Here is a 67,579-nt window from a genome sequence, read left to right as displayed (position 1 = left end):
TTTTTGGCTTTTCGCTTGGCAACACGGACTTTCAACTCCCTCCAAAGGTTTTCTATAGGGTTGAGATCTGGAGACTGGCTAGGCCACTCCAGGACCTTGAAATGCTTGTTACGAAGCCACTCCTTCGTTGCCCTGGCGGTGTGCTTTGGATCATTGTCATGTTGAAAGACCCAGCCACGTTTCATCTTCAATGCCCTTGCTGATGGAAGGAGGTTTGCACTCAAAATCTCACGATACATGGCCCCATTCATTCTTTCATGTACCCGGATCAGTCGTCCTGGCCCCTTTGCAGAGAAACAGCCCCAAAGCATGATGTTTCCACCACCATGCTTTACAGTAGGTATGGTGTTTGATGGATGCAACTCAGTATTCTTTTTCCTCCAAACACGACAAGTTGTGTTTCTACCAGACAGTTCCAGTTTGGTTTCATCAGACCATAGGACATTCTCCCAAAACTCCTCTGGATCATCCAAATGCTCTCTAGCAAACTTCAGACGGGCCCGGACATGTACTGGCTTAAGCAGTGGGACACGTCTGGCACTGCAGGATCTGAGTCCATGGTGGCGTAGTGTGTTACTTATGGTAGGCCTTGTTACATTGGTCCCAGCTCTCTGCAGTTCATTCACTAGGTCCCCCCGCGTGGTTCTGGGATTTTTGCTCACCGTTCTTGTGATCATTCTGACCCCACGGGGTGGGATTTTGCGTGGAGCCCCAGATCGAGGGAGATTATCAGTGGTCTTGTATGTCTTCCATTTTCTAATTATTGCTCCCACTGTTGATTTCTTCACTCCAAGCTGGTTGGCTATTGCAGATTCAGTCTTCCCAGCCTGGTGCAGGGCTACAATTTTGTTTCTGGTGTCCTTTGACAGCTCTTTGGTCTTCACCATAGTGGAGTTTGGAGTCAGACTGTTTGAGGGTGTGCACAGGTGTCTTTTTATACTGATAACAAGTTTAAACAGGTGCCATTAGTACAGGTAATGAGTGGAGGAAAGAGTAGACTCTTAAAGAAGAAGTTACAGGTCTGTGAGAGCCAGAAATCTTGATTGTTTGTTTATGACCAAATACTTATTTTCCACCATTAGGGTTGAGCGAAACGGGTCGAACATTTTCAAAAGTCGCCGACTTTTGGCTAAGTCGGGGTTTCATGAAACCCGATCCGACCCCTGTGCGGGGTCGGCCATGCGGTACGCGACTTTCGCGCCAAAGTCGCGTTTCAATGACGCGAAAAGCGCCATTTCTCAGCCAATGAAGGTAAACGCAGAGTGTGGGCAGCGTGATGACATAGGTCCTGGTCCCCACCATCTTAGAGAAGGGCATTGCAGTGATTGGCTTGCTGTCTGCGACGTCACAGGGGCTATAAAGAGGCGTTCCCGCCGACCGCCATCTTACTGCTGCTGATCTGAGCTTAGGGAGAGGTTGCTGCCGCTTTGTCAGAAGCAGGGATAGCGTTAGGCAGGGTCCATTAACCACAAAACCGCTTGTGCTGCAGCGATTTGCACTGTCCAACACCACCCTCGGTGTGCAGGGACAGTGGAAGTTTTTTTTTTTTTTTTTTTCCCCTCAGCGCTGTAGCTCATTGGGCTGCCCTAGAAGGCTCCCTGATAGCTGCATTGCTGTGTGTACGCCGCTGTGCAAACCAACTGCTTTTTTCAAAGCACAAATCCTCTTGTTCCTTCCTTTCTGCACAGCTATCTTTTTTGTTTGTCCACACTTTTTATTTCATTTGTGCATCAGTCCACTCCTTATTGCTGCCTGCCATACCTGGCTGAGATTACTGCAGGCAGGGAGATAGTAGCTGCCTGCCATACCTGGCTGAGATTACTGCAGGCAGGGAGATAGTAATTGTAGGACATTCCCTGTTTTTTTTTTTTTTTTTTTTTTGGTGGGAGATTAAGATTGGCAATTTGGCATTTCTGCTAGAGTGCCATCCCTGTGTGTGCCATCTCTCTCACATAGTGGGCCATAGAAAGCCTTTTCATTTTTCTGTATTTTTTTTTGTGGGGTGTATAAATTCTCCCTGATAAAAATACAGTGGGAGATTAATATTGGCCTTTGGGCTTGTGTGCCAGTCCTGAGTGTGCCATCTCTCTCACAAATAGTGGGCCATAGAAAGCCTATTTTATTTTTTTGGGGGTTTTATAAATTCTCCCTGAAAAAAAGGGAGATTAATATTGGCCTCTGGGCTTGTGTGCCAGTCCTGAGCGTGCCATCTGTGCCAGCCCTGAGCGTGCCATCTCTCTCACAAATAGTGGGCCATAGAAAGCCTATTTATTTTTTTTTTTGGTTTTATAAATTCTCCCTGAAAAAAAGGGAGATTAATATTGGCCTCTGGGCTTGTGTGCCAGTCCTGAGCGTGCCATCTGTGCCAGCCCTGAGCGTGCCATCTCTCTCACAAATAGTGGGCCATAGAAAGCCTATTTAATTTTTTTTTTTGTTTTATAAATTTTCCCTGAAAAAAGGGAGATTAATATTGGCCTCTGGGCTTGTGTGCCAGTTGTGAGCGTGCCATCTGTGCCAGTCCTGAGCGTGCCATCTCTCTCACAAATAGTGGGCCATAGAAAGCCTATTTAAATTTTTTTTTGGTTTTATAAATTCTCCCAGAAAAAAAGGGAGATTAATATTGGCCTCTGGGCTTCTGTGCCAGTCCTGAGCGTGCCATCTGTGCCAGTCCTGAGCGTCCCATCTCTCTCACAAATAGTGGGCCATAGAAAGCCTATTTTATTTTTTTGGGGGGTTTTATAATTTCTCCCTGAAAAAAAGGGAGATTAATATTGGCCTCTGGGCTTGTGTGCCAGTCCTGAGCGTGCCATCTGTGCCAGCCCTGAGCGTGCCATCTCTCTCACAAATAGTGGGCCATAGAAAGCCTATTTATTTTTTTTTTTTGTTTTATAAATTTTCCCTGAAAAAAGGGAGATTAATATTGGCCTCTGGGCTTGTGTGCCAGTTGTGAGCGTGCCATCTGTGCCAGTCCTGAGCGTGCCATCTCTCTCACAAATAGTGGGCCATAGAAAGCCTATTTAAATATTTTTTTGGTTTTATAAATTCTCCCAGAAAAAAAGGGAGATTAATATTGGCCTCTGGGCTTCTGTGCCAGTCCTGAGCGTGCCATCTGTGCCAGTCCTGAGCGTCCCATCTCTCTCACAAATAGTGGGCCATAGAAAGCCTATTTTATTTTTTTTTTGGGTTTTAGAAATTCTCCCTGGAAAAAAAAAGGGAGATTAATATTGCCCTTTGGGCTTGTGTGCCAGTACTAAGCGTTCCATCTCTCTCTCTCTCTCTCTCAGTCAGTGGGCCATAGAACGCCTATTTTTGGTTTTATTTGTTTTATAAATTCTCCCTGAAAAAATCATTTTATTTTATTTGGTTTCTAAATTCTTCCTGATAAAATCTTTTTTTTTTTATTATTTTTTTTTCTAAAGTCTCCCTGAAAAAAAAAAAAAAAAACAGTGGGAGATTAATATTGGCCTTTCTGCTTGTGTGCCAGTCTTGACTCCTGGGTGTGCCATCTCTCTCTCTCTCTCTCTCTCTCTCTCTCCAATTGTGGTCCATAGAAAGCCTATATTTTTTTTCCTTGATTTGGGTTCTAAAATCTACCAGAGAAAATAACTACATCAATCATTGGTAGAAAAATATTGGCCTCTGGGTTTGTGTGCCACTCCTGACTCCTGTGTGCGTCATCTCTCAGTCAGTGGGCCATAGAACGCCTATTTTTGTTTTTATTTGTTTTATAAATTCTCCCTGAAAAAATCATTTTATTTTATTTGGTTTCTAAATTCTTCCTGATAAAATCATATTTTTTTTATTATTTTTTTTTCTAAAGTCTCCCTGAAAAAAAAAAAAAAAAACAGTGGGAGATTAATATTGGCCTTTCTGCTTGTGTGCCAGTCTTGACTCCTGGGTGCGTCATCTCTCAGTCAGTGGGCCATAGAACGCCTATTTTTGGTTTTATTTGTTTTCTAAATTCTCCCTGAAAAAATCATTTTATTTTATTTGGTTTCTAAATTCTTCCTGATAAAATCACATTTTTTTTATTATTTTTTTTTCTAAAGTCTCCCTGAAAAAAAAAAAAAAAAACAGTGGGAGATTAATATTGGCCTTTCTGCTTGTGTGCCAGTCTTGACTCCTGGGTGCGTCATCTCTCAGTCAGTGGGCCATAGAACGCCTATTTTTGGTTTTATTTGTATTCTAAATTCTCCCTGAAAAAATCATTTTATTTTATTTGGTTTCTAAATTCTTCCTGATAAAATCACATTTTTTTTATTATTTTTTTTTCTAAAGTCTCCCTGAAAAAAAAAAAAAAACACAGTGGGAGATTAATATTGGCCTTTCTGCTTGTGTGCCAGTCTTGACTCCTGTGTGCGTCATCTCTCAGTCAGTGGGCCATAGAACGCCTATTTTTGTTTTTATTTGTTTTATAAATTCTCCCTGAAAAAATCATTTTATTTTATTTGGTTTCTAAATTCTTCCTGATAAAATCATATTTTTTTTATTATTTTTTTTTCTAAAGTCTCCCTGAAAAAAAAAAAAAAAAAAAAAACAGTGGGAGATTAATATTGGCCTTTCTGCTTGTGTGCCAGTCTTGACTCCTGGGTGTGCCATCTCTCTCTCTCTCTCTCTCTCTCTCCAATTGTGGTCCATAGAAAGCCTACATTTTTTTTCCTTGATTTGGGTTCCAAAATCTACCAGAGAAAATAACTCCATCAATCATTGGTAGAAAAATATTGGCCTCTGGGCTTGTGTGCCACTCCTGATTCCTGTGTGCGTCATCTCTCACTCAGTGGCCCATAGAAAGCATATAGTTTGTTACATTTGTTTTCTAAATTCTCCCTGCAAAAATCTTTTTTTTTTTTTTGGGGGGGTTTCTAAAGTGTTCCTGAAAAAAATAAAAATAAAAAAAAAATAATAGTGTGACATTAATATTAACATTTGTGCTTCAGTGACAGTCCTGCGTGTGGGGCATCTCTCTAATTTGCAGCCACCAAAAAAAGAGTGTGTAACATTGGGCCTGATTTTCGCTGTGGTCTCACCAACCTGTAAAGGGGTAGCTAAATCATACTGAAGTTATAGCTCACCGTGTAAGTTGTGTGACTACAACAAATAACGTTAGTTTGGTTACGTTTTTAAAACAATGAGGAAGTCTAGTGGAAGAGGTCGTGGCCGGGGGCGTTCATTGTCAGCTGGTAATGAGGGTAGTGGTAGTGGTGGAGCATCAGGTGGTCGTGGGGGAAAAAATATTGCACCTAAGTCTGGAGCTGTGGAGCCAGGTTCGTCGTCCGGCTACACAAGGCCTCGAACGCTCCCTTTTCTGGGATTAGGAAAACCGCTTTTAAAGCCGGAGCAGCAAGAGCAAGTTTTGGCTTATCTTGCTGACTCAGCCTCTAGCTCTTTTGCCTCATCTCGTGAAACTGGTAAAAGTAAAAGCAGCGCGTCGTTAGTGGATGTTCACGGTCAGGGACAAGTCACTTCCTTGTCCTCTTCAGCAAAAACAACAACAGAGAAGAATGCAGCAGGCGACACAACGGGTTACTCCATGGAGCTCTTTACACATACCGTCCCTGGCTTAGAAAGTGAAGCAGTTAACAGTCCATGCCCATTACAAATTGAATCTGACATGGAGTGCACTGACGCACAGCCACAGCCAGACTACTATGCTGGTCCTTTGACTCAGACCACAACATTGCCCTCGCAGGGTGCTGATCAAGAATCAGACCCTGATGAGACTATGTTGCCCCATCACGAACGCTATACCACCGAACGACACGGTGACACAGACGAAGTTGCGCAGGAGGTACAAGAAGAGTTATTAGATGACCCAGTTCTTGACCCCGATTGGCAGCCATTGGGGGAACAGGGTGCAGGCGGCAGCAGTTCTGAAGCAGAGGAGGAGGAGGGGCCGCAGCAGGCATCAACATCGCCACAGGTTCCATCTGCCGGGCCCGTATCTTGCCCAAAACGCGTGGCAAAGCCAAAACCTGGTGGAGGACAGCGTGGCCATCCGGTTAAAGCTCAGTCTGCAATGCCTGAAAAGGTATCCGATGCTAGAAAGAGTGCAGTCTGGCATTTTTTTAAACAACATCCAATTGATCAGCGCAAAGTCATCTGTCAAAAATGTTCTACTTCCTTAAGCAGAGGTCAGAATCTGAAAAGTCTCAATACTAGTTGCATGCATAGACATTTAACCACCATGCATTTGAAAGCTTGGACTAACTACCAAACGTCCCTTAAGGTTGTTGCACCCTCGGCCAATGAAGCTAGTCATCAACGCAACATCCCTTCCGGCAGTGTAGGACCACCATTTAGCGCACCACCTGCTGTATCTGTGCAGGTATCTTTGCCAGGCCAAAGCAGTCAGGGTCAGGGAATCACCAGTTTCGTAGTAGGAAACACTGCATCTAGGGCACCGGCGGCAACAATACCATCTCCCACCGTCTCTCAGTCTGCCATGTCCACCGGCACCCCCGCTAGTTCCACGATCTCCAGCTCTCCAGTCCAGCTCACCCTACATGAGACTATGGTTAGAAAAAGGAAATACTTAGCCTCGCATCCGCGTACACAGGGTTTGAACGCCCACATAGCTAGACTAATCTCGTTAGAGATGATGCCCTACCGGTTAGTTGAAAGCGAAGCTTTCAAAGACCTGATGGACTACGCTGTACCACGCTACGAGCTACCCAGTCGACACTTTTTTTCCAGAAAAGCCATCCCAGCCCTCCACCAGCATGTTAAAGAGCGCATCGTCCATGCACTCAGGCAATCTGTGAGCACAAAGGTGCACCTGACAACAGATGCATGGACCAGTAGGCATGGCCAGGGACGTTACGTGTCCATCACGGCACACTGGGTAAATGTGGTGGATTCAGGGTCCACAGGGGACAGCAAGTTTGGGACAGTTCTGCCTAGCCCACGGTCTAGTAAACAGTTGTCTGTAGCCGTTCGCACCCCCTCCTCCTCCTCCTCCTCCTCGTCCTCCTGCAGAAGCAAGAGCTCGTCCACAGACCGCAGTCGCACAAACACTCCATCCGCACCTGCCACTGTTGCACACCAGGTCTCCCATTATGGGGCAGCTACTGGCATACGTCAGCAGGCTGTATTGGCTATGAAGTGTTTGGGCGACAATAGACACACCGCGGAAGTTCTGTCCGAGTTCTTGCAGCAAGAAACGCAGTCGTGGCTGGGCACTGTAGATCTTGAGGCAGGCAAGGTAGTGAGTGATAACGGAAGGAATTTCATGGCTGCCATCTCCCTTTCCCAACTGAAACACATTCCTTGCCTGGCTCACACCTTAAACCTGGTGGTGCAGTGCTTCCTGAAAAGTTATCCGGGGTTATCCGACCTGCTCCTCAAAGTGCGTGGACTTTGCGCACATATCCGCCGTTCGCCTGTACACTCCAGCCGTATGCAGACCTATCAGCGTTCTTTGAACCTTCCCCAGCATCGCCTAATCATAGACGTTGCAACAAGGTGGAACTCAACACTGCACATGCTTCAGAGACTGTGCGAACAGAGGCGGGCTGTTATGTTTTTGTGGGAGGATACACATACACGGGCAGGCAGTAGGATGGCAGACATGGAGTTGTCAGGTGTGCAGTGGTCGAAGATTCAAGACATGTGTCAAGTCCTTCAGTGTTTTGAGGAATGCACACGGCTGGTTAGTGCAGACAACGCCATAATAAGCATGAGCATCCCCCTAATGCGTCTGCTGATGCAAAGTTTGACGCACATAAAGGATCAGGCGTCTGCACCAGAGGAAAGCCTTGATGACAGTCAGCGATTGTCTGGTCAGGGCAGTGTACATGACGAGGTACCGGGCGAAGAGGAGGTGGAGGATGAGGAGGATGATGGGGATGAGTATATTTTTAATGAGGAAGCTTTCCCGGGGGCACGGGAAATTGGTGGCGTGGCAAGGCCGGGTTCTGGTTTTTTGAGGGACACAAGTGACGTAGATTTGCCTGCAACTGCCCCTCAACCAAGCACAACCGCAGATTTGACAACGGGAACTTTGGCCCACATGGCGGATTATGCCTTGCGTATCCTCAAAAGGGACACACGCATTACAAAAATGATGAACGATGACGATTACTGGTTGGCCTGCCTCCTTGATCCTCGCTATAAAGGCAAATTGCAAAATATTATGCCACATGAGAACTTGGAACTAATATTAGCAACAAAACAATCAACTCTTGTTGACCGTTTGCTTCTGGCATTCCCTGCACACAGCGCCCGTGATCGTTCTCACACGAGCTCCAGGGGCCAGCAGACCAGAGGTGTTAGAGGGGCAGAAATCAGAAGTGGCGTTGGCCAGAGGGGTTTTCTGACCAGGTTGTGGAGTGATTTTTCTATGACCGCAGACAGGACAGGTACTGCAGCATCAATTCAAAGTGACAGGAGACAACATTTGTCCAGTATGGTTACAAACTATTTTTCATCCCTTATCGACGTTCTCCCTCAACCGTCATTCCCATTTGATTACTGGGCATCCAAATTAGACACCTGGCCAGAATTGGCAGAATATGCATTGCAGGAGCTTGCTTGCCCGGCAGCTAGTGTCCTATCAGAAAGAGTATTCAGTGCTGCAGGTTCAATACTAACAGAAAAAAGGACTCGTCTGGCTACCCAAAATGTAGATGATCTAACCTTCATTAAAATGAACCACAACTGGATTTCAAAATCTTTTGCCCCACCCTGCCCGGCTGACACCTAGCTTTCCTATGAAAAGGTCTTGCCTGTGGACTATTCTGAATGACTTTTCCAATCTCGTAATTTTCTTCACCTGATTGTCCAGCATACGACATGTTTCCACCTCACGAAATGGCCAAACTCCCCACACGGGCCCGTGCTATCGCCACTTTGCGCTTGGACCCTTGAGAGTGCTGTTTGTCTGAAGAGGTGGGTGTGGCCGCTTTTGGTCGACGGCACTGCCACTGGGTCCCTCATAGTACAATAAAGTGTCTCTGGCGGTGGTGGTGCGCACCCAACGTCAGACACACCGTTGTAATATGAGGGGCCCTGTGCCTGTAACGCCGGCCACAAGACAGTTCCCCCCCCCAGCTCAAACAGTGCTCTACCACTAGCAAAATTATCTCTCACAGCTTCACCAATGTGTAGTCTAGGCGCTGACATCCTTCAATGCCTGGCACTGACAATACCATTGTTTTGACATTTTTGTTATGTTAGGCCTTCGAAGCCTGTCTGCGGTCCCTTCTTTCTACAACTACTACACTGACCAGGCCACTGCTGGCCGTGTTACCCTGGAACCAATTTAAAAGTGCCTACAGTCAGCCCAATTTTGTTATGTTAGGCCTTCGAAGACTGTCTGCCGTCACTCCTTCCACTAGACTTCCACTGACCATACACTGCTGCCCATGTACCCCTGGAACCAATTTAAAGTGCCTACAGCCAGCCCAATTTTGTTATGTTAGGCCTTCGAAGCCTGTCTGCGGTCACTCCTTCCACTAGACTTCCACTGACCAGACCACTGCTGCCCGTGTACCCCTGGAACCAATTTAAAAGTGCCTACAGCCAGCCCAAGTTTGTTATGTTAGGCCTTGGAAGCCTGTCTGCGGTCACTCCTTCCACTAGACTTCCACTGACCAGACCACTGCTGCCCGTGTACCCCTGGAACCAATTTAAAAGTGCCTACAGCCAGCCCAAGTTTGTTATGTTAGGCCTTGGAAGCCTGTCTGCGGTCACTCCTTCCACTAGACTTCCACTGACCAGACCACTGCTGCCCGTGTACCCCTAGAACCAATTTAAAAGTGCCTACAGCCAGCCCAAGTTTGTTATGTTAGGCCTTCGAAGCCTGTCTGCGGTCCATTCTTTCAACTACTACTACACTGACCAGGTCACTGCTGCCCGTGTACCCCTGGAACCAATTTAAAATTGCCTACAGCCATGTGTTATTATTTTAGGCCTTCGATGCCTGTCTGCGGTCACTCCTTCCACTAGGCCTCCACTGACCACACCACTGCTGTCCGTGTACCCCTGGAACCAATTTAAAATTGCCTACAGCCAGCCCAATTTTTTTATTTTAGGCCTTCGATGCCTGTCTGCGGTCCATTCTTTCAACTACTACTACACTGACCAGGTCACTGCTGCCCGTCTACCCCTGGAACCAATTTAAAATTGCCTACAGCCATGTGTTATTATTTTAGGCCTTCGATGCCTGTCTGCGGTCACTCCTTCCACTAGGCCTCCACTGACCACACCACTGCTGTCCGTGTACCCCTGGAACCAATTTAAAATTGCCTACAGCCATGTGTTATTATTTTAGGCCTTGGAAGCCTGTCTGCGGTCACTCCTTCCACTAGACTTCCACTGACCAGACCACTGCTGCCCGTGTACCCCTGGAACCAATTTAAAATTGCCTACAGCCAGCCCAATTTTTTTATTTTAGGCCTTCGATGCCTGTCTGCGGTCCATTCTTTCAACTACTACTACACTGACCAGGTCACTGCTGCCCGTGTACCCCTGGAACCAATTTAAAATTGCCTACAGCCATGTGTTATTATTTTAGGCCTTGGAAGCCTGTCTGCGGTCACTCCTTCCACTAGACTTCCACTGACCAGACCACTGCTGCCCGTGTACCCCTGGAACCAATTTAAAATTGCCTACAGCCAGCCCAATTTTTTTATTTTAGGCCTTCGATGCCTGTCTGCGGTCCATTCTTTCAACTACTACTACACTGACCAGGTCACTGCTGCCCGTGTACCCCTGGAACCAATTTAAAATTGCCTACAGCCATGTGTTATTATTTTAGGCCTTCGATGCCTGTCTGCGGTCACTCCTTCCACTAGGCCTCCACTGACCACACCACTGCTGTCCGTGTACCCCTGGAACCAATTTAAAATTGCCTACAGCCAGCCCAATTTTTTTATTTTAGGCCTTCGATGCCTGTCTGCGGTCCATTCTTTCAACTACTACTACACTGACCAGGTCACTGCTGCCCGTGTACCCCTGGAACCAATTTAAAATTGCCTACAGCCATGTGTTATTATTTTAGGCCTTGGAAGCCTGTCTGCGGTCACTCCTTCCACTAGACTTCCACTGACCAGACCACTGCTGCCCGTGTACCCCTGGAACCAATTTAAAATTGCCTACAGCCATGTGTTTTTATTTTAGGCCTTCGATGCCTGTCTGCGGTCCATTCTTTCAACTACTACTACACTGACCAGGGCACTGCTGGCCGTGTACCCCTGGAACCAACATCAGAAAATATAAAAATAAGTATTTTGCTTATAAAAAAGAAAATACTGGTGAGATATCAAATGCAGACATTTTAACATTAAAAACAAACACACAACTAAAATCTGGTACAGTACTAAAAATGGCCACCAGCTACAATTACTTTCTCCTGCAAGTAGTTAACTGAAAGTTTTTTTAAATTGAAAACACACATATGGCATCCACCGAGTGTTGTCCTGTCGCGTCTTCTTTATATTATTGCCGAGAAGATGCAAAATAATGAAAATAATAAAATCATTAATTACCAAAATAATAGAGAAAGTCAACACCACATTGCAAATAAACATTCATTCCAAATAAAGAAGCAGGGCGCGTCCGAGGGTGAGTATATACCTAATAAGAATCTAATCACCCTCGGACGCGCAATGCTTATTTCCAACAGCCTTCCTTCCTAAGAATCATCCCTTCCGTGGTGTAGAGAGACGTTGTGTTACACTCCAAGGTGTTCCCCAGGTTGCCTTTCCTGAGCTTCGATCTACCGGCTCTCGTTTAGTAGTTGTTGGAAACTACGCTGCATTAGGCCTTCAAATTGGGTATGGGGTGTAGAGAGATGGTGTGTTCCACTCCAAGGTGTTCCCCAGGTTGCCTTTCCTGAGCTTCGATCTTCCGGCTCTCGTTTAGTAGTTCTTGGAAACTACACTGCATTAGGCCTTCAAATTGGGTATGGGGTGTAGAGAGAGGGTGTGTTACACTCCAAGGTGTTCCCCAGGTTGCCTTTCCTGAGCTTCGATATTCCGGCTCTCGTTTAGTAGTTGTCGGAAACTACGCTGCATTAGGCCTACAAATTGGGTATGGGGTGTAGAGAGAGGGTGTGTTACACTCCAAGGTGTTCCCCAGGTTGCCTTTCCTGAGCTTCGATCTTCATGCTCTCGTTTAGTAGTTGTCGGAAACTACGCTGCATTAGGCCTACAAATTGGGTATGGGGTGTAGCGAGAGGGTGTGTTACACTCCAAGGTGTTCCCCAGGTTGCCTTTCCTGAGCTTCGATCTTCCGGCTCTCGTTTAGTAGTTCTTGGAAACTACACTGCATTAGACCTTCAAATTGGGTATGGGGTGTAGAGAGAGGGTGTGTTACACTCTAAGGTGTTCCCCAGGTTTCCTTGCCATTGCTTCGGTCTTCCGACTCTCGTTTAGTAGTTGTAGAAAAGTACACTGCATTAGGCCATACAAAATGGGTATGGGGTGGAGAGAGATGGTGTGTTACACTCCAAGGTGTTCCCCAGGTTGCCTTTCCTGAGCTTCTATCTTCAGGCTCTCATTAAATTGTGGTTAAATGGAACAACTGCATTTGGCGTACTAGTTGGTTTGGGGCCTACTATCGGTGTCTGCCACTCCTTGCTGTTCTCCTCCACTGAACAAAGCGGGGACAAAGAGGAAGGTGCAGATGAAAGTGCAGGTTCCTTCATCAGGTGGGGGGAGGAATACTAGTTGGCGACGTCACTGGCACAGGGCCTCTCATAGTACGCAAAAGTGTTGCTGCCGGTGGGAGGCGCCCCCGCCGTGCAAACACACCGCTGTACTTTGAGGGGCCCTGTGCCAGTGCCAATGCCAACGAGTGGGCCCCCCCTGCTTGCTCAGGTTCACAGCACTTGCAAAGTTGAAATACTTACCTCTCCCTGCTCCACTGCCGTGACGTGGTCCAGATTTCCTGGGCCCACTAATTACTTGAACCAGCCCTACCCCCCACAACTTTAGCCAAATGACCCCCAATTTCAAATGCCTTCCAATTATTATAAGGTAAATTACGCTTGACAAGCTTCATTAAGAAGAATGGATGGTTTTGACATTAAAATGGGCACTCTAGGTGTTTTCCTGGCCCCCACTCACTGCCGACTATGCTGCCCCATTGACTTGCATTGGGTTTCGTGTTTCGGTCGATCCCGACTTTACGTCATAATCGGCCGATTTCACTCGACCCGACTTTGGACATAGTCGGGTTTCGCAAAACCCGGCTCGACTCTAAAAAGGTCAAGGTCGCTCAACTCTATCCACCATAATATGCAAAAAAATTGTTAAAAAAACAGACAATGTGATTTTCTGGATTTTTATTTCTCAGTTTGTCTCCCATAGTTGAGGTCTACCTATGATGTAAATTACAGACGCCTCTCATCTTTTTAAGTGGTGGAGCTTGCACTATTGCTGACTGACTAAATACTTTTTTGCCCCACTGTAATTAGGGACTATAAAGTGATACTTTATTGGTTCCACTATATTTTACACAGATCTTGCCATCTTACGACTAGTACTGAGCTAATTTTTTTTTTAAATTCACCGTTTCTATGGTGCATGATTCAGATTTTTATCAAAATTGTGAATTTGCCCTGCCCCTGTGGGTGGGACGAATATCAAAGCAGAAGCTAAGAGGTGGCAGTGACTTCAAAAGGGGGCAGAGGTGACTGTGAGATCTCAGCGTCCCTGGCGATAGAGGCTGTGTTACCGGTCAATACAGTGACAACCACTGGCTGGTGATCAGACCTGCTGGGCGCTTATAGTCGGCTCACCTACCTAGCGCACATCCCGCTCTGCAGACAAGCTCACTGCTCTGTAATATTCAAAAATGCCAATCAACCAAGCTACAACAGGGCGAAGGAATCTCTCCCGTCAGAAAAGATCACTTCTAATCCTTACCTCATGCTAAAAGTGCGTAATAAAGATTATAAGCGATACGCCCTGATTCCCAGACAGATGCTGTAACCCTCAGGAGTCTGGAGGGCACTGCTGCCACTGTAATATGGAGCAGAGAGACTACTTCATCTCTGTTAACCATGGTATTGAGTGCTAAACCCCAGGCATCAAGTATCTATCTGTCCCCACGGTGCGTTTCGTCCTTCCCCATCCCAGCTTTGCCCCCAAAAAACCTCTCATATTTTTTTTTTTTTGCTACTTTGAGTTATGCAAAGAATTTGCAACATTTGAAAGTGTTTTATGCAAGAAAACTGGAAAACACCATCAGGAATAAGGCCGTATGCGTTTTTTTTAATTGATGCTAGCTTAAAATCCCTACTATTTTCTTGCTAGCCACACTTCTGGTTTATTTTGTTTTAACTTGCGATAGCATTTCATTTTATACTCCCACCACGCATAGGGGAAAATTAACAGAAAAAATAACCAGAAGTAAGGCTAGTAAGAGAGAGGTCCGGAATTTTAAACAAGTATCAATAAGAAAAATGCTTCATTTTTAAAGATACGGACACAGTTTAAGGTCTCTTTCACACGCCCTGATATTTCCGATACCGCAAAAACCAGTCCCAGCACACAGTGTAGGTGTGTGCAATACTTGTGGCGTACGTGTGCTGCATCAGTACTACACATAAAGGTGCCTGGGAAGCAGCAGTACTGTTAACGCTGTTCCCCGGCACCGGGTGATGAAACCAGCATGGCTAATGCTGACAGCTGAAGGTTGCAGCCCGCAACTGTGAGTTTTGCCTGACTGGTTATCAAAAGTACAGGGGAACCCACGCCGGACCTTTCATGTATTTACTTATAGCGCAGGTGGTGGGTGATGAATACTCCCCATCAGCCACCACCTGCTCTCACTGTTATTAGCGGCATCAGGTGTAGAGTGATGGGAGTAGAGTAGTCCATCAGATGCTGCCTGCTCTCACTGTTATTAGTTGCATATAACTCATCATTCTCTCCTGCTTGTGTTGATTGCAGAGCGAGCAGGGGAGAATAATATTATTATATTATGATGGAATATAGGCTGAACTGGATGGACAAATGTCTGTTTTCGGCCTTACTAACTATGTTACTATCAATTCGAGCGGTCTTCAGCAGCCGGCACCGGGGAACAGCGTGAACAGTACTGCTGCTACCTAGGCGCTGGTATGTCACACGGATGTCATCCTTGTGCACGTGTGCGGGACGTTTTGCACCCCGTGTTGCTGTTAAAAAATGGACATGTCAGCGTATTTTACCCATGGACACATGGTCCATGGTAACACACTGACGTGCACAGACCAATTAACTTGAATGGGTCTGTGCGTGTCAGTGTCACTGGTATGTGTGAAAAGTGTCACCGCATGTAGAGATGAGTGGATCAATTCGAGGGACTCCCGTTTAGCGTCCAGTTCAGTGGTAGCTGGACGGGAGGCCCTTGAATCTTTTACCTTCTGAGGTCCCAGGTGAGGCATTTATTTGGCCTGCCCTGACTGATCAAATACCGCACCAGAGATGCTGAAAGGTAAGACATTCATGGTCCTCCCGTGTACCTGCCAGGTACCGCTGACTTGGCACAATGGATATAGGAACTTGTAGGGCTACAAAGAAATCCACACAAATCGAAGTCAACTAAGTGCAATAATTGGAGCATAAGAACAAAGGACTAAGATTTTTTTTTTTTAAGTAACAAATCAATGAAAATGTTATGATGCTATATACCATATTGTCCTACATGCATAAGGGTTGTGTGTTTTTTTTTGTGTGAAAATATGGCTTATAAGTCTCCTTACCCTGACATGTCACTCTCAACAAGGAGACACCTTACCCCTCCCCTTAGACACCAGAGGTCTCTCACCTAGCCAAATCTGGTGTCATGCTTTGCACTGAGGAGCGGCAACACCCCAAAACAAGTGTCTGCAAATTGAGATTCTGGTCATGTGGCAAATGTCAATATTGACCTTTAGGATTGCTACTTCCAATAGGTAGCACTAGAGTTCTAGTCTTCTTCCTCTCTGAAGAAGCAATTTGCAAAAATATGAAACACTAATATATTTTATTAGGTGAAATTGTTCTCTTCCTCAGTCAGTAGCATGTAGTCCCCCTCTCCCATGCAAGGACCATCTCAGAAACCTGCTCCTTTAGTAAAAATCTTGACTCTAGTACACAGCATTTGAAGACACTGTAAAGGAGGTGATGCCTCAGTCTCTGCATCACACCGTATGTGAGACTCATGAAAATAAAACAAGACTGAAATTTGCAGTCACCAGGGGTGTCAAACTGCATTCCTCGAGGGCTGCAAACAGGTCATGTTTTCAGGATTTCCTTGTACTGCACAGGTGATAATTTAATCACCAACTCATTATTTGTGTAGGTGATTAAATTATCACCTGTGCAGTACAAGGAAATCCTGAAAACATGACCTGTTTGCAGCCCTCGAGGAATGCAGTTTGACACCCCTGCTATACACAATCCTGTACTGTTTTTGCAATGACAGGTCCCACAACTTGGTATTAAGAGAGAACAAGACACTCCAAATTCAGAATAAAACGCAGGCATTTATTTCAAGAACATCAGCAGTAAGTCTGAGTGGATCAATGGGCCAACGTTTCGCTCATATGACCTTGATCACAGCCATAAGAAGATACAGACAGGCGCGGGATGATGGTGCATACAGCACAGGGACTCGTACAGCACAGCCTTTCGGACAATTCTGGCGTTTCCTATGGATATGTGATAAATGTGTGAGATGGGGGAGAACTCTCTAAACATATAGATGAGCTGACCGGAACTTTTCATCAGATTTTGTGATTGTAAAACCTCCACCCTACCAAATGATACATACTGGTACAGGTAGAAAAGAGTTTCTGCTCAACTTCATAGAGATGCCTGACAAATATCTCATTTATAAAAGTTATTTCAATCTTTAATATTGAAAATTCTTCCTAATATAGAAAACGTCACAGCAGATTCCCCCGTTCTTCATAACCTAATGAAAATCTTCCCATCTATTGATGTTTTCTGCTGTTATTAAATCACTTTCTTCCTTTTTATGTGTTAGTAACTTGATTTCTACAACATGAAAGTGCAAATTGGAAGTAATGAACGCCAACAAACCCAAAGTGAATGTTCAACTTTTATCACGAGATCGTTTGTATGTCCAACATGGTTTTGACCGATTACTTAATGTGCGTTATGTTGGCTGGAGCACGGATTACAGAATATCCTGTGTAGACGTAACATTACATTAGAACCGCTAGAAAAATATTTTACAAAATTATTCAGGACATTTCAGTCTGTGGCTTGCATAGCACCAATATATTCCCCAGGGTTTATAGACACTGCCGTCAATCACTCTCCCGATTAGGGCTCACAATCTACATCTTTGGAGTGTCGGTGGTTTTTCATCAAATTGTCGGAATAAATATTACTAATAAAATATTTTTTTCCCCAACACAAATGGATAAATAAATGAAGCAGCTTAGTTGGGAGACCTAAATAAAGCTTCCCAGATACATAGAAACATGCAGAACATATACGGGTTGTCCCCCCAGACATTTATGACGTATATTCATAGATTAGATGAAGTACGGGTCTAACCTCCGAGACCAAACATATTTCCAGAACAGAGGTCCCACCATCCCCCAGTCTGGATGGCTACTGACCACCATTGATTGAAGAGGTGGTGGCACATGTGCTGAATCTCTCCATAAATTGCTAAAGGAGTTCTGAATATAGCGGATAAAATACGCTCTGTATTCAGAGCTCCCATACAAATGAATGGAGAGAGCCGGCACATGCACTGGCAGCTCTTCAGTCAATGGTGGTCCAGCACCTGGCAGATCAGGGGACCCTCATTCTGGAAGTAGGTATGTATTCCAAAGGTTAGACCTGCATCTATCAGACATTTATGGATACAGTTAGGGCCAGAAATATTTGGACAGTGACACAATTTTCACGAGTTGGGCTCTGCATGCCACCACATTGGATTTGAAATGAAACCTCTACAACAGAATTCAAGTGCAGATTGTAACGTTTCATTTGAAGGGTTGAACAAAAATATCTGATAGAAAATGTAGGAATTGTACACATTTCTTTACAAACACTCCACATTTTAGGAGGTCAAAAGTAATTGGACAAATAAACATAACCCAAACAAAATATTTTTATTTTCAATATTTTGTTGCAAATCCTTTGGAGGCAATCACTGCCTTAAGTCTGGAACCCATGGACATCACCAAACGCTGGGTTTCCTCCTTCTTAATGCTTTGCCAGGCCTTTACAGCCGCAGCCTTCAGGTCTTGCTTGTTTGTGGGTCTTTCCGTCTTAAGTCTGGATTTGAGCAAGTGAAATGCATGCTCAATTGGGTTTAGATCTGGAGATTGACTTGGCCATTGCAGAATGTTCCACTTTTTGGCACTCATGAACTCCTGGGTAGCTTTGGATGTATGCTTGGGGTCATTGTCCATCTGTACTATGAAGCGCCGTCCAATCAACTTTGCAGCATTTGGCTGAATCTGGGCTGAAAGTATATCCCGGTACACTTCAGAATTCATCCGGCTACTCTTGTCTGCTCTTATGTCATCAATAAACACAAGTGACCCAGTGCCATTGAAAGCCATGCATGCCCATGCCATCACGTTGCCTCCACCATGTTTTACAGAGGATGTGGTGTGCCTTGGATCATGTGCCGTTCCCTTTCTTCTCCAAACTTTTTTCTTCCCATCATTCTGGTACAGGTTGATCTTTGTCTCATCTGTCCATAGAATACTTTTCCAGAACTGAGCTGGCTTCTTGAGGTGTTTTTCTGCAAATTTAACTCTGGCCTGTCTATTTTTGGTATTGATGAATGGTTTGCATCTAGATGTGAACCCTTTGTATTTACTGTCATGGAGTCTTCTCTTTACTGTTGACTTAGAGACAGATACACCTACTTCACTGAGAGTGTTCTGGACTTCAGTTGATGTTGTGAACGGGTTCTTCTTCACCAAATTAAGTATGCGGCGATCATCCACCACTGTTGTCATCCGTGGACGCCCAGGCCTTTTTGAGTTCCCAAGCTCACCAGTCAATTCCTTTTTTCTCAGAATGTACCCAACTGTTGATTTTGCTACTCCAAGCATGTCTGCTATCTCTCTGATGGATTTTTTCTTTTTTTTCAGCCTCAGGATGTTCTGCTTCACCTCAATTGAGAGTTCCTTTGACCGCATGTTGTCTGCTCACAGCAACAGCTTCCAAATGCAAAACCACAAACCTGGAATCCATCCCTGACCTTTTAACTACTTCATTGATTACAGGTTAACGAGGGAGACGCCTTCAGAGTTAATTGCAGCCCTTAGAGTCCATTGTCCAATTACTTTTGGTCCCTTGAAAAAGAGGACGCTATGCATTACAGAGCTATGATTCCTAAACCCTTTCTCCGATTTGGATGTGGAAACTATCATATTGCAGCTGGGAGTGTGCACTTTCAGCCCATATTATATATGTAATTGTATTTCTCAAAATGTTTTTGTAAACAGCTAAAATAACAAAACTTGTGTCACTGTCCAAATATTTCTGGCCCTAACTGTATGTCAGAAATGTCTCTAGTGAGATAGCCCCTTATACCCAATATACAGTAGTCATTTTCTGCAGTGCAACACATATTCAGTACAGTCACAAACACATCACCCGCGCGGAGTGTAACTTTTTTTGGATCACAGAACCAAATGCCCATCCTCCTAATACCCGAGCCCTCAGTTGTGCATCAGTACGGCATGTTCTTTAGAAGAGCTTGTGCTTTCTTCTTTTCTATTCAGATTCTCAAGTGCTCGTTCTGCGGAGAATGTAATCTGGAATCCAGCTTTTGATTGCAGCCACGATTCTACTTCCTTTTTGATCTTTAGCGTTATTTCAGGGTCTTGTCAGAAATAAAATAAAAAAGAAACAGACGTGGGTTCTTATGACTTCCAGTTACAGATACAATAAGCATTAGTGCAGACATAAAAGAAATCTTCAGCATTTGTGCAGCGAATATGAACTATCCATTATTAACACAACAGGAAGCGTACACGGACGGCGGCCCCAATATGACAGCTATACGTGACCACTTTATTCTGTAAATCTGAGCTCCGTGGCCCCGAACTACTGTGGAGAGGAATGAATCCGCTTCCTCGAACATTTCCTTCTGCTGTTAATCAGTGTAAACATTTCACATTTGTTCTGGTTTCTTCAGGAGCTTCAGAAAAAACAGAAAGATGGATGGGAGAGTGGAAGAAAGAGCAGACACTTGAAGGGGTATACCAATCTGACCCTTTGTTTTCTATCTTAGGTATTGACTCTATTTTAAAATTAAGTAGAAAGAGCAGAAACAGTTGTGGGAGCTCGCTCCGATGCTGCTGTGTGAGCTACTGGAGCATCATGGTGGAAATGGTTTGGTCTGACACACTAGCGCTAAGGTAGGCATGGCTCCTTCCTCATGGATCCATATTTCCCCACATTAAAAATACCCCCCACACACACAAATAACAAGTGCTTCACACAATATGTGCCTATCTGTAATCTTTACAGCGCTGTAATACATGTAATGCAGAAGAGACAGTATTGCAGCTGGCCTTCCAAATCGCAGCAGTGCCCCGTCACCATTGCCCTACTTCCGCTAATGCTTTAACGCTGTCCCTCCAGTCTCCACCACTCTCCTCCCACTACTACTCTAATGCTGTCCTCACCGATCTCCTCCCACTAATGCTCTAATGCTGTCCCCACCGCTCTCCTCCTACTAATGCTCTAGTGCTGTCCTCACCGCTCTCCTCCCACTAATGCTCTAATGCTGTCCTCACCGCTCTCCTCCCACTAATGCTCTAATGCTGTCCTCACCGCTCTCCTCCCACTAATGCTCTAATGCTGTCCTCACCCTCTCCTCCCACTAATGCTGTCCCCACCGCTCTCCTCCCACTAATGCTCTAATGCTGTCCTCACCGCTCTCCTCCCACTAATGCTCTAATGCTGTCTTCACCGCTCTCCTCCCATTAATGCTCTAATGCTGTCCTCACCGCTCTCCTCCCACTAATGCTGTCCTCACCGCTCTCCTCCCACTAATGCTGTCCTCACTGCTCTCCTCCCACTAATGCTCTAATGCTGTCCCCACCGCTCTCCTCCTACTAATGCTCTAGTGCTGTCCTCACCGCTCTCCTCCCACTAATACTCTAATGCTGTCCTCACCGCTCTCCTCCCACTAATGCTCTAATGCTGTCCTCACCGCTCTCCTCCCACTAATGCTCTAATGCTGTCCTCAACGCTCTCCTCCCACTAATGCTCTAATGCTGTCCCCACCGCTCTCCTCCCACTAATGCTCTAATGCTGTCCTCGCCGCTCTCCTCCCACTAATGCTCTAATGCTGTCCTCACCGCTCTCCTCCCACTAATGCTCTAATGCTGTCCTCACCGCTCTCCTCCCACTAATGCTTTAATGCTGTCCCCACCGCTCTACTCCTACTAATGCTCTAGTGCTGTCCTCACCGCTCTCCTCCCACTAATGCTCTAATGCTGTCCTCACCGCTCTCCTCCCACTAATGCTCTAATGCTGTCCTCACCGCTCTCCTCCCACTAATGCTCTAATGCTGTCCTCACCGCTCTCCTCCCATTAATGCTCTAATGATGTCCTCACCGCTCTCCTCCCACTAATGCTCTAATGCTGTCCTCACCGCTCTCCTCCCACTAATGCTCTAATGCTGTCCTCACCGCTCTCCTCCCACTAATGCTCTAATGCTGTCCCCACCGCTCTCCTCTCACTAATGCTCTAATGCTGTCCCCACCGCTCTCCTCCCACTAATGCTCTAATGCTGTCCTCACCGCTCTCCTCCCACTAATGCTCTAATGCTGTCCTCACCGCTCTCCTCCCACTAATGCTCTAATGCTGTCCTCACCGCTCTCCTCCCACTAATGCTCTAATGCTGTCCTCACTGCTCTCCTCCCACTAATGCTCTAATGCTGTCCTCACCGCTCTCCTTCCACTAATGCTCTAATGCTATCCTCACCGCTCTCCTCCCACTAATGCTCTAATGCTGTCCTCACCGCTCTCCTCCCACTAATGCTCTTTTGTGGTCCTCACCGCTCTCCTCCCACTAATGCTCTAATGCTGTCCTCACCGCTCTCCTCCCACTAATGCTCTAATGCTGTCCTCACCGCTCTCCTCCCACTAATGCTGTCCTCACTGCTCTCCTCCCACTAATGCTCTAATGCTGTCCTCACCGCTCTCCTCCCATTAATGCTCTAATGCTGTCCCCACCGGTCTCCTCCCACTAATGCTCTAATGCTGTCCTCACCGCTCTCCTCCCACTAATGCTCTAATGCTGTCCTCACCGCTCTCCTCCCACTAATGCTCTAATGCTGTCCTCACCGCTCTCCTCCCACTAAAGCTGTCCTCACCGCTCTCCTCCCACTAATGCAGTCCTCCCAGCTCTCCTCCCACTAATGCTCTAATGCTGTCCTCACCGCTCTCCTCCCACTAATGCTCTAATGCTGTCCTCACCGCTCTCCTCCAACTAATGCTGTCCTCACCGCTCTCCTCCCATTAATGCTGTCCTCACCGCTCTCCTCCCACTAATGCTCTAATGCTGTCCTCACCGCTCTCCTCCCACTAATGCTCTAATGCTGTCCTCACTGCTCTCCTCCCACTAATGCTCTAATGCTGTCCTCACCGCTCTCCTCCCACTAATGCTCTAATGCTGTCCTCACCGCTCTCCTCCCACTAATGCTCTAATGCTGTCCTCACTGCTCTCCTCCCACTAATGCTCTAATGCTGTCCTCACCGCTCTCCTTCCACTAATGCTCTAATGCTATCCTCACCGCTCTCCTCCCACTAATGCTCTAATGCTGTCCTCACCGCTCTCCTCCCACTAATGCTCTTTTGTGGTCCTCACCGCTCTCCTCCCACTAATGCTCTAATGCTGTCCTCACCGCTCTCCTCCCACTAATGCTCTAATGCTGTCCTTACCGCTCTCCTCCCACTAACGCTCTAATGCTGTCCTCACCGCTCTCCTCCCACTAATGCTCTAATGCTGTCCTCACCGCTCTCCTCCCACTAATGCTCTAACGCTGTCCTCACCGCTCTCCTCCCACTAATGCTCTAATGCTGTCCCCACCGGTCTCCTCCCACTAATGCTCTAATGCTGTCCTCACCGCTCTCCTCCAACTAATGCTCTAATGCTGTCCTCACCGCTCTCCTTCCACTAATGCTCTAATGCTGTCCTCAACGCTCTCCTCCCACTAATGCTGTCCTCACAGCTCTCCTCCCACTAATGCTGTCCTCCCAGCTCTCCTCCTACTAATGCTCTAATGCTGTCCTCACCGCTCTCCTCCCACTAATGCTCTAATGCGGTCCTCACCGCTCTCCTCCCACTAATGCTGTCCTCACCGCTCTCCTCCCACTAATGCTGTCCTCACCGCTCTCCTCCCACTAATGCTCTAATGCTGTCCTCATCGCTCTCCTCCCACTAATGCTCTAATGCTGTCCTCACCGCTCTCCTCCCACTAATTCTCTAATGCTGTCCTCACCGCTCTCCTCCCACTAATGCTCTAATGCTGTCCTCACCGCTCTCCTCCCACTAATGCTCCAATGCTGTCCCCACCGCTCTCCTCCCACTAATGCTCTAATGCAGTCCCCACCGCTCTCCTCCCACTAATGCTCTAATGCTGTCCTCACCGCTCTCCTCCCACTTATGCTCTAATGCTGTCTCCACCGCTCTCCTCCCACTAATGCTCTAATGCGGTCCTCACCGCTGTTCTCCCACTAATGCTCTAATGCTGTCCTCATCGCTCTCCTCCCACTAATGCTCTAAAGCTGTCCTCACCGCTCTCCTCCCACTAATGCTGTCCTCACTGCTCTCCTCCCTCTAATGCTGTCCTCACTGCTCTCCTCCCACTAATGCTCTAATGCTGTCCTCACCGCTCTTCTCCCACTAATGCTCTTTTGTGGTCCTCACCGCTCTCCTCCCACTAATGCTCTAATGCTGTCTTCACCGCTCTCCTCCCACTAATGCCCTAATGCTGTCTTCACCGCTCTCCTCCCACTAATGCTCTAATGCTGTCCTCACCACTCTCCTCCCACTAATGCTCTAATGCTGTCCTCACCGCTCTCCTCCCACTAATGCTCTAATGCTTTCCTCACCGCTATCCTCCCACTAATGCTCTAATGCTGTCCTCACCGCTCTCCTCCCACTCATGCTCTAATGCTGTCCTCACCGCTCTCCTCCCACTAATGCTCTTTTGTGGTCCTCACCGCTCTCCTCCCACTAATACTCTAATGCTGTCCTCACAGCTCTCCTACCACGAATGCTCTTATGCTGTCCTCACCGCTCTCCTCCCACTAATGCGGTCCTCACCGCTCTCCTCCCACTAATACTCTAATGCTGTCCTCACCGCTCTCCTACCACGAATGCTCTTATGCTGTCCTCACCGCTCTCCTCCCACTAATGCTCTATTGCTGTCCTCACTGCTCTCCTCCCACTAATGCTCTAATGCTGTCCTCACCGCTCTCCTCCCACTAATGCTCTAATGCTGTCCTCACCGCTCTCCTCCCACTAATGCTCTAATGGTCTCCTTACCGCTCTCCTCCCACTAATGCTCTAATGCTGTCCTCACCGCTCTCCTCCCACTAATGCTCTAATGCAGTCCCCACCGCTCTCCTCCCACTAATGCTCTAATGCTGTCCTCACCGCTCTCCTCCCACTTATGCTCTAATGCTGTCTCCACCGCTCTCCTCCCACTAATGCTCTAATGCGGTCCTCACCGCTGTTCTCCCACTAATGCTCTAATGCTGTCCTCATCGCTCTCCTCCCACTAATGCTCTAAAGCTGTCCTCACCGCTCTCCTCCCACTAATGCTGTCCTCACTGCTCTCCTCCCTCTAATGCTGTCCTCACTGCTCTCCTCCCACTAATGCTCTAATGCTGTCCTCACCGCTCTTCTCCCACTAATGCTCTTTTGTGGTCCTCACCGCTCTCCTCCCACTAATGCTCTAATGCTGTCTTCACCGCTCTCCTCCCACTAATGCCCTAATGCTGTCTTCACCGCTCTCCTCCCACTAATGCTCTAATGCTGTCCTCACCACTCTCCTCCCACTAATGCTCTAATGCTGTCCTCACCGCTCTCCTCCCACTAATGCTCTAATGCTTTCCTCACCGCTATCCTCCCACTAATGCTCTAATGCTGTCCTCACCGCTCTCCTCCCACTCATGCTCTAATGCTGTCCTCACCGCTCTCCTCCCACTAATGCTCTTTTGTGGTCCTCACCGCTCTCCTCCCACTAATACTCTAATGCTGTCCTCACAGCTCTCCTACCACGAATGCTCTTATGCTGTCCTCACCGCTCTCCTCCCACTAATGCTCTAACGCTGTCCTCACCGCTCTCCTCCCACTAATGCTCTAATGCTGTCCCCACCGGTCTCCTCCCACTAATGCTCTAATGCTGTCCTCACCGCTCTCCTCCAACTAATGCTCTAATGCTGTCCTCACCGCTCTCCTTCCACTAATGCTCTAATGCTGTCCTCAACGCTCTCCTCCCACTAATGCTGTCCTCACAGCTCTCCTCCCACTAATGCTGTCCTCCCAGCTCTCCTCCTACTAATGCTCTAATGCTGTCCTCACCGCTCTCCTCCCACTAATGCTCTAATGCGGTCCTCACCGCTCTCCTCCCACTAATGCTGTCCTCACCGCTCTCCTCCCACTAATGCTGTCCTCACCGCTCTCCTCCCACTAATGCTCTAATGCTGTCCTCATCGCTCTCCTCCCACTAATGCTCTAATGCTGTCCTCACCGCTCTCCTCCCACTAATTCTCTAATGCTGTCCTCACCGCTCTCCTCCCACTAATGCTCTAATGCTGTCCTCACCGCTCTCCTCCCACTAATGCTCCAATGCTGTCCCCACCGCTCTCCTCCCACTAATGCTCTAATGCAGTCCCCACCGCTCTCCTCCCACTAATGCTCTAATGCTGTCCTCACCGCTCTCCTCCCACTTATGCTCTAATGCTGTCTCCACCGCTCTCCTCCCACTAATGCTCTAATGCGGTCCTCACCGCTGTTCTCCCACTAATGCTCTAATGCTGTCCTCATCGCTCTCCTCCCACTAATGCTCTAAAGCTGTCCTCACCGCTCTCCTCCCACTAATGCTGTCCTCACTGCTCTCCTCCCTCTAATGCTGTCCTCACTGCTCTCCTCCCACTAATGCTCTAATGCTGTCCTCACCGCTCTTCTCCCACTAATGCTCTTTTGTGGTCCTCACCGCTCTCCTCCCACTAATGCTCTAATGCTGTCTTCACCGCTCTCCTCCCACTAATGCCCTAATGCTGTCTTCACCGCTCTCCTCCCACTAATGCTCTAATGCTGTCCTCACCACTCTCCTCCCACTAATGCTCTAATGCTGTCCTCACCGCTCTCCTCCCACTAATGCTCTAATGCTTTCCTCACCGCTATCCTCCCACTAATGCTCTAATGCTGTCCTCACCGCTCTCCTCCCACTCATGCTCTAATGCTGTCCTCACCGCTCTCCTCCCACTAATGCTCTTTTGTGGTCCTCACCGCTCTCCTCCCACTAATACTCTAATGCTGTCCTCACAGCTCTCCTACCACGAATGCTCTTATGCTGTCCTCACCGCTCTCCTCCCACTAATGCGGTCCTCACCGCTCTCCTCCCACTAATACTCTAATGCTGTCCTCACCGCTCTCCTACCACGAATGCTCTTATGCTGTCCTCACCGCTCTCCTCCCACTAATGCTCTATTGCTGTCCTCACTGCTCTCCTCCCACTAATGCTCTAATGCTGTCCTCACCGCTCTCCTCCCACTAATGCTCTAATGCTGTCCTCACCGCTCTCCTCCCACTAATGCTCTAATGGTCTCCTTACCGCTCTCCTCCCACTAATGCTCTAATGCTGTCCTCACCGCTCTCCTCCCACTAAAGCTGTCCTCACCGCTCTCCTCCCACTAATACTCTAATGCTGTCCTCACCGCTCTCCTCCCACTAACACTCTAATGCTGTCCTCACCGCTCTCCTCCCACTAATACTCTAATGCTGTCCTCACCGCTCTCCTCCCACTAATGCTGTCCTCACCACTCTCCTCCCACTAATACTCTAATGCTGTCCTCACCGCTCTCCTCCCACTAATACTCTAATGCTGTCCTCACCGCTCTCCTCCCACTAATGCTCTAATGCTGTCCACACCACTCTTCTCCGACTAATACTCTAATGCTGTCCTCACCACTCTCCTCCCTCTAATACTCTAATGCTATCCTCACTACTCTCCTCCCACTAATACTCTAATGCTGTCCTCACCGCTCTCCTCCCACTAATGCTGTCCTCACCACTCTCCTCCCACTAATACTCTAATGCTGTCCTCACCGCTCTCCTCCCACTAATATTCTAATGCTGTTCTCACCGCTCTCCTCCGACTAATACTCTAATGCTGTCCTCACCACTCTCCTCCGACTAATACTCTAATGCTGTCCTCACCACTCTCCTCCCTCTAATACTCTAATGCTATCCTCACCACTCTCCTCCCACTAATACTCTAATGCTGTCCTCACCGCTCTCCTCCCACTAATGCTGTCCTCTCCACTCTCCTCCCACTAATACTCTAAAGCTGTCCTCACCACTCTCCTCCCACAAACACTCTAATGCTGTCCTCACCGCTCTTCTCCCACTAATACTCTCATGCTGTCAAGGCTCTCCTCCCACTAATGCTGTCTTCACTGCTGTCCTCCCACTAACACTCTAATGCTGTCCTCACCGCTCTCCTCCTTTCTAATACTCTAATACTGTCCTCACCGCTCTCTTCCTACTAACACTCTAATGCTGTTGGCACCGCTCTCCTCCCACCAATGTTCTAATGCTGTCCTCACCACTCTCCTCCCACTAATACTCTAATGCTGTCCTCATTGCTCCAATCTCACTAATGCTCTCATGCTATCCTCACCGCTCTCCTCCCACTAATGCTCTAATGTTGTCCCCAACACTTTCCTCCCACCAATGTTCTAATGCTGTCCTCACCACTCTCCTCCCACCAATGTTCTAATGCTGTCCTCACCGCTCCCCTCCCACCAATGTTCTAATGCTGTACCCACTACTGTCCTCCTGTCCCCACTGCTCTAATGCTGTCAACAGTGCGCTCCTTTTATCATCATTACTCCCTTAGTGCAGACGTGGTGGCAGGAGAGCAGTGGTGACATTATTTCCTTTTTTACAATAAAACTGCACCGCTTACACAGACATTTATATAGTATTGAACATGTCGCCAATTTTCTAAATAAATGTATTTCTAAATATGCTATTGACAAGGAATTTGGTAGCAACCCATCCAATCCACACAGGCAAATAACTAGAAGTCCATAAATGAAGTTATGTGTAATATGGTAATGCTTCGAAGTGATGGTGCGAAGCACGTCGGGTATTTGTTGGGGGAGCTTATTATGTTATAGGATATGGGTATTAAACCCTTGATACATAGCTCTAGTTTTATTTGTTGGGAAATACTTCTGTTCCTTGGGATTTAGTTATGTAATGAAACAAATTGTTTGTGTGCTACATAATGAATTGTGTTATAAAATTAACCTAAAATGAGAACATTTATATGTGTACACTATTGGTTTTTCATAAGTGTATGCATTGTATTACCACATATACATTGTACAGATATATGTACGGTATATATGAAGGCATTTCCCTGATTAGCTCATCCATCTAAATTTTAGTCTTTACTGTCTGTAGTTGGTGCTTGCCTGTATGCATTGTTGGAAAAGTATTTGTTTAAATAAAACTTGACTTTTATATAAAAATTATTATTATTCTGTTCCTGGCACATCTCTTTTTTCGGTTGTTCCTATATCCTAGTGCCCCATGGGGACCAAACATACATATTAGATTGGGTTACAACAATGTGTTAGTAATCTGTAACAAAAGCAGAAATATGCCTTTATGTTCCAAGTTACATTTCATGAGGCCTCACCTATCTTATCTCCATCGCATGGTATGTCAAGTTGTTTCATAAAGCTGTGCGCCAAGATGACTTCTTTTGCATGTTCTTCCTGAGCTCGTAGAGTAAGGGCACCGAGGAGCTCAGAATTATTGGATGTGCTTCTGTAATACAGCATGTGAGCCAGTTCTAGAGAATGTGCTTTCCTTCTCTGGGCAAACATCTGTGAAAGACATACAAAAAAATATTTGTTATTTCTGAAAATAAAAATTACAATGTCCTATACAGGGGAAAATATCAGTGTGGCCTCCACGACGCGGAATCTCTGCAAGAAATCCGCAAGTGAACTTGGCCTGGGTGTCACAACTAGACGTAAACCTTTAGCAGCTACAACTGCGTCTAAACAGTGGCTGCAATTTATAATACATGTATAAGATTACAGCTGAGCTCCCATTGCCTGGCACTTTGATGGGGTCTTGTTTATTTTGGCCGTAAACATAAGATAATACCACCAGTGAAGAACCAGAGATGGCGTCCTAGTGTGGAGATCCACCACAATCGAAAAATTATCACTTACTCAGTGGAGAGGTGATAATTTTTAGACACTGAAGTTCCTCCTTAACTATGTCAAGGCAGATCAATAAATCCCATTATGTCAGGGGAAAAAAAATGCTAAAGTGACTAACGACTAATGTATTAGAGAAAGCATTGATTAGCACCCAATAGACATTGTGCCATGGAACCTTGGTTAGTGAGAAACAAACCTACCAAGGTAAAACAGCTTGGCGGATGTATAACCTTAAGAATAACACCTCCAAAATACTTTAGACGCAACGCACGACCCAAGCTTGAAATAACTTCTGAACTAATAGGGGGAGTACTAAGTTATCTGGACTTTTCTGCAATTGCCAAACACCACCAAATGTAGGAAGTGTTAATCTTTTTACCTTATGCCAAAGTATATTTTCATTTCAGACATTTTTTAAGACCAGGGTCAGTGCTCATACAGATGGCTCTGACGGGGCGGCCATTAAGATTTCCAATAACCTGTGGTCACGCAAGAGTAATTTTCTGTCATTGGTAAGTGTGATAGGAATAAATAAAATAAAAATGCATAAAACAAGTAGGATGGGGTGGACGTGCTTCGTGGACGCGCTGATGCAGACCCCAGGAGGTTAGATGCCATGTGCACGGTGGTCATGTATGATCTATGCACATTCTATACAGATACGGACGACCACTTTATAGCAGCGTTTTTCTCTTCTTACCTTCCAAGTTCGAAATGTCATAAACCCAGCAAATAGGAAGAGCAGGACAGAAGTTCCAATCTTCAGATCTGTGAGGACCACCATCCCGACATTGACAAACACTATTCCTCCGCTCACAAGCAGCATAGTGTTAATTAGTGTGCGGTCAATACTTGACGTCCGGACCTTAACTAGGGGGAGAAGCTGTTCCAGTCCCTCCAGAGGGATGTCCTTAAAACACTTTAAGACCATATGAGAATTTTTTGGCCGGGCTGCCACTATGACTCTCTTAAAGAATCGCCTGTCAAACAAAAAAATAATAAATAACACGTTGCACTACATATACTGAACGGAAATAAAGCATTAGAAACAATAGTCTAATTAAAGGGTTAATAATAATTATTAGAGTGTGCTCCGAAAACAACAGACTGCCTACATGACATGCATTCTACAGTATATACTTCTATATTTACATTGTACATGACGAGCACCCAGAAACATGTCTTGCCTTTCTGGTGGGGTGCGAGGAGATCTGGAGAACCAAGAATCTTGAGGCTTAGGGCTCATTAGCAAAGCAAGTGGTCCTAATCTCTGGCCAAGGGCCCAGTAACGGATGTATTCATATTTGTCGAGGTTAACATGCACCTGAAAAATAAATTAGGGTAAATTATAATATTTGTTACCAGGAGTCAAGATGGCACATCAACCATGACAGTGAGACGGTGCATCAACCATGACAGTGAGACGGTGCATCAACCATGACAGTGAGACGGTGCATCAACCATGACAGTGAGACGGCGCATCAACCATGACAGTGAGACGGTGCATCAACCATGACAGTGAGACGGCGCATCAACCATGACAGTGAGACGGTGCATCAACCATGACAGTGAGATGGTGCATCAACCATGACAGAGACATGGCGCATCAACCATGACAGAGATGGCGCATCAACCATGACAGAGATGGCGCATCAAACATGACAGAGAGATGGCGCATCAACCATGACAGAGAGATGGCGCATCAACCATGACAATGAGATGGTGCAACCATCATGACAGTGAGATGGCGCAACCACCATGACAGTGAGAAGGCGCATCAACCATGACAGTGAGATGGCCCATCAACCATGTCAGTGAGATGGAGCATCAACCATGACAGTGAGATGGAGCATCAACCATGACAGTGAGATGGAGCATCAACCATGACAGTGAGACGGCGCATCAACCATGACAGTGAGACGGCACAACCACCATGAAAGTGAGATGGCGCATGAACCATGACAGTGAAACGATGCATCAACCATGACAGTGAGACGGCGCAACCACCATGACAGTGAGATGGCGCAACCACCATGACAGTGAGATGGAGCAATTACCATGACAGTGAGATGGCGCATCAACCATGAGACAGTGAGATGGAACAACCACCATAACAGTGAGACGGCGCATCGACCATGACAGTGAGATGGCGCATCAACCATGAAAGTGAGACGGCGCATCAACCATGACAGTGAGATGTAGCATCAACCATGACAGTGAGAAGGCGCAACCACCATGACAGTGAGATGGCGCAACCACGAGTGAGATGGCGCAACCACCATGACAGTGAGATGGCGCAACCACCATGACAGTGAGATGGTGTAACCACCATGAAAGTGAGATGGCGCAACCACCATGACAGTGAGACGGTGCATCAACCATGACAGTGAGATGGCACAACCACCATGACAGTGAGACGGCGCATCAACCATGACAGCGAGATGGCGCAACTACCATGACAGTGAGATGGAGCAACCACCATGACAGTGAGATGGAGCAACTACCATGACAGTGAGATGGCGCAACCACCATGACAGTGAGATGGAGCAACCACCATGACAGTGAGATGGCGCAACCACCATGACAGTGAGATGGAGCAACTACCATGAAAGTGAGATGGCACATGAACCATGACAGTGAAACGATGCATCAACCATGACAGTGAGATGGCGCAACCACCATGACAGTGAGATGGTGCATCAAACATGACAGAGAGATGGCGCATCAACCATGACAGAGATGGCGCATCAACCATGACAATGAGATGGTACAACCATCATGACAGTGAGATGGTGCAACCACCATGACAGTGAGAAGGCGCATCAACCATGTCAGTGAGATGGAGCATCAACCATGACAATGAGATGGAGCATCAACCATGACAGTGAGATGGAGCATCAACAATGACAGTGAGACGGCGCATCAACCATGACAGTGAGACGGCGCAACCACCATGAAAGTGAGATGGCGCATGAACCATGAAAGTGAGATGGAGCAACCACCATGACAGTGAGATGGAGCAATTACCATGACAGGGAGATGGCGCAATCACCATGACAGTGAGACGGCGCATCAACCATGAGACAGTGAGATGGAACAACCACCATGACAGTGAGACGGCGCATCGACCATGACAGTGAGATGGCGCATCAACCATGAAAGTGAGACGGCGCATCAACCATGACAGTGAGATGTAGCATCAAACATGACAGTGAGATGGTGCAACCACCATGACAGTGAGATGGCGCAACCACCATGAAAGTGAGATGGCGCAACCACCATGACAGTGAGACGGTGCATCAACCATGGCAGTGAGATGGCACAACCACGATGACAGTGAGACGGCGCATCAACCATGACAGCGAGATGGCGCAACTACCATGACAGTGAGATTGAGCAACCACCATGATTGTGAGATGGCGCAACCACTATGACAGTGAAACGCTCATCAACCATGACAGCGAGATGGAGCAACCAGCATGACAGTGAGATGGCGCGTCCACCATGACAGTGAGATGGCGCGTCAACTATGACAGTGAGATGGCGCAACCACCATGACACTGAGACAGCGCATCAACCATGATAGTGAGACGGCGCATCAACCGTGACAGTGAGACGGCGCAACCACCAGGACAGTGAGACGGTGCATCAACCATGACAGTGAGATGGCGCAACCACCATGACAGTGAGATGGCGCAACTACCATGACAGTGAGATGGCGCAACTACCATGACAGTGAGATGGCGCAACTACCATGACAGTGAGATGGCACATCAACCATGACAGCGAGATGGTGCAACCACCATGACAGTGAGATGGAGCATCAACCATGACAGTGAGATGGCGAAACCACCAAGACAGTGAGATGGTGCATCAACCATGACAGTGAGATGGTGCAACCACCATGACAGTGAGATGGCGCAACCACCATGACAGTGAGATGGCGCAACCACCATGACAGTGAGATGGCGCAACCACCATGACAGTGAGATGGCGCATCAACCATGACAGTGAGATGGAGCAACCACAATGACAGTGAGATGGCACAACCACCATGACAGTGAGATGGCGCAACTACAACAGTGAGACTGCTCTGCTGTTGAAATCTGAGAAATTGACAGACGGACCTTGGTGAACCCTGATTGAGGCTCTGAATGTAGATGTGGTCAGAGCCTTATAGTAAGATTATGCCCAATTGTGGCCTTACAAGGATTTTCCATAACCAAAACGTAACACCTATCCAATAGAGTTGCAGTATATGTCTGTTAGTCTGGGGTCCCCGCTGATACAGAGAATGAGGTTTCTAGTGTCTGCACGCATCATCACAGCTCTTTTCACAGTCTATGGGACTGCTGAAAGTAGAGCTCTGTAGGTCTGTCCAGCCCATAGACCATGAATGGAGCTGTGGCCACTTGCGCTCCATTCAAGATTCAGGGGGCCCCCATACTGGTGATCTAATGGATGTTCCCTTTAGGAAACTGATAACACACAAAAACATGTTGCAGTAATGCAGATATCAAAATATGTATTACAAAAAAGAAATGCTAAATATACGACAAAAGGTTTTATTACATTATCGGTACGATACAGTTTGTTTAGAAAGAAAAAAAAAACCTAAGCTTTGGTAAACCTCAATGGGTCCACTGACTATTCTCCAATGCTGCTTCTGGTGTCTGTGATTGTCTGCAGTGCTGAGGTCACGTCCATAGCACTACAGCCAGTGAGCTCAGTGACTATGACCGAAGTAGACACACAAGCTGCTTAGATCTGCTCTGTATGCAATAATGAATCCAGCCCCGGAGACTTGGGTCTGGACCATGGGAGGAGGAATAAAGCACAGTTTGTTCTTTCAATACAAACTACAGCTGGGGTGACGGAGCTTTTCTGGATCCAGGAAACCCCCCTTAATGATAGACACCCCCGAGGCACGTAAGATATTCATGATAAAGAGATTCAGAATCTAATAATTGGCGGCATTTTCATGAATATGGGCTCATGCCACAGAAGAAGACAACATCAAGTCCCTAACCTGCACTCCATCCTGGGGGTGGTGCACTATTAAAGCATATGCCAGGGCATCCTCTGACAAAACGTTAAAATTTCCCTGATCCAAAACAGGCTGTAAGCGTTCCAGCACTTCCTTCTCCCTGGATAGTTTCTCCGAGTCTGAAAGGCCAGCAGGTTCCAGCAGGGCATCACGGTCAGGGTTAATAGGATCATACAGGACCTAAGAGAGACAAAAATGGTACAATTATCCCTGTACAAACTTTATTACCATGACATTTTCAACTAGGTTTTAGGAGTTTCTAAGTATTTGTATCTACATATTGAAAAAGGCTACCATGATCTGAAAGTAGGTGCAAATTGTCTCTTCAGAGGAGAGCATTTGATCTTTAGCGCCACCTATTGGTAGTAGCGATCCTAAAGGTCATTATCGACCCTTTAACGAGTCTTGCCACATGACTTAGGATAAAAGCCAAACCAAAATCTCAATTTGCTGACACGTTTCAAGGTGTTGCCCCTCGTCAGTGCAAAGCATGAGATCGGATATGGCTGCATGAGGGGTATCTGACTGGGGTCCTAGGGGTATTGTTTCTCCTTGAGGAAAGTGACATGCAAGGGTAAGGAGGCTTATAGGCCATGAAATACTCCGTAGGAGGTGGAGATCCAAAGGGCACCACACAGGTCAAATAAGAAGACGATTTATTCAACACACAACGCGTTTCATGGACGATCCTTCCCGTTCATCGTCGGAATGAGGGTGCATTTTCCGATATGTTGGACGCATCGCACAGCAGGATCACAGCAGGATGAACGGCCAAAGGCACAACATCAAAAGTGACCAACCATAACCTGACAAGGCATTTCCTAAAGTATCACCAAAAAAAGGCCTGATAAGTTACGTTTCACCATTCTTGAACATATACCTGAGACCAGTCTGGATCGGATACGGCGGCTGAATAACAGAGAGCCCTTCTGAATATATATGTTGGCTACCTTGCCTCCCAAGGGTTTGAAGACTAGTATTGGAGGGCCCTTTCTTTGGGTTTATTTTTACTCTTCAAAGAGGAAGAGAACGTGAATCAGATCTCATGCTTTGCACTGAGGAGGGGAAACAACCCGAAACACGTGTCTCAGGAGATTAAGCATGTGCACTACTGCTCCATTTATCAGGGATATTTCTGCCAACTGGTGAGTGTCCACTCTCGGTTCAATAATCAGTCTTTTAAATGGGTTATCTATGCATGTCCTCGAGGTGTAAGACATGAAGCCTTCTCACATTACTAACTCCCACCACAGAACCGAGGACGATGGAGTGGGCCACATTTGGGAGGAACAAGGAGACCACTCACTTGAAGCTCCTGCAGGATGGAGTGGTAAGGCTGAAGAAGGGAGACTTCCAGGTGTTTTACAAAACTAAGAAAGGCCTGCTTCTCCATCTGATTGGATGAGTGGAACTCCTGGAAGACAAAAAAGAAAATGGCCGTGGGGTTACATAAGTTATGGCCTCTATGATAAATTACACTGCACATCTAGAGCTGGCCCTATGACCATGGCCTTTTGGGGTCCCTTTCCTGCAGGCTTCATAAAAATATTCCATTTGTTCCCATCCCAACTCCTGATGCACAACCATTTACCATTTTTTATCCAGCCCTAGCCGAAGCCTTAACAGTTTTTACTGCATGGTGAGCCCTTAAAGGGGTTGTCCATGTTCAAAGATTATCGCTCCACAGACTCAGGGAGGAGAAGCAACACAACAAGCTGAGCTTTTAGTCCTCTTGCCGCTGCCCCAGTGGATATGTACATGCTGCAGTATCATGATGGCAGCGCTGCAGCTAATCGCTGAGCTCAGCAGGCCAGGTTGGCTTTATCATTTTTTGTCTCCCTGATCCTCTGGAGTCATGATCTTTGTTAGAGGAAAACCTCTTAAAGAATAACATTTTTGAAGAGCTTTGCATCTAAAAATACATTTTGGATGTAAGAAGAAATATAAGGTATTATTGGGGTGGTACAACCTCCTTATTAGCTCTACAACGTACACCCTGAAACTCTCAGCTTGTGTTGGTGAGGCAATACCTGCAGATAGGACTTGTGACTGGGTTGTCCCAAGGTTCACGTCTACTGGAGGGATGCATTTTCCTCTGTAATACATTCTCTCCAACTAAAATTTTGAAAGGCAAAGTGGGGCCCATTATACTTATCGGAGGACTATGTGAGGCCGTTATACTATACAGAGGACTATGTGAGGCCGTTATACTGTATGAAAGACTGTGGGACCATTATACTGTACGGAGGACTATGTGAGGCCGTTATACTATACAGAGGACTATGTGAGGCCGTTATACTGTATGAAAGACTGTGGGACCATTATACTGTACGGAGGACTATGTGAGGCCGTTATACTATACAGAGGACTATGTGAGGCCGTTATACTGTATGAAAGACTGTGGGGCCATTATACTGTACGGAGGACTATGTGAGGCCGTTATATTATACAGAGAACTATGTGAGGCCGTAATACTGTATGAAAGACTGTGTGGGACCATTATACTGTACGGAGGACTATGTGGGGCCGTTATACTATACAGAGGACTATATGAGGCCGTTATACTGTATGAAAGACTGTGTGGGACCATTATACTGTACGGAGGACTATGTGAGGCCGTTATACTATACATAGGACTATGTGAGGCCGTTATACTGTATGAAAGGCTGTGTGGGACCATTATACTGTACGGAGGACTATGTGAGGCCGTTATACTATACAGATACTATCCCCGATAGCCAGGGAAATGTTGACTATAAGCAGCAGATATGAAGAATCGGTGCAGACAGCAGAATGCCTGCTCCGTCCGACTTACTGACCTCGGATAAATGCTCTACCAGCTGGTTTGTAGACAGCGGGATACATCTCTCTTGATACTGTACAGTCCAGTCCTTGGGTTCACTTGGTTTCCACATTTTTCTGTATTCTGCCATTTTAGCAGATAGTGAGCCCATTGTACGGGTTACTGAATTCCTCACCCCAATCCCCGTTCGGAGAGCCCCCCGGGCTATGTGCATCATGCTGCAGGCCAAAAGTGTCCCTAGGCAAGAAAGCAATATATAGTATGATAGTAATGACTAATCATAATCAGTCCAAGGCATTCAGACACACAGTGATACAACTTTCTGACCTGAACCCATCTGTCTCCAATCTCAGGAGCACACTGACATAATAGAGGATACCCCCGATGCCAAAAACAACTCCTGGGCCCAAATTTTATTTCCCATACAGAAACTCCCCACCCTACCAATGTGTTTAGCCCTACACCTAATAAACCAGTCCATGGCTGACGTTCACGGGAGGATGTCATTTCTGCAAGGTAAGTAAGATGATCGCAGGTTCAAGTCCCCTAAGGGGACTAATACATACAGTGAAAAGTTAAAAAACAAAACTTTCAAAAAATACATGCAGTATATAAAAATAAAATATAAAATTTCAAATAATCCCAGTTTCCTACCGTTAAAAATTTATTTAAAAAATACACGTACGGTATTTGGTACAGCATTATTATTATTATACATTTTTATAGCGCCATTTATTCCATGGCGCTTTACATGTGAATACGAGGCAAATATAGACAAATACATTAAACATGAGCAGATAACAGGCACACGGGTACATAAGGAGGGAGGACCCTGCCCGCGAGGGTTCACAGTCTGCAGGGGATGGGTGATGAAACACTAGGAGAGGGTAGGGCAGGCATTATTCGATATAGCAACTCTGCTTTTTTTGTCTTGTTTTCAGTGTTTATTTTTTTAACTTTTTATTAAGTCGTTACATTTTTGCACAAATATACTGATGTTCCCCAGCCTCGGAGGGACTTACTATACTTCTAACATTTTTGTGCAAGTTTCTCGACACTTTGGTAGAAAATGTGACTTTTTCAAAGCAAAATTTTAACTCAAAAAGACGAAACCTCTTCTCAATTGCCATATTCCCCAGTGTAGAATAACAGCTCCGATGCTGTTGCAGTGACTCTAGGTCTCCCGTGACATTGTTACACCACAAGACCCCTGCAGCCAATCATCGCCTGCGTCACTGTCACTTCTTTCTGGAAGCAGTCAGACAGCAGAGCAGAGGTCAATTCTTTTGGAGTGACAAGGTTGCTGATTGGCTGCAGGGGTCACATGCAGTAACGACAAGCCCGGCAGCATTCCAGCGATTTACCCAAGGGGGGTGCAGGCTGGTTTCAGTTACACTGGGAAATACAGTTGTGGGAATTGCTGACCGGAGTAGTTGACAACCCCTTTAACACAATGACGCTAGTCTGAACGAGCCCTTAAAAAGCGTTTGAAATTTTATAAGTCCCTTCCCACAAAATGACATGAGGACATTAACTGTACAACAAAAGGGATGAAAAGAGCATTTCCTGGCAGTAATCCGATATTATTCCCATGTTTCACAGCCGGCTCAGTGACATTATAGTATGGTGACCCCAAGAGAGGAGAGATACGACCCGCAGTGAATCACCAGAACAACCATTAAAGATGGCAGACAGGACAATAATACCCTGCATATAGACAGCGCCCAACTTATCTCTATGTACACCCGGGGTGTCACCGCACCTCTATGTACACCCGGGGTGTCACCGCACCTCTATGTACACCCGGGGTGTCACTGCACCTCTATACACACCCGGGGTGTCACCGCATCTCTACGTAGACCCGGGGTGAGTAACGCACCTCTATGTACACCCGGGGTAGGCACCACACCACTATGTACAACTAAGGAGGGTAACGCACCTCTATGTACACCCGGGGTGAGCAACGCACCTCTATGTACACCTGGGGAGGGCACCGCACCTCTATGTACACCCGGGGTGTCACTGCACCTCTATATACACCCGGGGTGTCACCGCACCTCTATGTACACCCGGGGTGTCACTGCACCTCTATGTACACCCGGGGTGTCACCGCACCTCTATGTACACCCGGGGTGTCACCGCACCTCTATGTACAACTAAGGAGGGTAACGCACCTCTATATACACCCGGGGTGAGCAACGCACCTCTATGTACACCCGGGGTGTCACTGCACCTCTATATACACCCGGGGTGTCACCGCACCTCTATGTACACCCGGGGTGTCACCGCACCTCTATATACACCCGGGGTGTCACCGCACCTCTATGTACACCCGGGGTGTCACCGCACCTCTATGTACACCCGGGGTGTCACTGCACCTCTATATACACCCGGGGTGTCACCGCACCTCTATGTACACCCGGGGTGTCACCGCAGCTCTATATACACCCGGGGTAGGCACCACAGCTCTATATACACCCGGGGTTTCACCGCAGCTCTATGTACACCCGGGGTGTCAGTGCACCTCTATGTACACCCGGGGTGTCACCGCACCTCTATATACACCCGGGGTGTCACCGCACCTCTATGTACACCCGGGGTGTCACCGCAGCTCTATATACACCCGGGGATTCACCGCAGCTCTATGTACACCCGGGGTGTCAGTGCACCTCTATATACACCCGAGGTGTCACCGCACCTCTATATACACCCGGGGTGTCACCGCACCTCTATGTACACCCGGGGTGTCACCGCAGCTCTATATACACCCGGGGTTTCACCGCAGCTCTATGTACACCCGGGGTGTCACCGCACCTCTATGTATACCCGGGGTGTCACCGCACCTCTATGTACACCCGGGGTGTCACCGCAGCTCTATATACACCCGGGGTGTCACCGCACCTCTATGTACACCCGGGGTGTCACCGCACCTCTATGTACACCCGGGGTGTCACCGCACCTCTATGTACACCCGGGGTGTCAGTGCACCTCTATGGTGCACGGTGGCGCAGTGGTTAGCACTGCAGCCCTGCAGCGCTGGAGTCCTGGGTTCAAACCCCACAAAGGACAACATCTGCAAAGAGTTTGTATGTTCTCTCCGTGTTTGCGTGGGTTTCCTCCGGGCACTCCGGTTTCCTCCCACATTCCAAAGACATACTGATAGGGAATTTAGATTGTGAGCCCCATCGGGGACAGTGATGATATGTGCAAAAATGTAAAGTGCTGCGGAATATGTTAGCGCTATATAAAAAAATAAAGATTATTATTATGTACTCCCGGGGTGTCACCGCACCTCTATGTACACCCGGGGAGGGCACCGCACCTCTATATACACCCGGGGAGGGCACCGCACCTCTATGTACACCCGGGGTGTCACCGCACCTCTATATACACCCGGGGTGTCACCGCACCTCTATATACACCCGGGGTGTCACCGCACCTCTATATACACCCGGGGAGGGCACCGCACCTCTATATACACCCGGGGAGGGCACTGCACCTCTATATACACCCGGGGAGGGCACCGCACGTCTATGTACACCTGGGGAGGGCACTGCACCTGTATGTACACTCGGGGTGGGCACATCTCTACATACACCTCGGGTGGGCCGCGCAGCTCCATTATTAGCAGACACTCATATCTGCCACCTATTTCCCCTGCCAGAATCACCCCCTTTAAGAGATATGGCCCCCAAGACACCGCAGCAGGCTCCTGAGTTTATCAGGACTCTTGGCTATTGCTGGCAGATTGGTGCGAGCCCCGCAGCAATAATGGCGCAGGCAGCAGCCGCGGTGGGCACCGCCGTACCCCGCTCTCTGCGTGCCCCTCATATACACTGAGCCGGCAGTATAGCAGCGTCTATCTGTCGTCATGGAGACGTCCGCCCCCCTCCCCGCCTGCGTTATAAGAGCGCTAACCTCTGTGCGAGCAGAGCTGACATTGAGATCCCGGGCATGCGCAGTCACAGCCTCTCACACTTCCGCCTCATTTCCAACCTCGACGTCACGACGTACGACAAAGGAGGGAACTGCGCATGCCCGGACTTTCCCGCGCTTATTCAGTCGCAGACGCTCAGGTTTACCTCTCTGGTGAGGATTGTAATGGCGTCAGTCCGGTGACAGGAGTGTGGTTGTGTATCCCGAATACCGTTATGAGGTGGTTGTAGGAGATTCAGGGACTTCTGCCCGAGAGCTGAAACCTGAGGAAAGTGTGACAATGAAGCTTTAATGTCCATGTTAGTGTTGTCTCTCCATATACCGTCCTGGATATGCTCCAGCCACTGGTGGTAGGACGCTATGTGGCACTTTAGTTGGAACCGTTACTCATAGCAACCAATCACTGCTGCTTTTTGAGCTGTGGTTACTATGGGCAACAAAGACTTTCTTCTAGACAGCTGTGATAAATATGAAAATGTCCCCCATCCCCCAGCTTGGTCTAAAACATAAATATACATCCCCACCTGTTGCAGCTTGTTCATCCATGACCGCTGCAGCCAATCAGCGCACATGTAGGTGATCAACGCTTCATCCTTGCTGCCAGTCATGCACAGTGATGCGTTACTCTGCAGATGGCCCATAGAAACCTATAGAGACTATTATCGCTATCATTGCACAGCTAAAGGGAACTGTCAGCTTCTCTGGGCCCCCAAACCGCCTCCTTGTCTGTATTGTACAGCTGCCAAACCACCCCCATGTCTGTATTGTATGGCTGCCAAACCGCCCCCATGTCTGTAGTGTATGGCTGCCAAACCGCCCCCATGTCTGTATTGTACGGCTGCCAAACCGCCCCCATGTCTGTATTGTATGGCTGCCAAACCGCCCCCATGTCTGTATTGTACGGCTGCCAAACCACCCCCATGTCTGTATTGTATGGCTGCCAAACCGCCCCCATGTCTGTATTGTATGGCTGCCAAACCGCCACTGTATTGTATGGCTGCCAAACCGCCCCCATGTCTGTAGTGTATGGCTGCCAAACCGCCACCATGTCTGTATTGTACGGCTGCCAAACCACCCCCATGTCTGTATTGTATGGCTGCCAAACCACCCCCATGTCTGTATTGTACGGCTGCCAAACCACCCCCATGTCTGTATTGTATGGCTGCCAAACCGCCCCCATGTCTGTATTGTATGGCTGCCAAACCGCCCCCATGTCTGTATTGTACGGCTGCCAAACCACCCCCATGTCTGTATTGTATGGCTGCCAAACCGCCCCCATGTCTGTATTGTATGGCTGCCAAACCGCCACCATATCTGTATTGTATGGCTGCCAAACCGCCCCCATGTCTGTAGTGTATGGCTGCCAAACCGCCACCATATCTGTATTGTACGGCTGCCAAACCACCCCCATGTCTGTATTGTACAGCTGCCAAACCACCCCCATGTCTGTATTGTATGGCTGCCAAACCACCCCCATGTCTGTATTGTATGGCTGCCAAACCGCCCCCATGTCTGTATTGTATGGCTGCCAAACCGCCCCCATGTCTGTAGTGTATGGCTGCCAAACCGCCCCCATGTCTGTAGTGTATGGCTGCCAAACCGCCACCATGTCTGTATTGTACGGCTGCCAAACCACCCCCATGTCTGTAGTGTATGGCTGCCAAACCGCCCCCATGTCTGTAGTGTATGGCTGCCAAACCGCCCCCATGTCTGTAGTGTATGGCTGCCAAACCACCCCCATGTCTGTAGTGTATGGCTGCCAAACCGCCCCCATGTCTGTATTGTATGGCTGCCAAACCGCCACTGTATTGTATGGCTGCCAAACCGCCACCATGTCTGTAGTGTATGGCTGCCAAACCGCCCCCATGTCTGTATTGTATGGCTGCCAAACCACCCCCATGTCTGTATTGTACAGCTGCCAAACCGCCACTGTCTGTATTGTATGGCTGCCAAACCGCCCCCATGTCTGTATTGTATGGCTGCCAAACCGCCCCCATGTCTGTAGTGTATGGCTGCCAAACCGCCCCCATGTCTGTATTGTATGGCTGCCAAACCACCCCCATGTCTGTATTGTATGGCTGCCAAACCGCCCCCATGTCTGTATTGTATGGCTGCCAAACCGCCACTGTATTGTATGGCTGCCAAACCGCCACCATGTCTGTAGTGTATGGCTGCCAAACCGCCCCCATGTCTGTAGTGTATGGCTGCCAAACCGCCCCCATGTCTGTATTGTATGGCTGCCAAACCACCCCCATGTCTGTAGTGTATGGCTGCCAAACCGCCCCCATGTCTGTATTGTATGGCTGCCAAACCGCCCCCATGTCTGTATTGTATGGCTGCCAAACCGCCCCCATGTCTGTAGTGTATGGCTGCCAAACCGCCACCATGTCTGTATTGTACGGCTGCCAAACCACCCCCATGTCTGTAGTGTATGGCTGCCAAACCACCCCCATGTCTGTAGTGTATGGCTGCCAAACCGCCCCCATGTCTGTATTGTATGGCTGCCAAACCGCCCCCATGTCTGTATTGTATGGCTGCCAAACCGCCACTGTCTGTATTGTATGGCTGCCAAACCGCCACCATGTCTGTAGTGTACGGCTGCCAAACCGCCCCCATGTCTGTATTGTATGGCTGCCAAACCGCCCCCATGTCTGTATTGTACGGCTGCCAAACCACCCCCATGTCTGTATTGTATGGCTGCCAAACCGCCCCCATGTCTGTATTGTACGGCTGCCAAACCACCCCCATGTCTGTATTGTATGGCTGCCAAACCGCCCCCATGTCTGTATTGTATGGCTGCCAAACCGCCACAGTATTGTATGGCTGCCAAACCGCCACCATGTCTGTAGTGTATGGCTGCCAAACCGCCCCCATGTCTGTAGTGTATGGCTGCCAAACCGCCACCATATCTGTATTGTACGGCTGCCAAACCACCCCCATGTCTGTATTGTACGGCTGCCAAACCACCCCCATGTCTGTATTGTATGGCTGCCAAACCACCCCCATGTCTGTATTGTATGGCTGCCAAACCGCCCCCATGTCTGTATTGTATGGCTGCCAAACCGCCCCCATGTCTGTAGTGTATGGCTGCCAAACCGCCCCCATGTCTGTAGTGTATGGCTGCCAAACCGCCACCATGTCTGTATTGTACGGCTGCCAAACCACCCCCATGTCTGTAGTGTATGGCTGCCAAACCGCCCCCATGTCTGTAGTGTATGGCTGCCAAACCGCCCCCATGTCTGTAGTGTATGGCTGCCAAACCACCCCCATGTCTGTATTGTATGGCTGCCAAACCGCCCCCATGTCTGTATTGTATGGCTGCCAAACCGCCACTGTATTGTATGGCTGCCAAACCGCCCCCATGTCTGTAGTGTATGGCTGCCAAACCGCCACCATGTCTGTATTGTACGGCTGCCAAACCACCCCCATGTCTGTATTGTATGGCTGCCAAACCACCCCCATGTCTGTATTGTACGGCTGCCAAACCACCCCCATGTCTGTATTGTATGGCTGCCAAACCGCCCCCATGTCTGTATTGTATGGCTGCCAAACCGCCCCCATGTCTGTATTGTACGGCTGCCAAACCACCCCCATGTCTGTATTGTATGGCTGCCAAACCGCCCCCATGTCTGTATTGTATGGCTGCCAAACCGCCACCATATCTGTATTGTATGGCTGCCAAACCGCCCCCATGTCTGTAGTGTATGGCTGCCAAACCGCCACCATATCTGTATTGTACGGCTGCCAAACCACCCCCATGTCTGTATTGTACAGCTGCCAAACCACCCCCATGTCTGTATTGTATGGCTGCCAAACCACCCCCATGTCTGTATTGTATGGCTGCCAAACCGCCCCCATGTCTGTATTGTATGGCTGCCAAACCGCCCCCATGTCTGTAGTGTATGGCTGCCAAACCGCCCCCATGTCTGTAGTGTATGGCTGCCAAACCGCCACCATGTCTGTATTGTACGGCTGCCAAACCACCCCCATGTCTGTAGTGTATGGCTGCCAAACCGCCCCCATGTCTGTAGTGTATGGCTGCCAAACCGCCCCCATGTCTGTAGTGTATGGCTGCCAAACCACCCCCATGTCTGTAGTGTATGGCTGCCAAACCGCCCCCATGTCTGTATTGTATGGCTGCCAAACCGCCACTGTATTGTATGGCTGCCAAACCGCCACCATGTCTGTAGTGTATGGCTGCCAAACCGCCCCCATGTCTGTATTGTATGGCTGCCAAACCACCCCCATGTCTGTATTGTACAGCTGCCAAACCGCCACTGTCTGTATTGTATGGCTGCCAAACCGCCCCCATGTCTGTATTGTATGGCTGCCAAACCGCCCCCATGTCTGTAGTGTATGGCTGCCAAACCGCCCCCATGTCTGTATTGTATGGCTGCCAAACCACCCCCATGTCTGTATTGTATGGCTGCCAAACCGCCCCCATGTCTGTATTGTATGGCTGCCAAACCGCCACTGTATTGTATGGCTGCCAAACCGCCACCATGTCTGTAGTGTATGGCTGCCAAACCGCCCCCATGTCTGTAGTGTATGGCTGCCAAACCGCCCCCATGTCTGTATTGTATGGCTGCCAAACCACCCCCATGTCTGTAGTGTATGGCTGCCAAACCGCCCCCATGTCTGTATTGTATGGCTGCCAAACCGCCCCCATGTCTGTATTGTATGGCTGCCAAACCGCCCCCATGTCTGTAGTGTATGGCTGCCAAACCGCCACCATGTCTGTATTGTACGGCTGCCAAACCACCCCCATGTCTGTAGTGTATGGCTGCCAAACCACCCCCATGTCTGTAGTGTATGGCTGCCAAACCGCCCCCATGTCTGTATTGTATGGCTGCCAAACCGCCCCCATGTCTGTATTGTATGGCTGCCAAACCGCCACTGTCTGTATTGTATGGCTGCCAAACCGCCACCATGTCTGTAGTGTACGGCTGCCAAACCGCCCCCATGTCTGTATTGTATGGCTGCCAAACCGCCCCCATGTCTGTATTGTACGGCTGCCAAACCACCCCCATGTCTGTATTGTATGGCTGCCAAACCGCCCCCATGTCTGTATTGTACGGCTGCCAAACCACCCCCATGTCTGTATTGTATGGCTGCCAAACCGCCCCCATGTCTGTATTGTATGGCTGCCAAACCGCCACAGTATTGTATGGCTGCCAAACCGCCACCATGTCTGTAGTGTATGGCTGCCAAACCGCCCCCATGTCTGTAGTGTATGGCTGCCAAACCGCCACCATATCTGTATTGTACGGCTGCCAAACCACCCCCATGTCTGTATTGTACGGCTGCCAAACCACCCCCATGTCTGTATTGTATGGCTGCCAAACCACCCCCATGTCTGTATTGTATGGCTGCCAAACCGCCCCCATGTCTGTATTGTATGGCTGCCAAACCGCCCCCATGTCTGTAGTGTATGGCTGCCAAACCGCCCCCATGTCTGTAGTGTATGGCTGCCAAACCGCCACCATGTCTGTATTGTACGGCTGCCAAACCACCCCCATGTCTGTAGTGTATGGCTGCCAAACCGCCCCCATGTCTGTAGTGTATGGCTGCCAAACCGCCCCCATGTCTGTAGTGTATGGCTGCCAAACCACCCCCATGTCTGTAGTGTATGGCTGCCAAACCGCCCCCATGTCTGTATTGTATGGCTGCCAAACCGCCACTGTATTGTATGGCTGCCAAACCGCCACCATGTCTGTAGTGTATGGCTGCCAAACCGCCCCCATGTCTGTATTGTATGGCTGCCAAACCACCCCCATGTCTGTATTGTACAGCTGCCAAACCGCCACTGTCTGTATTGTATGGCTGCCAAACCGCCCCCATGTCTGTATTGTATGGCTGCCAAACCGCCCCCATGTCTGTAGTGTATGGCTGCCAAACCGCCCCCATGTCTGTATTGTATGGCTGCCAAACCGCCACTGTATTGTATGGCTGCCAAACCGCCACCATGTCTGTAGTGTATGGCTGCCAAACCGCCCCCATGTCTGTAGTGTATGGCTGCCAAACCGCCCCCATGTCTGTATTGTATGGCTGCCAAACCACCCCCATGTCTGTAGTGTATGGCTGCCAAACCGCCCCCATGTCTGTATTGTATGGCTGCCAAACCGCCCCCATGTCTGTATTGTATGGCTGCCAAACCGCCCCCATGTCTGTAGTGTATGGCTGCCAAACCGCCACCATGTCTGTATTGTACGGCTGCCAAACCACCCCCATGTCTGTAGTGTATGGCTGCCAAACCACCCCCATGTCTGTAGTGTATGGCTGCCAAACCGCCCCCATGTCTGTATTGTATGGCTGCCAAACCGCCCCCATGTCTGTATTGTATGGCTGCCAAACCGCCACTGTCTGTATTGTATGGCTGCCAAACCGCCACCATGTCTGTAGTGTACGGCTGCCAAACCGCCCCCATGTCTGTATTGTATGGCTGCCAAACCGCCCCCATGTCTGTATTGTACGGCTGCCAAACCACCCCCATGTCTGTATTGTATGGCTGCCAAACCGCCCCCATGTCTGTATTGTACGGCTGCCAAACCACCCCCATGTCTGTATTGTATGGCTGCCAAACCGCCCCCATGTCTGTATTGTATGGCTGCCAAACCGCCACAGTATTGTATGGCTGCCAAACCGCCACCATGTCTGTAGTGTATGGCTGCCAAACCGCCCCCATGTCTGTAGTGTATGGCTGCCAAACCGCCACCATATCTGTATTGTACGGCTGCCAAACCACCCCCATGTCTGTATTGTACGGCTGCCAAACCACCCCCATGTCTGTATTGTATGGCTGCCAAACCACCCCCATGTCTGTATTGTATGGCTGCCAAACCGCCCCCATGTCTGTATTGTATGGCTGCCAAACCGCCCCCATGTCTGTAGTGTATGGCTGCCAAACCGCCCCCATGTCTGTAGTGTATGGCTGCCAAACCGCCACCATGTCTGTATTGTACGGCTGCCAAACCACCCCCATGTCTGTAGTGTATGGCTGCCAAACCGCCCCCATGTCTGTAGTGTATGGCTGCCAAACCGCCCCCATGTCTGTAGTGTATGGCTGCCAAACCACCCCCATGTCTGTAGTGTATGGCTGCCAAACCGCCCCCATGTCTGTATTGTATGGCTGCCAAACCGCCACTGTATTGTATGGCTGCCAAACCGCCACCATGTCTGTAGTGTATGGCTGCCAAACCGCCCCCATGTCTGTATTGTATGGCTGCCAAACCACCCCCATGTCTGTATTGTACAGCTGCCAAACCGCCACTGTCTGTATTGTATGGCTGCCAAACCGCCCCCATGTCTGTATTGTATGGCTGCCAAACCGCCCCCATGTCTGTAGTGTATGGCTGCCAAACCGCCCCCATGTCTGTATTGTATGGCTGCCAAACCACCCCCATGTCTGTATTGTATGGCTGCCAAACCGCCCCCATGTCTGTATTGTATGGCTGCCAAACCGCCACTGTATTGTATGGCTGCCAAACCGCCACCATGTCTGTAGTGTATGGCTGCCAAACCGCCCCCATGTCTGTAGTGTATGGCTGCCAAACCGCCCCCATGTCTGTATTGTATGGCTGCCAAACCACCCCCATGTCTGTAGTGTATGGCTGCCAAACCGCCCCCATGTCTGTATTGTATGGCTGCCAAACCGCCCCCATGTCTGTATTGTATGGCTGCCAAACCGCCCCCATGTCTGTAGTGTATGGCTGCCAAACCGCCACCATGTCTGTATTGTACGGCTGCCAAACCACCCCCATGTCTGTAGTGTACGGCTGCCAAACCACCCCCATGTCTGTAGTGTATGGCTGCCAAACCGCCCCCATGTCTGTATTGTATGGCTGCCAAACCGCCCCCATGTCTGTATTGTATGGCTGCCAAACCGCCACTGTCTGTATTGTATGGCTGCCAAACCGCCACCATGTCTGTATTGTACGGCTGCCAAACCACCCCCATGTCTGTAGTGTATGGCTGCCAAACCGCCCCCATGTCTGTATTGTATGGCTGCCAAACCGCCCCCATGTCTGTATTGTATGGCTGCCAAACCGCCACTGTCTGTATTGTATGGCTGCCAAACCGCCCCCATGTCTGTATTGTATGGCTGCCAAACCGCCCCCATGTCTGTATTGTATGGCTGCCAAACCGCCACTGTCTGTATTGTATGGCTGCCAAACCGCCCCCATGTCTGTATTGTATGGCTGCCAAACCGCCCCCATGTCTGTAGTGTATGGCTGCCAAACCACCCCCATGTCTGTATTGTATGGCTGCCAAACCGCCACCATGTCTGTATTGTACGGCTGCCAAACCACCCCCATGTCTGTAGTGTATGGCTGCCAAACCGCCCCCATGTCTGTATTGTATGGCTGCCAAACCGCCACTGTCTGTATTGTATGGCTGCCAAACCGCCACCATGTCTGTATTGTACGGCTGCCAAACCGCCCCCATGTCTGTATTGTATGGCTGCCAAACCGCCCCCATGTCTGTATTGTATGGCTGCCAAACCGCCACTGTCTGTAGTGTATGGCTGCCAAACCGCCCCCATGTCTGTATTGTATGGCTGCCAAACCGCCACTGTCTGTATTGTATGGCTGCCAAACCGCCCCCATGTCTGTATTGTATGGCTGCCAAACCGCCCCCATGTCTGTAGTGTATGGCTGCCAAACCACCCCCATGTCTGTATTGTATGGCTGCCAAACCGCCACCATGTCTGTATTGTACGGCTGCCAAACCACCCCCATGTCTGTAGTGTATGGCTGCCAAACCGCCCCCATGTCTGTATTGTATGGCTGCCAAACCGCCACTGTCTGTATTGTATGGCTGCCAAACCGCCACCATGTCTGTATTGTACGGCTGCCAAACCGCCCCCATGTCTGTATTGTATGGCTGCCAAACCGCCCCCATGTCTGTATTGTATGGCTGCCAAACCGCCACTGTCTGTAGTGTATGGCTGCCAAACCACCCCCATGTCTGTATTGTATGGCTGCCAAACCACCCCAAAGTCTGTATTGTATGGCTGCCAAACCGCCCCCATGTCTGTATTGTATGGCTGCCAAACCGCCACTGTCTGTATTGTATGGCTGCCAAACCGCCACTGTCTGTATTGTATGGCTGCCAAACCGCCCCCATGTCTGTATTGTTTATTAAGCACAAGATATCCGGTTCAATGAACACATGCGGAATTGCCAACAGTGCTTTGGACGCAGCGGACAGGGGCCGTGTCCAAAGCGCTGCTGATTACTGACCTTATGCACTTACCCTAAGCAGAAAATGTCATGTAGGGGACGCTGTGGTTGTCATCTGTGATGTAAGCCTGGGGTATTGGTCTGGTTCACATAGCTCTGATAGGCTTTCTTTGGTGTATTTGGGCCAGGTTTTACGGGCAGCCTGAGACTAGTGGGTCTGGCTGCTCACATATCCCACCTCTGAGTATGGTTTACATCTCAAAATGGAGTCTGTTGCTTGACACATGGTCTCTGTGTGTGTGGAGGAAGAAGGCCTTCTGTGTGTTATCTCCAGACTGAGCCGGTGTACTGGATGCTATCCAGCCTGTGTGACAACGACTGGCTTTAAAGAGACTTTGTGAATGACTTAATTTTGTTTTGCCTGCACTGAAAAGCTGTTAATTTTTTCTTTGCTTGTGGCTGGTTCATGAAGCACCAGTTATCCAGCATGGACATTTAAATGTATTGTGACTGCTACAAAGCTACTGAATGTCCTTGGTGAAGGCGGCAAATAATGTCAGACAGCATGGAAGACCTGGTGAAAGCGCAGCAACACCAACAACAGCTGATACAGCTGGAGATGAATAATCTTATGCAACAGATCAAGCAACAGCAGCAGTGGTTTGATCTACTCGCATAGGCGGTTCATGGCACGGTGACAGCTCTGACTCCAAGGTCGACTGATGATATTTCCATCAGGAAGGCAGTAAGAGGAGAACTGCAGAAAATAACTGAAGGTGACTACATAGAGGCCTTTTTGACCATTTTTGAAAGGTTCGCTAATAGGTAGAAACTTCTGCCAGAGCAATGGTGCTGACACCATATTTAACAGGGGCGTCCCAGAAGGCCTATTATGACTTATCCTTGCAAAATGCCAAGGAATATGTCAAACTGAAATTTTGGAGAGCTTTGGGGGTGACAATAACTGTCAGGGTTCAGCGGGTCCACCATTAGGCGTATCACCGCAACAAACCCCCTTGCTCCCAAATGTTTGGTCTACTGCACCAGGTCCAAAAATGATTGCAGCCAGAGTACTCTACCCCTATGGAGATGGTAGAGCGAGTGGTGATGGATCGGTTTGTGCATTTTCTTCCGAGGCCAATATAGACTTGGTTTGCCAGGGTGATCCACGGTTTGCCAGGATGATCCGCCGATGACTTGTTCAGACTGGCCGAGAAGTATCAGAGGGTCAAGGATTCGTTGAGGAAGCAGCCCACTGCATACTGGGGGTCATAACAGGGGGCGAAGGCCTATTAGGGGGTGGAGCATCCAAGGTCCAATAGAGCCAGGGCGGTAATGTCGAAGGTCCCAACTGGGGATATTATATGCTTGAAATGTCACGACCCAGATCATATAGCTGCCCATTGTCCCCTGACCTTCGAGCACATGGACTGTAGCCTGGGACACCACTGTTCATACTATGCGTATCTGGCCTGCAGTGTAATCTGTACACCTAGTGAGGGGCCACAAGCTTGTCCCGTAAAGGAGAATGGTTGGCAAGTGACTGGACTGCTATACTCAGGGAGGTTGGTGACCATCATGAGGGACACATTTCCTCTCCAGCTGATCCCTGGGAAGAAGGTTGGCATCCGCTGCATTCATGGAGATGCTAAAGACTATCCAGTGACCAGAGTAGACACTAAAATGGCCCAAGGTACTGAGTCCCACGAGGTCCGCGTGGTCTGGGACTTATTGCACCCCATTATCATAGGCTGGGACTTTTGTTTGTTTTGGGACCTGTTTTGGTAGGGGACAGGATTCGGTTGCCCAGATAAGAGACTGGTTGGCCTTAATGAGGTATAACCAAATCCAGAGTCTGACGGGTTTACCTTCTGTGTCCTTGTGGGGAAGAGGAGGTAGTGTCCCCTGAGGCTGAAATTCCTGAGTTAGGGGTGACCAGTGAAAATTTTGGGCTCTCCCAATATAGGGACCTAACTGTAAAGGAGGTGATCAATATGTAACCGTTATAAATTATATAGTGCAGGAGCCAGGGGCTGACACCAGGTTTCCCTATTTTATGTTGTGTGGGGACTTGTTGTACCGGGTTATGAAAGTGAGGGAAGAGATAGTGTAATAGTTATTGGTGCCAGGACCAGACCTTGGTGGCCATTCAGCTGGCCCACAACGACCAATCTACTTTCTAGGAAACTTCAGTTATGCACTGAAGATGGCAGGTTCCCTGCGTTTTTCCAGTAAGATGATGCACCACCACATTATGGGTGTCAGGTCCGAGTATTCCTACATGAACAGTTAACTGGAAAGTGGATTGGTCATCGTGGGCCAGTTGAATGGCCACCAAGGTCTCCCGATCTGACCCCATTAGACTTTTATCTTTGGGGTCATCTGAAGGCAATAGTCTATGCTGTGAAGATACGAGATGTGCATCTGAAACAACGGATAATGGAAGCCTGTGCTAGCATTTCTTCTGCGGTGTCTTCTTTGAACACATTTTATAAGTGGTCATAAACTTGTAAATAACTCATGAAAGAATAAAGTTATGTTAAAGCCAAGCACACCATTGTTTTTCTTGATAAATTCTCAATAGTTTTATGTGTCACATGACCCTTTTCCCATTGAAAAAAATAAAGTTGAATCCAAAATGGCCGACTTCAAAATGGCTGCCATGGTCACCACGCATCTTGAAGTTTTCCCCCTCCCATACAATGTGCCACAAACAAGAAATTTATATCACCAACCATTCCCATTTTCTTTTACGTGTATCCATATAAATGGCCCACCCTGTTCAAAGTCACGATGATTACAAGAAATATTTTTTTGTAGACCTGTGTTTTAGGAAGCTGAATTCTCCAAGTTTGATGCATATCCGAAGCCGTCGATGAGCTGATCAAGAGACTTGGGCCGGCAAGGTACATAACCACATTGGCTTTAACAAAAGTATATTGACATTCCCATGTCCGGAGAAGATAGCTTTTTCTACGCCCAAGGGATGCTTGCAAAACGTACGGATGCCGTTTTCACGGCAGGGAACCCCGACCACCTTCTAAAGGGCCATGGAACGGATCCTCGCATCCCATAAGAATTACGCCGCGGCGTACCTGGGCAATAGTGAAATCCTCTGTCCAGATTGGGTAAGTCATCTGGAAAAGGTCCAAGCGATGTTTGATGCTCTTAGAAAGATGGAGTTTATGATAAATAAAAAAATGTGCCATGGAGAAAGAAGAGCCCAGATACCTAGGATATGTAGTAGGTAGAGGCGAGATCAAACCCCAGATCTGTACAGTGGACACAATCCAAAACTGGCCAAGACTGCTCTCAAAGAAGCAAGTTAGAGCCTTACTAGCTAGGAATCGCAGGAGATTCATCTCAAACTTTGCCATGATGGTAAACCCATGACGGTAAACTGTAACCCCTGACTGACCTCCTTAAGGGGATGAAATCAACTATGGCCAAATGGACCGTGGAGGCGAAGACTGCTCTTCAAGAACTGAAAGTGGCTCTGTGTAAGCAGCTGGTCCTGCTTGACCCTGATTTGGAGAAGGAATTTGTACAGACTCCTCAGAAGTCAGATTAGGAGCAGTCCTTTCCCAGGAGATACACAGGGAGGAACACCCCGATCTCTACCTGAGTAGGAAGCTGTCAGCAAATGAAAATAGTTATTCCATTGTAGAAAAGGAATGCTTGGCCTTAAAGTGGGCAGTGGACACATTAGGATATTATCTGTTAGGGTGAAAATTTTCATTAGTATCAGACCATGCCCCACTCGGGTAGATGAGGGAGAAAAAAAGAAAAATACTTCGGTTACCCTCTTGTATCTAGCCTTGCAGGATTGTAGCTTCAGTGTGGAACATAGAGCCGGCAAACTGCATTGTAATGCCGATGACCTCGAAAACCCGAGTCTAGTATTAGAAGGTGCTAAGCCCTACAGCTTTAGGCAGAGGTGGAAGTATGTAAGGGGGCTACCGGACACAGAGTTGATGGGAGTTATGTATCACAGAGGTGGTTGTTTATCTGTGATGTAAGCCTGGAATATTGCTCTGGTGCACATAGTACTACTAGGCTTGTTTGATGCATCTGGGACAGGTTTTACGGGCAGCATGAGATGTGGACGGGTTTGTTTGCCTACATACCCCTCCTCTGCCTGTTGTTCACATCTTAAAATGGAGTCTGTTGTTTGAAACATGGTCTCTGTGTGTGGAGGAAGAAGGTCTCTGGTGTGTTATGTGCAGACTGATCCGGTAAACTGAATGCTATCCAGCCTGTGTGACCAGGAGTGGCTCTGAAGAGACTTTTGTCATGAACTGTTTTTGTTTCGACTGCAGCGTAAGTACGTTTATTTTTCTTTTTGTTTGTGGCTGGTTTATGAAGCACCAATAAACCAGCATGGACATTTAAATGGAAATGCTTCCTGTGTTGCTTCGCGACGCATTCAAGTAAGTATCATTCCCACACCACATACAGAGGCAAACTTTACTATGATAATGGCTGACCAATAGTTTTCATTACAGTTAGGCTCACGTATAAAAATAATCTACCCGGAAAATATCAAATTTATTAGTTATCATCACAAACACCATACCTAAACAAAGAAAGACATCAAAATAAACACGTGGGTCAAGTGTGAACAGAGAGTAGGGTACAAATAGTCCTAGGAGCCCCTAGTATTTAATCAGAAGAAAGTGTTTTGTAGCAGACAAGTCAGGAGAACTGAGAATTATGCTAATATTGTGTTAAGGTTGCTTTCAAATTGTGCTTTGTGGGTCCTGTCGGCATTTGCCTCCGAACCCCACCTACCCTACCCCCTTCTGGAAACGGGATTTGGACGTATGTGCTGACTTGGCCATAGGCTGTAATGGTTCCAGCAGCGCGAACGTGTGCTCTGCCGTGCATCATTTCCAGGAGTATACGCCTCCTGGAGTCAGACACTCAGACATAGTAGACAGCCACGTCGGCGCATACGTCCATGTTCCGTTTTGTGGGGGGATTCGAATGAAAGCCCCTGTGGAGCCTATTAATGTGGAAAAAAGCACAGTGTAAAACATCCTAAGAGGTTACAGCAGATCTGACAGGTCTTATATCTGAGGTAGAATAGGATAGAAGATAGTAAAGAACCACCTTATTATTTGTTCCTGAAGACATTTCATTAATTTATTTGTTTACTTATTTTTACAGAATTTAGTACTAGATGGATGCAAGAATAATGGAGGGTCGCAGTTATCTTAGACAGTTCATGAACAAACCATTAATTAGGTTTATTCTAAGTGCTCGGACCATTACAAGGACGGTCAGCGGGGTAAGAAATTTAGATTTGATACATATTTTCATGCTCTAGAACGTATTACTTTCTTCTATTTGAAAGCTTATTTACATTTTACACTCCGCAAAATAGAAATTGCAACACCAAGTAGGGAAAGGCATGAAGTAATGGAAATCGCAGGCTGGATAGACATTTTAATGATATGCAAGCGATGAAAAAAATGGAAAAATTTTGAAAACACCGATTTATTCAGTGTCGAGTATGAGTCCAGTTACAATCGATATGGAATAAATCTCCAATTGTTGGTGGGTCCAATTGCCGTGGTCCCCCAAGCGATCCTAAGAACCGGTGCACTGAAGATGCCATTGTGAATGGTGCGGTGGCCGATCAAGTGCACTGCCGCTCCATTCATTCCAATGGGAGTGCTGAAGACCAAGGGAGCGCATCGCTCAGCAATCTCCAGTGCTCACAGTAACAGATAATGGAATGGCAATGTCCGGCCATTGCTTTATTCACACAGGGCTCTTCAGAACCCCAGATCTTAGGATTGCTTAAGGCTAGGATGGTTGGGCCCCCAACAATCTGCGGATAGAGGATATGTTTCAAACTTGAGAACATCCTTTGTTTTTAATACACATCCCATTACTTCTACACATGTAAAAACAAATATTACAAACTTAGATAACATTTTTGATCAAAAGTGTATCAGCCATCTACCAGCAACAGAGTGACCTCACTGGATGGACCCTAGCCATATAACCTCACTCCGCTGTGTGCTTAGCTCTAATTTAAAAGCTGTCTGGGAAAGATGGTGGATAAGGGCGCATGACCCTGGGGACAGCCACAACTCAGTGCACAATACCAAAAATGTAGGACAAGGCAGCACTCCTATAGTATTATACTCATATAGGTGCATGTATGTGGCAGCCTAAATATAGACCTATATACAAACACTATGCCACAACTGAGTAGTAATTGAGATTGTAATGATTTGCTCAAAATTGTGACTTTTTTGTTAGCCCCAATACAAAGGAAGTGAATTGTTGAGGACACAACAGCTGCAGCTCAGATTAAGCCATTTTGTCCACTTTCCGAGTTGTGTTCAGCAAGGAGTAATATCGCTGTGCATGGCCAGTCTTTCTGTTCACATGTTCCTCTGGTAAAAGGACTGTGTGTCTAGACAGACGAGGTGAAAATTCTAAAGAGGCTCAGTTCAAGACTCCGACTATCATACAACTTGATTTCCAGATATTGCATTTCTTGTTTATCATGCCCTTTAAATATTTGTGCCCTCTTGAACAAAATGGGTTCTTGTGTTCTGTCATATTAGTGTTTTTTCGTAAGAGTATTATCATTGATACTTATGCATGTAGGCACATGGCAAGAACTTTAGGGGTACTGTTCAAAGTGAAAAAGATATACAAAGGAAGGAAGGTGGGTACAGCAGCAAGATACTAACAAGGAGAATACTATACAGACAATTAGAACTATACCAAATATTTACATGTAAAGGGAACCTGTCACCCTGTTTTTTCAGATTGAGATAAAAATACTGTTAAATAGGGCCTGCGCTGTGCGTTACAATAGTGTATGTAGTGTACCCTGATTCCCCACCTATGCTGCGAAATACATTACCAAAGTCGCCGTTTTCGCCTGTCAATCAGGCTGGTCAGGTCAGGTGGGCGTGGTGACATCGCTCTTTTCTTCCCCAGCTTTCCGTTGGTGGCGTAGTGGTGTGCGCATGTCCAAGTTCCGAATCCACTGCGCGCACGTGAAGAAACAGCGCGCGATCTGCGCTATTACCCCTGTCATCGGTGGGGGCGACCATCTTCCTGGGGCCGCGCGTGCGCAGATGGAGTGCTCTGCTGCACGGGGCTTCAGGAAAATGGCCGCGGGATGCCGCGCGTGCGCAGATGGAGATCACGGCGGCCATTTTCCTGAAGCCCCGTGCAGAAGAGCACTCCATCTGCGCACGCGCGGCCCCAGGAAGATGGTCGCCCCCACCGATGACAGGGGTAATAGCGCAGATCGCGCGCTGTTTCTTCACGTGCGCGCAGTGGATTCGGAACTTGGACATGCGCACACCACTACGCCACCAACGGAAAGCTGGGGAAGAAAAGAGCGATGTCACCACGCCCACCTGACCTGACCAGCCTGATTGACAGGCGAAAACGGCGACTTTGGTAATGTATTTCGCAGCATAGGTGGGGAATCAGGGTACACTACATACACTATTGTAACGCACAGTGCAGGCCCTATTTAACAGTATTTTTATCTCAATCTGAAAAAACGGGGTGACAGGTTCCCTTTAAGCATAAGGACAGAGATTATGTGATAGAAAAAAAAAACATCTTCAGAAGCACATATAGGACAATGTCCTTTTGAGCTTGTGTATTCCTAGTCATTACAGGTACTTGACAAATGGAGCCCAAATATAAGATACTGCAGAAGAAGAGGTCAAATCTTCCTTTACTTTATATATCCAATAGCTCACTCACTCATGTTACATGCATCTTAAACACATCTCCAGAATCTGATCTTTTCTCACCTTGAAACTGCAAAAACTGTTACTGTCGCTCTTATTCATTCTTGGCTGGACTACTGCAACTGTCTCTACTGAAGGGTCTCCATATTGCCAAACTCTCTCCTCCAATCCTTCCTGAATGCATCAGCCAGAGTTGTATTTCTGTCCTGCCACTACACCGATGCCTCCAACTTGTCAGTCATTGCACTGGTTGCACATCCACTACAGAATACAATATAAACTTCTCTCTGTCACCCACAAAGCTCTCCTCAATTCTCCGCTACACTAGATTCCCACCCTCTTTTCTCTATATTACGATACCTGTGCTCTCCGCTCTACAACTGATCTAAGACTAACATCCTCCATAATCTGAGTTTAGCACCTTTGTCTCCAAGACTTCTCTCGTGCTGTGCCAGTTTTCTGGAATGCACTACACCAGATGATCCGACTAATTCCTAACCCACTCTTTTTTAGGCGTGCATTAATACTCTTCTCTTTAGACAGTCTTATCACCTCACTTCACTAATCTAACTCTTTCCTGTTCCCTCTTGCTAAATTTTGTTCAGAATTTGGTCCCTCGTGTTCATCTGTCTCCACATCCTCCATGAACTAGTAGCACTTGGTGACTGTACTTGAACAGATCCTGGCTGATGACCAGATCATGCATCTTTATACACTGCTCAAAAAAAATAAAGCGAACACTTAAACAACAGACTATAACTCCAAGTAAATCAAACTTCTGTGAAATCAAACTGTCTACTTAGGAAGCAACACTGTTTGACAATCAATTTCACATACTGTTGTGCAAATGGAATAGACAACAGATGGAAATTATTGGCAATTATCAAGACATCCTCAATAAAGGAGTGGTTCTGCAGATGGGGACCACAGGCCACATCTCAGTACCAATGCTTTCTGGCTGATGTTTTGGTCACTTTTGAATGTTTTGTGCTTTCACTCTCGTGGTAGCATGAGACGGACTCTACAACCCACACAATTGGCTCAGGTAGTGCAGCTCATCCAGGAAGGCACTTCAATGCGAGCTGTGGCAAGGTTTGCTGTGTCTGTCAGCGTAGTGTCCAGAGGCTGGAGGTGCTACCAGGACACAGGCCAGTACACCAGGAGACGTGGAGGGGGCCATAGGAGGGCAACAACCCAGCAGCAGGACCGCTACCTCAGCCTTTGTGCAAGGAGGAACAGGAGGAGCACTGCCAGAGCCCTGCAAAATGACCTCCAGCAGGCCACAAATGTGCATGTGTCTGCACAAACGGTTAGAAACCAACTCCATGAGGATGGTCTGAGTGTCTGTCGTCCACAGATAGGTGTTGTGGTCACAGCCCAACACCGTGCAGGCTGCTTGGCATTTGCCACAGAACACCAGGATTGTCAAATTCACCACCGGCGCCCTGTACTTTTCACAGATGAAAGCAGGCTCACACTGAGTACATGTGACAGATGTGACAGAGTCTCTAGACTCCGTGGAGAGCGATCTGCTGCCTGCAACATCTTTCAGCATGAGCGGTTTGGCAGTGGGTCAGTAATGATGTGGGGTGGCATTTCTTTGGATGGCCGCACAGCCCTCCATGTGCTCACCAGAGGTAGCCTGACTGCCATTAGATACTGAGATGAGATCCTCAGACCCCTTGTGAGACCATATGCTGGTGCGGTTGGCCCTGGGTTCCTCCTAATGAAGGACAATGCCAGACCTCATGTGGCTGGAGTGTGTCAGCAGTTCCTGCAAGATGAAGGCATTGAATCTATGGACTGGCCAGCCCGTTCCCCAGACCTGAATCCGATTGAGCACATCTGGGACATCATGTCTCGCTCCATCCACAAACGTCACATTGCAGCACAGACTGTCCAGGAGTTGGCGGATGCTTTAGTCCAGGTCTGGGAGGAGATCCCTCAGGAGACCATCCACTGCCTCATCAGGAGCATGCCCAGGCATTGTAGGGAGGTCATACAGGCACGTGGAGGCCACACACACAATACTGAGCATCTTTTCCGTGTCATGAGGTATTTCCACTAAAGTTGGATCAACCTGTAATTTGATTTTCCACTTTGATTTTGAGTATCATTCCAAATCAAGACCTCCATGAGATATTCATTTTGATTTACATTGATAATTATTATGTTTTATTGTTATGAACATATTCCTCTATACAATGAATACAATTTGGTACTGGAATATTTTATTCAGCAATATATATAGGATGTGGTATTTTAGTGTTCCCTTGATTTTTTTGAGCAGTGTATAACAAACCCAATTTATTTTAATGATGGCTGGACTATGCAATGATAAGCACTTTGTACCTTTTGTGTCTCTCCTATTTCCTTATACTGTAGATTGTAAGCTTGCAAGCAGGACCCTCAGTCCTCCAGTAACTGTTGAACAATTTGTTACGGTGTGATGTCTTTATTTTCTGTTTATATTCCTGCTTAATCATAAAGTGCTGCGGAATGTGTAGGCGCTATATAAATAAAATTATTATTATTACCTTAGTTTAACAGCAAGGATACAGCTAACAAAGACTACTGTAGGTCTTGTATGGTGCTGTGATAGCAGTGCATGAGCGTCTATTATAATCCTATGCTGATTTTATACATAGATTTCTTTTTTTCTATTCTGTATTAATAAAAAAAAAAATCGTGGACTTTGCGTTATTAGTATATACAGGGAAAATTATACCCCCATACACTTGTCATGTTTTCAGGATCTCCTTAGTATTGCACAGGTGATAATTGCATCACCTGGACTGGCAAGCATTCAATCACCTGTGCAATACTAAGGAAATCCTGAAAACATGACCTGTTGGTGGCTCTTGAGGACCGGAGTTGGGGAACACTGGTATACACAGTCCTTTTTCCCGCACATGTGTATGTGGCCTGATGTGGGGCAGTTGCCACTGGCGAGGCGTTTGTCTCCTTTAACGCCCCAGCGCGCTACATGGCCAGGTGTGTGGAATTGTGCTTTGTGGGCCTTACGCCCATGCAGGCTGGGGCTGGCCAGGATCATAGGTTCCACAGTTTAATAATGGAGACCGACATTTGAAAATAAAATGTTTACTTAAAGGGAACCTGTTACCCCGAAATTCACGGGTGAGGTAAGCCCACCGGCATCAGGGGCTTATCTACAGCATTCTGTAATGCTGTAGATAAGCCCCCGATGCATCCTGAAAGAGGAGAAAAAGACGTTATATTATACTCACCCAGGGGCGGTCCCGCTGCTGGTCAGGTCAAACGGGCGTCTCCGGTCCGCTGCGGCGCCTCCCATCTTCATTCCAAGACTCTTCTGATCTTCAGCCACGGCTCCGGCGCAGGCGTACTTTGCTCTGCCCTGTTGAGGGCAGACAAAGTACTGCAGTGCGCAGGCGCCGGGCCTCTGACCTTTCCGGCGCCTGCGCACTGCAGTACTATCCTCTGCCCTCAACAGGGCAGAGCAAAGTACGCCTGCGCCGGAGCCGCGGCGTGAAGACCAGAAGAGGACGTCTTGTAATGAAGATGGGAGGCGCCACAGCGGACCAGAGACGCCCGTTTGACCTGACCAGCAGCGGGACCGCCCCTGGGTGAGTATAATATAACGTCTTTTTCTCTTTCAGGTAACATCGGGGGCTTATCTACAGCATTACAGAATGCTGTAGATAAGCCCCTGATGCCGGTGTGCTTACCTCACCCGTGATTTTCGGGGTGACAGGTTCCCTTTAACACTAACTTCGTAAGGGTTATATACTTTAGCGGGCACGATGTCTTATAGACATTTCCTTCACAGTATGAAGCATTTTCTCTCACATAGTATCTTTCTTTTGTAGTCTATGTAACTAATAAACCCAGTTCCACTTGGGAACAAAAAGATGTACTTGTCCAATAAAAATTTATATGATCTTTATTAGAACATTTATCAAAGCGATTGACAGATGTATGACACGATTAGTAACAACTATGAAAATATGCAGTCGTGAAAGGCACAACCCCTCCCCCCCTGTATACCCCACCAATTGCCAAATTATCATTTTACAATAAATCCTAATATGAGCACCAAACAGGGTCATATTACATTCCCCCATTAAATATGCACTTCTCTAAGAAGCATGCCCATACAGAAGTACCCATCATTGGGCCATGCTACTATAGTGTGCAACACTTATACATATGTATCCAATACTCACTATTAAAGTGCAGACTTCCCAGCTGGAAGTGAGGAAACAAGGGAGTGTGCGCCCACCCCACGCACGTTTCGGTCCTGCCTTCGTCAGGGGGAACACACTTCCTCTTGTCCTGTGCATTATATATATCTGTCTCAATTGTGGCCGCTGGTGTATCACAGCTCTGCCCCCGGGAAGTGACGTCTTCGCCGGATGTGACGTATGCATCCCCACGGCAACCGTGACGCCACAGAGCGTCACACAGCACATAGCGCATGCACGGTACTGCATAAAGATGCCAAGAGCCCAGAGGAGTCACGGGAGCCGAGCAGTCGCGCGTGTGTAAGCAAAGACGCACTACATTTACTATACAATGGGCAGCTATGAGCCTCTCATACTATGTGGTATCCAGCAGCAGAAATAATATCACTCATATAATAACTTATAACAACTAATCCATCTGTGTCTATAGTAATAATTATCTGCCACAGTACAGCCATAGCATATATAGTCATTATTCCATAAGAACATATATACATTATAATGTGTCATAGTCCACAGAGATGACATCAGTCCATTGTTTCAATTCATCATTCTTAGCCCTATTGATAATAGTTATCAATTAGGCACACGCGCGCCAAAGAAATGCTAGCACAGGCTTCCAGTATCTGTTTCAGATGCTGCACATCTCGTATCTTCACAGCATAGACAATTGCCTTCAGATGACCTTAAAGACAATTATGGGTGTCAGGTCTGAGCATTCATACATGAACAGTTAACTGGAAAGTGGATTGGTCGTCGTGGGCCAGTTGAATGGCCACCAAAGTCTCCCGATCTGACCCCTTTAGACCTTTTTCTTTGGGGTCATCTGAAGGCAATAGTCTATGCTGTGAAACAACGGATACTGGAAGCCTGTGCTAGCATTTCTTCTGCGGTGTTGCTATCAGTGTGTCAAGAGTGGGGGAAGAGGCTTGCATTGACAATCCAACACAATGGGCAGCACTTTGAACACATTTTATATGTGGTCATAAACTTGTAATTAACTCATAAAAGAATAAAGTTTGGTTAAAACCAAGCACACCATTGTTTTTCTTGTGAAATTCTCAATAAGTTTGATCTGCTACCCAACTAGTCAACCCGCTATTCCCCGGCCTACCCCCTCTGTCAATCCCTTCACTGGCTCCCCGTTGCCAAGAGACTCCAGTACAAAACCCTAACCATGACATACAAAACCATCCACAACCTGTCTCCATACATCTGTGACCTTGTCTCCCAGTACTTACCTGCACGCAGGGCTGCCACTAGAAATTTCAGGGCCACATACTGGCAAAATTTCCGGGGCCCCCTTGAGACTCTCCCAGGCTCCACCCCAGCCCCGCCTCCACGCTCCACCCCTCAAACTGTCCACAGTCCCACCACTCTTTCTTGGAAAAACTCCACTTCTCACCTATCACACATTAACAGTTCCCATCACCAGATCACACATATAGCCGTCAGCTTTTGTTTTGGCCAAAAGATTTTTAAGCCACCAAAATGACAAGGTAGACACTTTTGCCCGGGCCCTACTCTACTGTAACCTATTAAATATTTGTTAAAATATGCAATACAATTTAGGTATATTTTTATTTATTTTTCAATTTTTAAAATGACCTATAATACCACATACAAGGAACAAATACCATAGCACCATGACCAGACACCATATCACCACAGTGACCTATAATACTATCTACAAGGCACAAATACCGCCACACCCTGACCAGATGACATTACCACCACAGTGATCGAATATCATCAAATACAAGGAACAAATACCACAACATCATGACCAGACCACATATTACCACCACCACCACATAGTGACTGAATACTACAATACTGATCAATAATAAAAAAACCACAATACTATCACCATCAGTGCCATTATACACAGGAGATCTGTACTTAGTATGCAGTGTCTGTGTACAGGTAATACAGTGATCACAAGTGACATTATACACAGGAGCTCTGTATATAGTGTATAGGTAATCCAGTGATCACTGGTGACATACACAGGACCTCTGTATATAGTATACAGTGTATAGTGTCAGTGTATAGGTAACACACTGACTCACCAGTGACGTCTCTAGGTGAAGTCCTTCATCTTTCATCCAGCACAGACCGCCATCACTTCAGCCAGGACTTGTTTCTGCAGGAAATAACACCGTTATCTCGAGTTCCACTTGCAGAACACATTACTTAATTTTCCCAACTTCTACATTACACCACATGAAGAAGGCGACATAGTATCACTCTACACAGTAATAGGACCGCCCCCCCATTTAGAACAGTATACTCAAAAAATAAAATAAATACATCACTGCAGTAATAATATCCCTTAATTAGCCCCTATGGTAATAATATTCGCCATCCTAGCCCCCGTGTGTCTCATTCCTGGCGTCAGCCATATGTTCTCCCATCCTGCCCTAATGAGTATCTATCCTGCCCCATATGATCTCCCCATCCTGCCCCATCTATCTCCATCGTATCCATCCTGCCTCATCTGTCTCCAATCCTGCCTCCAGTGTCTCCAATCATGCCCGTATCACCATTCTGCCCCGTCTCCAATCATGCCCCCTGTGTCTCAATTCTGCCCCATCTGTCTCCAGTCATGCCCCAGTGTTTCCAGTCATGCCGCCATGTCTGTCATCCTGCCCCCTGTGTCTCCAATCATGCCCCGTTTCTCCATTCTGCCCCTGTGTCCAGCATTCTGCCCCTGTGTCCAGCAATCTGCCCCTGTGTCCAACAATCTGCCCCTGTGTCCAGCAATCTGCCCCTGTGTCCAGCAATCTGCCCGTGTCCAGCTTTCTGCCCCTGTGTGCAGCTTTCTGCCCCTGTGTGCAGCGTTCTGCCCTTGTGTCCAGCGTTCTGCCTGTGTGCAGCTTTCTGCCCGTGTGCAGCTTTCTGCCCGTGTGCAGCTTTCTGCCCGTGTGCAGCTTTCTGCCCGTGTCCAGCTTTCTGACCCTGTGTGCAGCTTTCTGCCCCTGTGTGCAGCTTCCTGCCCCTGTGTGCAACTTTCTGCCCGTGTCCAGCGTTCTGCCCCTGTGCCCAACTTTCTGCCCGTGCCCAGCTTTCTGCCCCCCCTGTGTCTAGCGTTCTGCCCCTGTGCGCAGCTTTCTGCCCCTGTGCCCAGCTTTCTGCCCGTGTCCAGCTTTCTGCCCGTGTCCAGCGTTCTGCCCGTGTCCAGCTTTCTGCCCCAGTGTGCAGCGTTCTGCCCCAGTGTGCAGCGTTCTGCCCGTGTCCAGCGTTCTGCCTGTGCAGCTTTCTGCCCCTGTGTGCAGCTTTCTGCCCGTGTCCAGCTTTCTGCCCGTGTCCAGCTTTCTGCCCCTGTGTGCAGCTTTCTGCCCGTGTCCAGCTTTCTGCCCCCGTGTCCAGCTTTCTGCCATTGTGTCCAGCTTTCTGCCCCCGTGTCCAGCGTTCTGCCCGTGTCCAGCGTTCTGCCCGTGTCCAGCGTTCTGCCCCTGTGCCCAGCGTTCTGCCCCTGTGCCCAGCTTTCTGCCCCCCCTGTGCCCAGCTTTCTGCCCCCCCTGTGCCCAGCTTTCTGCCCCCCGTGTCCAGCTTTCTGCCCCCCCTGTGTCCAGCTTTCTGCCCCCCTGTGTCTAGCTTTCTGCCCTCCCTGTGTCCAGCTTTCTGCCCCCCCCGTGTCCAGCTTTCTGCCCCCCCCGTGTCCAGCTTTCTGCCCCCCCCGTGTCCAGCTTTCTGCCCCCCGTGTCCAGCTTTCTACCCCCCTCTGTGTCCAGCTTTCTGCCCCCCTGTGTCCAGCTTTCTGCCCCCCTGTGTCCAGCTTTCTGCCCCCCCCTGTGTCCAGCTTTCTGCCCCCCCGTGTCCAGCTTTCTGCCCCCCCCTGTGTCCAGCTTTCTGCCCCCCCCCTGTGACCAGCTTTCTGCCCCCCCTGTGTCCAGCTTTCTGCCCCCCCCTGTGTCCAGCTTTCTGCCCCCCCCCCCCCTGTGTTCAGCTTTCTGCCCCCCCCCCCCGTGTCCAGCTTTCTGCTTACCTGCCGCGCTCCTGCTCTCTCCACACAGCTGCAGCGTGCACTCGCCGGCCACTGACAATGACGTCAGATGCCGGCGACCTGCACGCTGCGGCTGGCGGCTGTTAACTATTGACGTGCGGGCAAGGGCCCGCACGTCAATAGCGTTAAACAGCTGCAGCGCTGGCCGCCGCTAAGGGCCCGGTTCAGCCTGCGGCTGCTGGTAAGGGCCCGGTGAGCAGGTAAGAGGGGGCCCGATGCAGGCCCCCTCTGCTCACCGGGCCCCATACGCCAGTCACGGCTGTAATGCCCTGATGGCGGCCCTGCCTGCACGCAGCCTCCGATCCCCACAAGATCTCCTCGACTCCCCTCTTATCTCCTTTTCCCACAATCGCATATAAAATTTCTCTCACGCATCTCCCCTACTTTGGAACCCTCTACCCCAACATATCAGACTGTCGCCTACCATTGAAACCTTCAAAAAGAACCTGAAGACCCATCTCTTCCGACAAGCCTACAACCTGCAGTAACCACTGATCGACCAAACCGCTGCATGACCAGCTCTACCCTCGCCTACTGTATCCTCACCCATCCCTTGTAGATTGTGAGCCCTCGCGGGCAGGGTTCTCTCTCCTACTGTACCAGTTGTGACTTGTATTGTTTAAGATTATTGTACTTGTTTTTATTATGTATACCCCTCCTCACATGTAAAGCGCCATGGAATAAATGGCGGTATAATAGTAAATAATAATAAGTCACATGACCCTCTTCCCATTGGAAAAAATAAATTTGGATCCAAAATGGCCACGATGGTCACCACCCGTCTTGAAAGGTTCCTCCCCCCCCCTCCCATATACTAATGTGCCACAATCAGGAAGTTGATATCACCAACCCAACCATTCCCATTTTATTTAGGAGTATCCATATAAATGCCCATCCTGTATAATACCTTACATTGGTACATCCTACACTATACTTCACTACACACTGTACATTACAATATATACAGAAGATGCAAGACATAATACACACTATAATACAACACACAGTGTGATTGGTGTCTTCAGTGGCAGGAAAGCGACAGCACTGTCCACCACCCTTAGGCCAGGTTCACACTACGTTATAGGCAGTCCGTTAGGCTACGTTCACATTTGCGTTGTGCGATGTTGCGTCGGCGACGCAACGCACAACGAAAACAAAAACGCACGCTAAAACGCATAGTTTTGCGACGAATGCATCCTTTTTTGCCGAATTTTGGATGCCAAAAAAATGCA

General features: G+C 48.0%; 1 protein-coding gene across 1 annotated transcript; it reads right to left on the bottom strand.

The window, feature by feature from the left end:
• Positions 1 to 16,436: 16,436 nt before the first annotated feature.
• Positions 16,437 to 41,288, bottom strand: TMEM143 (transmembrane protein 143). The gene is made up of 8 exons (XM_069742125.1): positions 41,177 to 41,288; positions 37,275 to 37,495; positions 35,762 to 35,869; positions 34,438 to 34,635; positions 30,596 to 30,732; positions 30,109 to 30,388; positions 28,874 to 29,063; positions 16,437 to 19,797 (listed from the first exon to the last, which is right to left on the bottom strand). Exons 2-8 carry the CDS (start codon positions 37,473 to 37,475, stop codon positions 19,634 to 19,636), a joined length of 1,278 nt encoding a protein of 425 aa, XP_069598226.1. The 5' UTR covers positions 37,476 to 37,495; positions 41,177 to 41,288; the 3' UTR covers positions 16,437 to 19,633.
• Between the last annotated feature and the right edge of the window lie 26,291 nt (positions 41,289 to 67,579).

Source organism: Ranitomeya imitator, chromosome 10 (genome assembly GCF_032444005.1).
Source record: "Ranitomeya imitator isolate aRanImi1 chromosome 10, aRanImi1.pri, whole genome shotgun sequence".
Classification (NCBI taxonomy): Eukaryota; Metazoa; Chordata; class Amphibia; order Anura; family Dendrobatidae; genus Ranitomeya; species Ranitomeya imitator.
Note: the sequence above shows the minus strand (reverse complement) of the source record. Positions and strands in the feature narration are given on the sequence as shown.

Excerpts from the sequence above, each read along its gene's own strand:
- TMEM143 (XM_069742125.1), bottom strand. The coding sequence starts at position 37,475 with ATGATGCACATAGCCCGGGGGGCTCTCCGAACGGGGATTGGGGTGAGG. Across the intron at positions 35,870-37,274 it reads TGGTAGAGCATTTATCCGAG|GAGTTCCACTCATCCAATCA; the intron begins GTCAGTAAGTCG and ends TTTGTCTTCCAG. Across the intron at positions 30,389-30,595 it reads CCTCGCACCCCACCAGAAAG|GCGATTCTTTAAGAGAGTCA; the intron begins GCAAGACATGTT and ends TTTGTTTGACAG.